The 70,797-nt window shown below is 46.5% G+C and overlaps 3 protein-coding genes across 6 annotated transcripts; all 3 read left to right on the top strand.

Moving 5' to 3' along the window:
• Window positions 1-8,866: 8,866 nt before the first annotated feature.
• prim1 (DNA primase subunit 1) lies at window positions 8,867-19,248 on the top strand. Of its 3 annotated transcripts, none has more exons than XM_042344378.1 (13): window positions 8,867-9,085; window positions 10,233-10,390; window positions 11,029-11,135; window positions 11,643-11,716; window positions 12,132-12,268; window positions 13,461-13,519; window positions 13,821-13,930; window positions 14,809-14,888; window positions 15,800-15,929; window positions 16,655-16,724; window positions 17,517-17,617; window positions 18,187-18,285; window positions 18,971-19,248. In XM_042344378.1, the coding sequence occupies exons 1-13, from the start codon at window positions 8,896-8,898 to the stop codon at window positions 18,988-18,990; spliced, it is 1,335 nt and encodes a 444-aa protein (XP_042200312.1). In that variant the 5' UTR covers window positions 8,867-8,895; the 3' UTR covers window positions 18,991-19,248. The 3 variants fall into 3 exon arrangements, with proteins under 3 accessions (XP_042200312.1, XP_007908201.1, XP_042200313.1); XM_007910010.2 differs by lacking the exon at window positions 17,517-17,617 and adding an exon at window positions 17,967-18,061; XM_042344379.1 differs by lacking the exon at window positions 18,971-19,248 and adding an exon at window positions 17,967-18,061 and having other exon boundaries at window positions 18,187-18,253.
• Window positions 19,249-23,805: 4,557 nt separating this feature from the next.
• Window positions 23,806-43,057, top strand: naca (nascent polypeptide associated complex subunit alpha). Of its 2 annotated transcripts, none has more exons than XM_007910008.2 (8): window positions 23,806-23,888; window positions 26,476-26,547; window positions 39,467-39,552; window positions 40,003-40,080; window positions 40,588-40,734; window positions 41,181-41,309; window positions 42,105-42,227; window positions 42,941-43,057. In XM_007910008.2, exons 2-8 carry the CDS (start codon window positions 26,478-26,480, stop codon window positions 42,953-42,955), a joined length of 648 nt encoding a protein of 215 aa, XP_007908199.1. In that variant the 5' UTR covers window positions 23,806-23,888; window positions 26,476-26,477; the 3' UTR covers window positions 42,956-43,057. The 2 variants fall into 2 exon arrangements, with proteins under 2 accessions (XP_007908199.1, XP_007908196.2); XM_007910005.2 differs by lacking the exons at window positions 23,806-23,888; window positions 26,476-26,547 and adding exons at window positions 34,628-35,268; window positions 37,773-38,024.
• Window positions 43,058-44,988: 1,931 nt separating this feature from the next.
• Window positions 44,989-58,332, top strand: LOC103189567 (prostaglandin E synthase 3). Its single transcript, XM_042344335.1, has 8 exons — window positions 44,989-45,129; window positions 51,120-51,233; window positions 53,646-53,715; window positions 55,912-56,010; window positions 56,110-56,199; window positions 56,823-56,885; window positions 57,457-57,481; window positions 57,572-58,332. Coding segments are annotated over exons 1-8 (483 nt in total). The 5' UTR covers window positions 44,989-45,127; the 3' UTR covers window positions 57,592-58,332.
• The last annotated feature ends 12,465 nt before the right edge of the window (window positions 58,333-70,797 follow it).

Genomic DNA, 70,797 nt, shown 5'->3' on the forward strand with positions numbered 1-70,797 from the left:
CTTCTTCTGATTCCTGTTAGTAGCCAGTTGAGCAGAGGCTGTGGGTTGGGGAGTGAGGAGGTGGGAGAGGGAGGGAGGTGCCAGGGAGTAAAGGGATTTGAAAACGAGTGCGGAGATCTTGAAATCGATCCGTTCTGTGATTGGGAGCCAGTGGAGCCTGGCGAGGGCTGGTGTCATAGGGGGAGGGAGTTTACTGCGGGTAAGTGTGCGGGCGGCGGCATATTGTATCAGCTGGAATTTGTGAATGGTGGAGCTGGGGAGACAGGCAAGGACTGCTGTGTGTTGGCAACACTGACTCGGTCACTGTCCCGGTCACTCCAGGCAGCGAGGCCGGATCAGACGTTTTCACTCCCTATAAGTTTCCTTTTCTTCCCCAGATTGATGATAAGTGAAGAAATTCGAGATTTGCTGCTGGAATACGAGCGGCGATATGAAGCTATGGTGAGTGTTTCCCAGCTTCACATTGACTTTCTGTGTCAGGTGCCCTCACCCGTTTCATGAGTTTGTTGTGTTATCACCAACTCGCCAACTCATCAAATCACCAATTCATCAAATCACCAACTCACCAACTCATGAAATCACCAACTCATCAAATCACCAACTCACCAACTCATCAAATCACCAACTCATCAAATCACCAACTCATCAACTCACCAACTCATCAAATCACCAACTCATCAAGTCGCCAACTGATCAAATCACCAACTCATGAAATCACCAACTCATGAAATCACCAACTCACCAACTCATCAAATCACCAACTCATCAAATCACCAAATCACCAACTCATCAAATCACCAACTCACCAAATCACTAACTCAATAAATCATCAACTCACCAAATCACCAACTCACCAAATCATCAACTTACCAAATCACTTAACTCACCAAATCATCAACTCATCAAATCACCAACTCATCAAATCACCAACTCACCAACTCATCAACTCACCAAATCACCAACTAACCAAATCACCAACTAACCAAATCACGAGCTTCTCCAAACACTGGTGTGTTTCAGCACCTCTCCCTCCCCTCCGCCCATCCCTTCCATCCCTCCCTCCACCCCCCCACCCACCACCATGTCTCTGTTTACCACCAGTAAGTAGGAAAGCACTTGTTAGTCGATTGGTGGATCACTTTTTCGGTGGTAATAATCCCTTCAAAAACAATTGGGTCACTCAATCCACAACTGTTGGTGGGGACGCTGCTGTGCGCAATTGGCTGCTGCATTTCGCCCACAAAACACACAGTGAATTCACTTTACCATGTATCCTGTGAAGCACTTTGAGACATCTCAAAGACATGATAAGGTGCTGTATCAAATGCAAGGATTATTATTATTATAGGGAAAATTTTAATAAAATTGGAGGATAGCCCATAAATTGCAGTGACTCCCTCACCTCCTTCAACGCCCATCTCAAGACCCTCCTCTTCGACCGCACCTTTGGTTACCCTCCTACTCCCACCTTCCCCACCCTCCAACCCTTCTGATCCCAATCCCCAGCTCGGGTCCAAATCCCTGACCATCCAATGCCTTGGAACATCCTCCTGAGGTGAAAGGCGCTGTGTAAATGTCATGTATTGTTGTTCAGTAGACACTAATTTATACATCGTGACATTAATGTGAGATTTTTAGCATTTGGGGATAAATACAAGGGATAAATTTGTCTAAAAAAAAATTTCCGATATTCTAGGAAAAGGAGAGGAAACATTTGAAAACCAAGGCCAGATTCCTGAAGGTAAATCAATATTTATGGACAGTATTCTCATTTGATTCTCAAATCGAGCCTTTCTGGTTCCTTCAGGAAAACAAACACGAGAGAAATGGCTCAATGAGTCCTGACCTTTCAGTGGATTAAAAACACGTGTCCTTTTCTTCTAACCTTTCAGCTCACCAAACTGGAGGTGACTGAGCAACTTGAGAGCAGGTATTAAAAAAAGTTTTTTGAGGGAGTTTATAACAACTGCAGCAACTTGCATTTATATAGCGCCCTTCGCTCAGAGTAGCGTCCCCGAGCGCTTGATTTAATTATAATAATCCTTGCATTTGATATAGCGCCCTATCATGTCTCCACGACGTCTCAAAGCGCTTCACAGATTATACTATAAAGTGAATTGACTGTATATTTTGTGGGTGAAACGCGGCAGCCAATTGTGCACAGCAGCGTTACACAAACAGCCGTGGACCAAATTATTTATTTTGAAGGAATTATTACCTATGGAAAGTGATCCTCTAACTGACTAACAACCGGGTTCCTACTTACTGTTAGGTAAACCGAGGGACTTTATGCAGAGTTAGGAAATTTGGCTACGGTTTCACTGTGCCCGGGAATCAAACCCAGCTCCTCTCCCTTGCGAGGCGAGTGCTCTAACCACTATGCTACATTAACTGTTTGAAGAGTATCAGAGCTCCAAAATGTTACCCCACATGAAGACTACTGTATAAACTGCCATTAATTACTGAGTGGAGTCCTGCAGCTCAGTGGTAAGAGCCCTCACCTTGCAAGTGAGAGATCTGGGTTCAATTCCCGGCAGGGCAAAACCTTGGGCAAGTTTCCTTACTCCACAAGCCTGATGATAATCCCTCAAGAAAAAAAAATTGGGTCACTTCAATCCCCGACTGTTTGTGGGACGCTGCTGTGTACAATTGGCTGCTGCGTTTTGTCCACAAATACACTTTACAGTATATCCTGTGAAGCTCTTTGAGACATCTCGAAGACGTGATAAGGCGCTGTATCAAATGCAAGGATTATTATAGTTTTAGTTGCTGGGATTGAGGGGCACTGAGCCTCATGCTCTCTCTCTCTCTCTCTCTCTCTCTCCTCCCCCAACCCCAGGCTCAGACAGAAGGACACCCAAATCTCAACCCTGGAACAAGAGATCATGCAACTCAACGAGATGTTTGAGATGCAAAAAAGCAAAAATGATGTGAGTTTGATGTGACTGAGTTGGTTACCGAGTGTCTCACACGTTACTTTATCACTAACATCCCAAAGTGCATCTCACACACAAGTGTAGAGACCTACGCTAATTAATGTGCCTCTGCCCCACCATCTCTGTCGGCTTTGCCTGACACCTGGATCAGTGTGTAACTGTTCCTCACTGTATAACTGGCTCAGTTGTTCCTGGATCCAAACCTGGTTCTTGTTTTCACTTCAGGAGACGGAACGGGAAAAGAGACATCTGAAAATCAAGGCAAGATTCCTCAAGGTGCTGGACTGGGGCTTACTGTTCTCCACCCCCACCCCAACCCAGTTCCCACACCCCTCCCAGCTGCCCCCAACCCACCCGGAGTTCCCCACCCTCACCCCAGCTCCCCCCACCCCGGGTCTCAGATCCTCCTCCTTCCTGACTCCTCCCCCAGGATCCTCCCTTTGCTCCTGCCCATCCCAGCTCCTCCTCTTGTCCCAGCTTCTTCTCCTCCCCTTCTCCCCGTCTAATCCCTGTCCTGGCTCGTCCCTCACATCCAGGCTCCTCCCCATGTCCCCACCCCTCCAACTAGTCCCAGCCCCCTTACCCCCATGTCCCCATCCCCTTCCTCATCCCACTGTGCCCGTCCGCCCCTCCGTCGATGCCTCCCCGTGGCTTGTGACTTCAAGAAAACACGGAAATATTTCTCCTCATTTACCTCGATTCCCAATAACTCTATTTAAGCTTCTCTCTCCCCTCACTCCTTCCCCCAATAGATCACTTAATAAATTGACCGTGATTTCAGCCATCTTTCCCCGCCTCCAAAGAGGCAGCAGCTCCTGGGAGTAGGTTGCGGTCGGCCTCTGATGTTGTCTTTGTTTCCTGTTTGCAGCTCACCAAGATCGAGGCCATAGAACAACTGGAAAACAGGTAATGTTCTCGTCACCAATGGGCTGTGTCTGTCTCTGTGTGTGTGTGTGTCTGTGTGTGCGTGTGTGTCTGTGTGTACGTGTGTGTCTGTGTGTGTGTCTGTGTGGCGTGTGTGTCTGTGTGTGCGTCTGTGTGTGTCTGTGTGCACGTGCACAAGCGCACGGAAACGGCCCTGGTCACAGTCACTAATGACATTCTGACCATCTGTGATCAGGGCTTCCTCTGCCTCTCTGTCCTCCTCGACCTCTCTGCCGCCTTCGACACTGTCGACCACTCCATCCTCATACACCGCCTCTCCTCCACACTCAATCTTCGCGGACCTGCCCCTTGTCTGGTTCGATTCCTATCTCTTTCACTGTCTCCACTTTGTTGCCTCTACCGGTTTCTCCTCCAGTCCCCACACTGTCATGTCTGGCGTCCCCCAGGGCTCTGTCCTTCTCTCCTCTTTAATATCTACATGGTCCCCCTCGGTGACATCATCCGCAGACATGGGGTCAACTTCCACATATATGGGGATGACACCCAACTCTATCTTTCTGCCCCCACCCTCAACTCCAGGGCCACTGCAGTCCTGACAGACTGTCTGTCTGCCCCCACCCTCAACTCCAGGACCACTGCAGTCCTGACAGACTGCCTGTCAGGCATCAACAACAACAACAACAAAATGACGAATATAGAGCGCCGTTCATGTCGGGAGGACGTCCCAAACCGCTGAACAGTCAGATGTCGGGGCCCGAGAATGGGGGAGGGGAGGTGTAGGGTTGAGGGAAGGCAGAGAGGTGGGAGGGAGACCATAGGCACGATCGAAGAGAAAGGTCTTGAGACCGACCGTGAAGGAGGCGAGGGAGGAAACGAGGCAAAGTCCTGGATGAGGGCAAATTTCCTACAGTTGAATGTGAAACAAGACTGAGGCCCTCCTGATTGGCTCACACCAGCGCCTCAGCACCTCAGGCTCTGGCAGCATCACCCTCCATGGTTGCCCACCACAACTCACCAACTCACCGCCAGTCAGGAACCTCAGTGTCTTGTTCGACCTTTACCTGTCTTTTCTCCCTCACATTTAAGCCATGACTCGCTCTGCCTTCCCTCACCTCCGTAACATCACCCAACTCCGCCACTACCTCACCCCTCAGGCTCTGAAACTTTTGTTCACGCCTTCATCACCTCCAGACTCAATAATGCAAACCCTCTGCTTGTCGGCCTTCCCAACTCCTCCCTCCACAGCTGCAGATAATCCAGAACTAACTCTGCAGCCCGTGTCCTCTCCCGCACCAAACTCCGTGACCCCATCTCCCCCACTCTCACCCGACTCCATTGGTTCCCTATCCTTCAGAGGATCCAGTTCAAGATCCTGGTCCTCACCTACAAAGCCCTCCATGGCCTCGCCCCACCCTACCTCTGTGACCTCCTAAACCCCTACCAATCTGCGCGCTCCCTCCGCTCAGCCGCTCCGGCTGCTCCACATCCCCCGACCCACCCGCCCCACACTTGGCGGGAGAGCCTTCAGCCACTTGCCTTTGTTCCTCTGGGTCTGGCCTCCTCCTCGTCCCCCGAGGCCTCCACTCCACCCTCGGAGGCTGTGCCTTCAGCCACTGTGCCCCGAGGCTCTGGAACTGCCTTCCTCACTCCCTTCGTCTCACTCCCTCCCTTCCCATTTTCAGGTCTCTGCTGAAGACCTTTCTTTTCGACCGCACCTTTGGTCACCTTCCCCCCTCCCCTCCGCCTCCCCCAGCTCCTCCCCTCCCCCAGCTCCTCCCCCTCCCCCAGCTCCTCCCCCTCCACTGGCTCCTCTCCCTCCCCAGCTCCTCCCCCTCCCATAGCCCCTCCCCTTCCCCAGCTCCTCCCCCTCCCATGCCCCCTCCCAGCTCCTCCCCCTCACGTGGCTCCGCCCCTTCCCCAGCTCCTCCCCCTCCCATGGCTCCTCCCCCTGGCTCGGTCCCGGGATCCGAAACTGTAAAGCGCTCTGAGACGCCGTCCGGTGTGGAGTGGGCTATATAAATCCAAGTTGTTGTTGTCTGTGCGTGTGTGTCTGTGCGCGTGTGTGTGTGCACAGCTTCCCTCACTACAAACACAACACGATCACTGTGATAATTATCCACTGAACAGTTTCTCAGGTGGTTTCCATTCTGCAATGATACCAGAGACGTCGGGTAAACTCTGCTCAGTTTGGGAGCCAATCAGCAGAGTTGAGTAATTTGAGACGTTCTCCCCACAGAGAGAACGTCCCCAAAGGCCGTGTGTAAATGGAAATGGAATTGTACTCCGGTTTTCTGGGTCTCACACTCATCACATGTGCTTAAGAGTCTCCAAACCAAGCTGATACTGGGCCTGGGTTTTGTGACCAGACAGGAAATAAACCCTGTGCTCTAAACTGGTGTCTGTCACTCCGCTCGCTCTGGGATGGCTGCTTGTTGCCCAGGGTTACCACCGGCGTGGCTGAGGTTGGAGGGTGTGAGGTTCCCGCCGGCAGGGCCCCAGCACGTTCCCAACCCCACGGAAGACGGGGAGATGACCATAGGCTCAGTCGGAGAGCTCAGTCTTCAGCTGGGATTTAAAGGTGGATACAGAGAGGGGGAGGGAGAGACTGAGGTTTGGGGCTGTGGTTATTGCCTTTGTTTTAATCAGCCGGGGCCAGCAATTGATTGTGGGAATCTGGAATGCTCTCCCTCCCTCAAACGGCTGTGGATTATGGCTGGATCCATTCACATTATCCAGACTGCAGATAAGGGGATACGGGGCAAAGGTGGGTAATTGGAGTTGAGGTACAGATCAGCCATGATCTTATAGAATGGTGGAACAAGCTGGAGGGCTGAATGGCCTCCTCCTGTTCCTATGATTACGACTGTAAAATGCACAAACCACCATTCTGTTTCCTTTAGCCTGAAGGAGAAAGATGCAGAAATCGCAGCACTAGAACGTGAAATTGCACAGTTCAGCACTTTAGCTGGAAAACAAAGAAGCAAACCTGTGAGTTAGAAAAACAATCACAAGCAGAAGCAAATCATGACATTTACACAGCGCCTTTCACGTCGGGAGGACGTCCCAAGGCATTGGACAGGTTAAGGATTGGCACCGCACAGTGGGGTGGGATGAGGAGGGTTTTTCTATCTTTTCAGAAAAGGATTTCTGTTGCACTTCAAACTCGTGTTTGGTTATTAAGAGCTTGGGCGCTGGTAATTGAGTTATTGATCCCAGGTTAGCAGTCAGTTGACTATGTTCAGGGTTGGAGTTTGCTTGGAGGTTTTTTGACATCAATGATGTGTGAATAACAACATCAATCTATGGAGCCCCTCACGTGGGGCAGTGTTTTGGAATGCTTAAATATCTGAAGAGAGGGAGGGCTTGCAGGCCCGTCCGCTGATTAACTGATTTGGAGCAAAACTGAGGTTGTCAGCTCAGTTATTGTGAGCATCTGGTCTCAATGGTGAGTGGGTCGTGAGACTGATTAAGGGGGGAAAGAAGGGAAGTTACATTGGTTTGTTGTAATCGTGTGTTTATATTGGCACCACAATCGTCCTACAGACCATTATTTTCTGTTCTCTTTGTTGCATTTTGATGAATGTTCTACGTTTAGAATTTGGGCTCCTCAAGACGTCCTCCTGACATGAAAGGCGCTATAAAAATGTAATTTGTTGTTTAATACAGCAACATTTTCTGTTTATTTTGTAGACGGAATCCAGTGACAACTAGTTCTTTGCTTATATGGATTTATCCTTTTATAAAGATCTTAATAAAGTACCTAAAAGTGTCAGCCGCTGCCTGTTTTCTTTCTCTTTCGATCAGAGTCTGTAAACAACATTAAGAATTTAGAAAGGAATCATAATCCTTGCATTCAATACAATGCCTTATTAAACCAAATGTCTCAAAGGCGATCACCATAATTACTGTGAAGTGTAGTGACTGTGTTTTGTGGACCACCGGGGCAGCCAAATTGCGTACGGCAACTCTCCGCAAACAGCCATGACCCGAATGATTCATTTTTCTCTGGGAGATTGTCGGCTGGGACACCAGGAGAGGGAAACTCCCTTCTCTTTTTGACAAGTGCCGTGAGATCTTTTAATGTCTGCCTGAAGAGGGCACAAGGCATGTTACTGTCAATGGCTTCTCCGTGATTCAGTTTTAGTAAAGCAGCTGTTCTCGTGGGAATGAAACTTTCTTTTGGTCAGACGTGTGACTGACGTGCGGAATCCCATTGTCGTGCTTAAGGGAATGAGTCACACACAGGCAGAGATGGCAGGTCTCGGACTCGATCGCTAAGCTGTGGTGAGTGAGCGCATCTCAGCCAGGGCAAAGCTGACTCCTGTCAGCTTCAAGCATTGCTTCCCTCACCAGTTTACTGTAAATAAAACAGATTTTAGGGATTTTTTTTCTAAACAACAAGTTTATTAGAACATGGACAGAAGTCGCTGGGAACACGCAGCAGGTCAGGTAATGTGAAGTCATTTTAACTCTGTAGGAGCCGCCTGACCCGCGGAGCGTTCCCAGACACTTCTGTTTATATCTCAGATTTCCAGGTAAATTTGAGTCCAGCTCAGGCGAGACTGAGACAGCGCGCAGCACGCTTAGCTCAGAGTGCCCACGCTCCCAGCATTGCCCAGTGTGTGTGTGTGTATAATAATCTTTGCATTTGATATAGTGCTTTTCACTTATTCTCGACGTCTCAAAACCTTCACACACTGTAAAGTGAATTGACTGTATATTTGTGGGCGAACGCGGCAGCCAATTGCGCACAGCAATGTCCCACAAACAGTCGTAGATTGAAAATGACCAATTTATTATTGTTTTGGTTTTGGAGGGATTATTATTAGGCTCTGTGTGGAGTAAGGAAACTTGCCCGAGGTTTCGCCCTCTGCCTGGAATTGAACTCAGGTCTCTCACTTGCAAAGCGAGTGCTCTCACCACTGAGCTGCAGGACTCATAGTGCCCTCCCAGCATGCACTCTGGCGTCCTCACTCCCACCATGCCCGGTGGTGGTTGGTGGGGGTTGCTGTGCCCTCACTCCCGGCATGCATAGGGGTGGTGGGTGGGGGTTTGGTGTGCCCTGACTCCCGGCATGCCCGGTGGCGGGGCGGTTTGCTGTGCCCTCACTCCCGGCATGCCCGGTGGCGCGCGCTGTGGCGGTTGGGCAGTTGGAATGGCGGGAGCGGGAGACGAAGCGGCTGTGCTGCCGGATTTGCTGCCCGTGTATTACCGGCGGCTTTTCCCGTACCCGCAATACTTCCGGTGGCTCAACTACGGTGGAGGTAAGAGATGAGGCTTCGGCCCCCGGTGGCCGGGAAGCCCCGCATGGAGTCAGGAAACTCAGGCCCTGGGGACGGCCGGCGCTGAGGGGATTCAACAGGAATGAGGGGCTTCAGTGATCAGGAGAGGCCTAGAGAGGCTGGGATTAGGATTAGGATTATTCTCAAAATTATGAGGGGATTCAATAGGATGAGCAAGGAGAAACTATTCCCACTGGCCGGCGAGTCAGTGACCCGAGGACACCGACTTAAAATAGTTGTATAAAGAAACAGCAACAATTTGGACTTATCCAGCGCCCTCCACACAGGGCGGCGTCTCAGAGCTTAACAGCGGCGGAGCCTGACTCCGAGCGGGGGTGGGGGGAGGGGGTCGAACAAGAAGGTTTTCAGGCGGGAGTTGAAAAAGGGGAGAGAGAGGAAGAGGGGGCAATAAAGGTTGTTATTGAATTGGCTTCAGGTCCCAATACTGACCTCGGGAGACACCGCTGCACACTCGCCTCAAGTCAGAAAACAACTTTCAATAACAGCTTTTAAGAGAGAAGTAGATAATTATTTGGGGAGGACAAGTTTGCAGCACTATGGGGAGAGGCGGGGGAGTGGGGTTGATCAGGGCTATGGGGAGAGAGCGGTGGGGGAGTGGGGTTGATCAGGGCTATGGGGAGAGAGCGGGGGAGTGGGGTTGATCAGGGCTATGGGGAGAGAGCGGGGGAGTGGGGTTGATCAGGGCTATGGGGAGAGAGCGGGGGAGTGGGGTTGATCAGGGCTATGGGGAGAGAGCGGGGGAGTGGGGTTGATCAGGGCTATGGGGAGAGAGCGGTGGGGGAGTGGGGTTGATCAGGGCTATGGGGAGGGAGAAGGGGAGTGGGGTTGATCGGGGTTATGAGGAGAGAGCGAGGGAGTGGGTTGATCAGGGCGATGGGGAGAGAGCGGGGTGTGGGGTTGAATTGGAAGCTCTTTTCAAAGAGCTGGCACGGATGACCTTCTTCTGTGCTGTATGATTCTATGATTGAAAACTTGCTTAAGGTTTCGCCCTGCCCAGAAATCACACCCAGGTCATCTCACCTGCGAGGCGAGTGCATTAACCCCTGAACTGTAGGACTCCACATGTAACACACACACACACCATGGCTGACTTGTCTTTCACTCACAGTGAGGAAGGCTTATTTCCAGAACCGAGAGTTCTCCTTCACGCTGCGGGATGACATCTACCTGCGATACCAGTCCTTCACCAACCAGCAGGAGCTGGAAAAGGAGATGCAGAAGCTGGTGCCCTATAAAATCGACATCGGAGCTGTCTATTCACACAAGGTACCTTCCCTTCCTTCCGCCTCAGCAACTCTCACCAGAGGAAGGATGGCACAAGGGATAATAATAATCCTTGCATTTCATATAGTGCCTTATCACGTCTTTGGGACAACTCAAAGCGTTTCACAGGTTGTACTGTAAAGTGGATTGACTGTATATTTTCTTTCGCCCACAAAAGATATGGGCGAAAAAGTATATTCTGTGAAGTGCTTTGAGATGTCTCGAAGATGTGATAAAGCACTCTGTCAAATGCAAGGATTATTATTGTTATTACGTTGTGGATGAAATGCAAAATATACAGTCCATATTGTTATCATAATATATATTCTAATAATGTATTGAAACAAAAGGGATTAGTCCATTTAGATATAATGAGCCTGGAATTTGATATTGAGACATCTCTGAAGCGTTCCACGGGACTTGCTGTCAGGTGTAATGTTTGTTTTTTGGAAGGGGAATGGGTCAGGGCCCTGAAAAAACAGTCACTGTACCTGACAGCAAGCAGGCTTCCAATCCACTTTGAAGCAATTGTTTTGTTTGTTCTGGTCGAGAACCGCTTGTGGTGTTACTGGTGAGCTTTCCGGTTGCCTGGGAAAGGTTTGGTGCTAAAGGCCTGTGATTTCCAAATGTTTTTCTCCTAGCCGAACCAGCATAATTCGGTGAAGGCAGGAAACTTCCAGGCCTTGGAGAAGGAGCTAGTGTTTGACATCGATATGACCGACTATGACGACGTTCGAAATTGCTGCAGGTTTGTTACTGTCCATTTGGTACAAACTCGGTGTATTTCACGCACAGTTGTGACAACAACAAATGACATTTGTTCAGCAACTTACACTTTGGGAGGACGTCCCCAATGGGCTATGAGGAGTGTGCTTGTCCAGGTCAAGGTAACCTGATCTGCCTTTCACAAGCCCACGCTGACTCTCTGATCTGTGCAGAGTTGTCCGGATGCTCAGTTATTCTGTCCTTGATGATGGATTCTAGTCATTTGAGCAGCACTAATGCTAACTGACTAGGAGCTCGAAGCCCTCCGAGATGCTGCAAGTTGTTGATGTTAAACTCCCAGACCTAGAGTTGCTTGCTTTGTCCCTTCAGTAATCGAGTGAGTGACAGTTGAGATTGATGCTCTGAATAGCCTCCTCCTATTCCCTATTGCTCTTGTTTTGAAGTGTTTGGAGTCCCTTGATGTGAATTCCCCACCATTCTCCCCCCCGCACTCTTGGCCATGTTGCTAATATTTTGCCCTTCTCTTCAGGGCTGCAGACATTTGTCACAAGTGCTGGACACTGATGACCATTGCTATCAGGGTGTTGGACAGAGCTCTTGAGGGTAAGAGTACTTTGCTTTATATAAATAAAGGATGTGGCAAGTTAAGGCCCAGGATATGTGCCTCATCTTTCAGTTGGCTGTCTTGTCTAATCCAGCTTGGAAACAAGAAGTGATTAGTGCTATCTAATAGAAATTCAGTCGTGGGTGTGTTTAACACTGCAGATATTATTATAATAATAATTCTTGCATTTTGAAATAGCACTTTTCACATATTTGAGACGTCTCAAAGCGCTTCACAGAATATACTGTAAAATGAATTGACTGTATATTTGTGGGCGAAGCGCAGCAGCCAATTGCGCACAGCAGAGTCCCACAAAAAGTCGTGGATTGAGTGACCAACTTACTATTGTTTTTTTAGGGAATTATTATTAATGTTCATTAATATGTCGACGTATTATTAATTTCCTGTGGACAGAGGACTTTGGCTTTGAGCACCGCCTATGGGTGTATTCTGGGAGAAGAGGTGTCCATTGTTGGGTCTGTGATGACATTGCACGCAAGCTTTCGCAGACAGCACGGTCTGCTGTCGCCGAGTATTTGAGTGTGGTGAAGGTCAGTGCTGGTGGATTGATACTTTTACAGGAATAAAGTCACCCTTTCAGATGTTCCATACTTGTGGAGTCCTGTAGCTCAGTGGTTAGAGCCCCTGACAGGGTGAAACGTTGGGCAAGTTTCCTTACTCCACACGCCTCACAGAGCCAATACGGAACCTCAGCGTCCTGTTTCGCCCTCAACTGTACTTCATCTTGCACATCCATGCCATGACCCGCTCCGCCTTTCCCCATCTTCGCATCATTGCCCGGCTCTGCCACTGTCTTGTACCGCAGGCCACCGAGACCCTCATCCACGTACTCATAACATCCAGGTTCAACTACGCAAGCTCCCTGCTTGTCGGCCTCCCTGGCTCTTCCTTCTACAGGCTGCAGATCATCCAAAACTCTGCAGCTCGTGTTCTCTCCCACATCAGGCTCCGTGACCCTATTGCCTCCTCCTCGCCTGACTCCACTGGCTTCCCATCACTCAAGAGGATACAGTTCAAGATCCTGGTCCTCGCCTTCATAGCCCTCCACAGCCTTGCTCCCCCCTACCTCTGCAATCTCCTAACCCATTACCAACCTATCCGCTCCATCCATGCAGTGGGCTCCAACCTGCTTCATGTCCTTGCCCACCCCATCCCGCTAGCCTTCAGCCAGTCTATCCCCACCATCTGAAACTCCATCCTACAGTTCCTTCACCTCGCCCTTCCCTTGCCTCCTTCAAGAACCGTCTCAAGACCCTCTTCGACCGTGCCTTCAGTCATCCTACCCCTACCCTCCCCACCCTCCAACCCTTCTGATCCCATCCAGCAGCTCGGGTGCGGATCCCTGACTGTTCAGAACCTTGGGGTGTCCTCCTGACGTGAAAGGCGCTATACAAATGTAATTTGTTGTTGTTTATCTAGCAGTAAATAGAAACCCGATTGTTAATCGATTGGTGGATCGCTTTTCCGGGGATAATAATCCCTTCAAAAAAAATGTAATGATTTGGTCGCTCAATCCATGACTGTTTGTGGGGACGCTGCTGTGCACAATTGGCTGCTGCGTTTTGCCCATAAAATACACAGTCATCTCACTTTACAGTATATCCTGTGAAGTGCTTTGAGACGTCTCGAAGACGTGATGAGGCACTATATCAAATACAAGGATTATTAATATTATTGCACTGTGAAATTTAACCAGACTGTATCTCATTGGCTGATTTGCAGGGTGGAGAAGACACAATCAAGAAAGTGCACTTGACGCACCCCATTCATCCCTCAATTGAGTGAGTGAATAATTCTGTCTGTGGTTACCTGGAGGAGAATAGATCTGCATAGGAGATAAGACCATTTCCTCCCTTGGTTACAAGAACATACTTGGCCCGAAAAAGACCATTAGTTTATCTGACCAATCGCAAAGCTTGCCCTACATTCTAACCTCCAAGTGCTTTGCGATGTCCTCCCAACATGAAAGGCGCTATATAAATGTGCATGTTTATTGTGTGCGAGGCAAGCTCTTTGGAAGGTATTGTTAACAGTTGATTGGTGGCGAGTTGCTATTTCAGTTTAACTTTTTTCCATGTACAGAAAAGCCATCGTTCTGGTAAAGCGTTACTTTCGAGAATACGCTCTGGAAAATCAAGACATCCTTGGCAGTAAAGAAGCCTGGGAGAAAGTCCTGGCAATGGTCCCTGAAGATATCCTTTATTGGCAAAATGTTTCCCAGGCATTAACTAACCTGGAAATCTGTGGCCCGAGATCCTGTCTCGAAACTCATCTAACAACACTGTCCCTGAAATGTCTGATCTTCAACACATCGTAGTCAGGATGGGACCCTACTCTGCATGAGGGGCACTATATTAATCCAAATTGTTGTTGATCTTTCCCTGGCCTAACTGCACCCTGTTTTCTCACCCACCTTCTCTACTGACTGCTTGTTTTCCAGTTTTTGTGCTCAACATTGAAGACTGAACTTTCAGCCACAGGACCTCACTTTGTGGAACTGTTCCGTTGTGGATTCCTGTAGCTCAGTGGTTAGAGCACTCGCCTCGCAAATTTGAGATCTGGGTTCTATTCCCGGCAGGGCAAAATATTGGGGAAGTTTCCTTACTCCACACGTCACTGTTTACCTTGCAGTAAGGAGGAACTGGTTGTTAGTTGATTGGCAGATCGCTTTTCCGGGGGTAATAATTCCTTCAAAAATAATAATAATAATAAATTGGTCACTTCAATCCATGACTGTTTGTGGGACACTGATGTGTGCAGTTAGCTGCCACGTTGCGCCCACAAAATGTATAGTCAATTTACAGTATATTCTGTGAAGCGCTTAGAGAAATATCGAAGACGTGATAAGGTACTGTATCAAATGCAAGGATTAGTAGTATTATTTGCCTCCCTTTCTCCTGCAGTGTGGGGGACAGGGGAATTGAGGTCAACAAAATAGATTATCATATTATAGATCTTTTTTTCCCCCCTCTTCAGTTTGAGTATCTCCACAAGTCTGGGAGTCATCTCTTTGTTAGTCTGTATGTAATTCACAGTCATGGAAAGAACATGTTCTTTAACAACAGGACACAGATTCGAGAGAATCTGCAAACAGAATTCATCAATGCACGGAATTCAGACAAACGCTGGGACATGCTGAAGCAGAGCGTTGTAAGTAGTTGCTCAATCAATACAGTTGATCAGACAAAAATCCTTGGAGAAAAATAAATCTTTAGGTGCACAACAACCACCACAACTAGTACTTTCTTTATAAAGTGCCATTCACACAGGAGAGCATCACAGAGCACTGAAATAGCTCAGTGGTTAGAGCACTCGCTTTGCAAGCGAAAGACCTGAGTTCAATTCCAGGCAGAGGGCGAAACCTTGGGCAAGTTTCCTTACTCCACACAGAGCCTAATAATCCTCCAAAACAAAAACAATAATAAATTGGTCATTTTCAATCTATGACTGTTCGTGGGACATTGCTGTGCCCAATTAGCTGCCGCGTTCGTCCACAAATATACAGTCAATTCACTTTACAGTGTGTTTCGTGAAGCGCTTTGGGACATCCTCCCGACGTGAAAAGCGCTATATAAAATGCAAGGATTATTATTATTATTATAAATACAATGTAGGTTTTTCTCCTTTTCTAACCCAGTGTCACAGTGGCCAACTATAGCACCCAAATTGTACCCTGACTGAGATCAACCAACTCAGCACAAACAGGACTCATCTGAAGAGATTTGGAACTCCATCCCACATTCCCTTCGCCTCGCTTCCTTGCCTCCTTCAAGGCATTTCTCGAGACTCCTCTTCGACCATGCTTTCAGCCACCCGCCCTACTCCCTTACCCCAAACCGCTTGGGTCCAAATCCCTGACTGTCCAGCGTCTTGGGACATCCTCCCGATATGAAGGGCGATATATGAATGTAATTTTGTATTGTATTTAGTCTTAAAGATGTAACTTGTCACTTGTCAATATTTCCATATTATGGCAATTGGAGAGTGGGCAAAGGGCAACTTTTGTTACTTGTCGTTTGTTAAGTCAGCACAATCATTTCTTGAGGGAAAACTGTTTTCAGAAAACCACCAAAGCCATCTTCACAGCAGAAGAGATTATGCTCCAATACTGCTACCCTCGGCTGGATGTGAACGTCAGTAAAGGTCTAAACCACTTGCTGAAGAGCCCCTTCTGTGTGCATCCCAAGACAGGTACGTACGTGCCTGTGTGTGTGCATGAGTGTATCGTGGAATCCTGTAACGAATTGCTTAAGAGTGCTCGTCTCGCAAGCGAGAGGACCTGGGTTCGATTCCCTTAGGCAAGTTTCCTTCTCCACACGCCTCTGATTACCAGCGGTAAGTAGGAACCGAGTTGTTGGTTGATTGGCAGATCACTTTCCGGGGATAATAATCCCAGCAAAAGATAAGTCACTCAATCCACGACGTTTGTGGGACGCTGCTGTGGCTGCTGCGTTTTGCTCACAAATGTACAGTCAATTTACTTTGCAGTATATTCTATGAAGTGCATTGAGACATTTCGAAGACCTGATACAGCGCTATATCAAATGCAGAGATTATTATTATCATCTCACAAACAGTGTCTGTATTGTGCACGATTCCCATCGATCACACAGACAACAGAGCTGCTCACAGAGCCCCTGACTGTGATCACTTTGTAGATAACCAATAAAAGGTACTGTGTGTGCTTGGCCCTGCTATTGGATATTCCCCCCTCCCCCCATGACGCTACCAGCTGATCCTTGCAAATGAAAATGTGCTGCAACATTATGGTACACGGTCAGTGTTCATGTCAGTCACTGCACAGCAGATCATGAACCTCAGTCACTCTCCTGTGTCAGGACTTTTCTGATGCTGATCACTGACTGCACTTAGCCCCCGCCTCCTCCCCCACACTCATGCTTTTCTCGCCATTTCAGGACGCATCTCTGTACCGATAGATCTGAAAACGCTGGATTCATTTGATCCTTTCAGTGTGCCTACGTTAAGGTAGGATTGACCTGCAGTACCTCCGCCTCACCCCCCTTCCTTGCCTCCTTCAAAGCCTGTCTCAAGACACTCCTCTTCGACTAACCGTACCTTCGATCCCCCTCCTGCCTCCACCCTCCCCCATTCCGATCCCCAGCTCGGGTCCGAAACATTGACTATCCAGCGCCTTGGGACGTCCTCCTGATGTGAAAGGCGTTACATACACATGTCATTTTGTTATATAACAGTAAACTGTCCACAGGTGCATTGCTCAATGTTGGGAGACCAGAGATGTCTTGGAGGCATTTAAAATGCATAACACATGGCCTGACCTAGGCAGGATGGTCCAAGCAGCGGCCCGAGGACTGATTTCACCTCCCCCCTCCATTTCATCCGGCCTATCCCGCTCCCTCAAGAACCCCTAAATGTGTTTCCGGAAGAGAAAAACAAATATTGCTTATGTGGCCTGCAGACATTTCACAAATAGGGCCATCAGCAGCCAAAAGGTTGGACCATCCTGGCTTAAAGGATCATCTGTGGGTTGTGTAGCAGATCAGACACGGAAGAGTGAGTGCTTCAGTGTCGGGGCTGGTGTCTGCTCTGACCCCATTTACAACTCAATGCCACAAAGCCCATTGAGAACCGCGCTGCCACCTATTGGCCACCGCGCTAACTGTCAGCCCAGTTTGTGTGTGAATCGCAGCCCCTGGGAGTTTGCTGTCCGGCCAAGTGGTGCTGAATGTTACGAGTAAATGTGCAGGTAGTGAGATTCTGAGTATGTATGTTTGTTTATTATTGTTATATTGGTCTCAGCCTCAGAATTTCACATCAAAGTTCTCAAGTGTTGGCAACCCGGGGGCAAAATTCTCTGCCGCAAGCCTATGTGAAGCAGAGGCCATCATTTCTCTTAAAAGGTAATCAGATAAGATGCTCAATGAGGAAGATTAATAAATATAAAATGAAATCTGACTTCTAAGGTAGAGTGGGCACCCAGGCTGTGGGGAATGAGCAGGAGGGAACGGTTCCAGTCAGTGGTTTTGTGCTATAAACGCCACTGATTCTGTGTCAAGATCCAGATCTTTTTCCCCCCTCCATCCAGACGCTTTATTGCCTGTTTTTCTCACCCTCTCCTGCTGGGTACACTAGTTGCCGTGTTTGTCTACACAAGTAACTGCTCTTAAAGTAGCTCCTGTGTGACTGAATGCTTCACATGTTTTCATTTGGTGAGGTGCCACAGTGAATAGTAGCTCTGTTCCCTTTCAGCTCCATCTGCCGGGAACTTGATTCAAATAAGAAACCTGAGGAGGAGGATGTGACCAGCAAAGAGAGCGAGCCTGAATCGAAGCGTCGCTCCAGAGGTGTTTCTCTCAATTTTACCCGATAGTGAATGGCGGCAGGGGAGAGGAGGGAGTTAGTTGCATCTAGTCTGGACGAGGTACACTAGATGTAGTATTTCATTCTATATTAATTTCTCCTTGTTTAGATTATAAGAAAACCAGCCTGGCAGAGCCAGTGAGGATCTTTGATGAGTTCTTGAAGAAGATGGAACATTCGCGAAAAGGTGTTCTCCTGGAGCAGAGCGGTAGGTGTGACAGGGCACGTCACTGAGCGCACAGCCCAGTCGCATTACAGTGTCAGCAATATACTGAACATCAACCACCAATAACCATGTACAATACCGTCATAACACTCAACGTGATTCCTCTACCTCAATGGTTAGAGCGCTTGTCTCACAAGTGAGAGGACCTGGGTTTGATTCCTGGCAGGTGAAATGTTGGTGCAGTTTCTTTACTCCACATGCCTCCCTTAAATCCCTTTTTTAAAAAAAATAGTAATTTGGTCAGTGAATCCATGACTGTTTGTGGGACACTGCTGTGCAATTGGCTGCTATGTTTTACCTGTAAAATATACAGTCACTACACTTTACAATATATTCTGTGAAGCGCTTTCAGACATCTTGAAGATGTAATAAGGTGGTATATTAAATTCAAGCATTATTAATATTCAGTCTTAAGGCAGCACAATGCCGAGTGCTGTCCACCAGTAACAACCCGGGTAAACCCTGTTGGGCTGTGTACCTCTGGGGCTTGTTACAGAATGGTGGTAGATTGCCACCTGTCCTATCAGATGAAGTGGGCAGTTAGAGAGAGAGAGAGAGAGCACAGTGTAATAAAGAGAATAATGGAGTCCTAGAAGTAGAAAAATACCGTTGAGATGAAAAAAATCATTTTTGGGTTTGTAAAATTGCTGATGTTTTGTGTTTTCAGATTCCCATAGAGATTTTTAATGGTTGGTGGTGACCGTACTCTGTGCCGGGGACATGGTTTAGCCAGTGGACAGGGATCAACGCTGGATACCCAGAGCCTTGGCTGCTCTCAGCCGTGCACTTTGCTTGTGTCCTCGTGAAAACACTGGCTCACACTGACACACGTCAGTTCAGAGGTGAAATACTCAATGGGACACAGTGACCGAGTGTAGGTTATTGTGCAAAAGTCTCTACAGTATTTTTTAACAGTTTATACAATAAAGTGTCTTGTTATTTCTAGATTTGTTTTTTTTGCTTACTGTGGGTGGCGTTTATTTTAGATTGAGCTGCTCTGTTCATTTGAGACAGTCACACACATAACACATGCACACACAGACAAACACACGTGTACACATACAGAGAGACGCGCACACATACAGACACACGTGCACACACATACAGATACAGATATACACACGTGCACACAGAATCCTAATGGCTGACTGGTCAGGGTTCTCTGGTCCACCTGATGGCCAGGTGGGTGAATGAACCATTTGGTGCAGGTAAAAGCCATAGAGTCCTGTAGCTCAGTGGTTATAGAGCGCTCATCTCGCACGTGAGAGGACCTGGATTTGATTCCTGGGCAGAGCAAAACATTGGGCAAGTTTCCTTACTCCACACGCCTGTTTACCTAGCAGTAAGAAGGAACCCAATTGTGGCAGATCACTTTTCTAGGGGTAATCCTTTAAAAAAAATTACATAATTTGTAAATAATACATAATTCTGTCACTCAATCCACAACTGTTTGTGGGATGCTGCTGTGTGCAATTGGCTGCACAAAATACAGTGAATTCCTCCACAAAATACAGTGAATTCACTTTACAATAAATTCTGTGAAGCGCTTTGAGATGTCTCGACATGGTAAGGTGCTGTATCAAATGTAAGGATTATTATTATTATAATCCCGCTGCTCAGTTGGAGAGAAACTGCGATATTAACCAATGGGAACGTGAAGCCTGTCAGTTGCAGTGTGAATTATTTGACACCAGAGGGTGAGGTTGAGCTTTGATCAATATCTTTTTCACAAAATAAACTGTTCAGATCGAGGATGGGGGAACGGCTTGTGTGTGTGGCCACTAATAACTGGGACAGTTTGTTGTGGGAGCCTAGAGACTGGAGCATGGGCAGGATCTGTAACCTGTGGAGGAGCAATATCACCACACAGGACCCTGTTTTCCCTGACCTACGTGTATGCTCTCTGCTGGCATGACTGAACAAGGAATAGTTTTCCAATCTTTGATCCAGGAATGCTCATGTTAACTGTGGCACTCTCCCCTCACCTCTAATAGTTCTGCCTGTAATCCTCCTTTCAAAGCAGCTCCAAGTCTCCAATTATTTCGAGCGTCTTGAGACGATGTGAGAGGCATTCTATAGATGTAATTTTGTTGTTGCTATATATCTGAATTTTTCACTGAGATGGTGCGTGTAGGGTGTAGCAGTGCTCGAGTGCAGGTCCAAAATGTGAGTCATTTGTTTTGAGAACACACAGAGTGTGGTGGGCAGGGCAATCATAGCCTGTCCTCACTTAATATCCATACATATGCAGCTTTCAACAACAGCAAAATGACATCTATAGAGCGCCTTTCACGTCGGGAGGACATCCCAAAGCATTGAACAGTCAGGACCCGAGCATGGGGGAGGGGGGTGTAGAAGTGAGGGAAGGCTATGAAGGTGGGAGGGAGACCAAAGGCACGGTTGAAGGGAAGGGTCTTGAGACTGGCTTTGAAGGAGTGTGAAGTCCTGTAGCTCAGTGGTTAGAGCACTCGCTTTGCAAGTGAGAGACCTGAGTTCAATTCCAGGCAGAGGGCGAAACCGTGGGCAAGTTTCCTTACTCCATACGCCTAATAATAACAAAACAATGATAAATTAGTCATTTTCAATCCATGACTGTTTGTGGGACATTGCTGTGCGCAATTGGCTGCCGCGTTCGCCCACAAATATACGGTCAATTCACTTTACAGTGTGTTCTGTGAAGCGCTTTGGGACGTCCTCCCGACGTGAAAAGCGCTATATCAAATGCAAGGATTATTATTATAAAGGAGGCAAGAGAGGAAGCGAGGCGAAGGGACAGTGAGATGGAGTTCCAGAGTGTGGGGGCAGAGAGGCTGAAAGCCCGGCCACCAATGGTAGGGTGGGTTGGGCGGGAGACATGGAGCAGGCTGGAGCCCGATGAACAGAGGGAGTGGGCAGGTTGGTAGGGAGTCAGCAGGTCAGAGAGGTAGGAGGGGGCGAGGCCATGCATGGCCTTAAAGGTGAGGATGAAGATCTTGAACTCGATCCTCTGGGGGATGGGGAGCCAGTGGAGTCGGGTGAGGGTGGGAATGATGTGGTCACGGAGCTGGTGTGTGAGAGTACACGAGCTGCAGAGTTTTGGATGATCTGCAGCTTGTGAAGGGAAGAGTTGGGAAGGCCGATGAGGAGGGAGTCTCCGTAATCAAGTCTTGAGGTGACAAATGCGTGAGTGAGGGTTTGGGGGCCTGAGGGGTGAGGCAGTGGCGGAGTCTGGCAGTGTTGCGGAGGTGGTGGTAGGCAGTGCCAGTCATGGCGCGGATGTGGGGGAGAAGGGACAGTTCAGGGTCAAACAAGACCCCCAGGTTCCTGACTGGCTCAGTGAGGTTGAGTGTGCAGCCGTGGAGGTTGATGCTACCAGTGCCGGAGGTGCTGGCGTGAACCAATCACGAGGGCCTCGGTCTTGCTGACGTTGAGTTGGGGAAAGTTGGCCCCCGTCCAGGACTTGAGGTGGGACAGGCAGTCGGTCAGGACGCCAGTGGTCCTGGAATTCAGGGTGGAGGCAGAGAGGTAGAGTAGGGTGTCATCCGCATAAATGTGGAAAATTACCACAGCAGAAAACTGACAATTCGGAGTTGTGTAGCATACTGGTTAGAGCACTCGCCTCACAAGTGAGAGACCTGGGTTTGATTCCCAGGTGGAGCGAAACTTTGGGCAAGTTTCCTTAGTTCACTCGCCTCTGTTTGCCTAGCAGTAAGTGGGAAACCAGTTGTTAGTCAATTGGCAGTTCGCTTTCTGAGGGTAATAATCCCTTTAAATAATAAACTGACCACTCAATCCACGACTGTTTGTAGGATGCTGCTGCACACAATTGGCTGCTGTATTTCACCCACAAAATATACAATCATTTTTGCAGTATATTCTTTGAGATGTCTCAAAGATGTGATAAGGTGCTATATCAATTGCAAAAAGTTTAATATTGTTATAAAAACAGAAGTCGCTGGGAACACTCAGCAGGTCAGGCAGCATCTATGTAGAAAGGAAAGTGAGTCAGTGTTTTGGGTCCACGACCCTTCATCAGAACTGAGACATGTTGGTAGGGAGAGGCTTCTAAGGGCTAACAGAGATGGAAGAGATTTTGTTTCAGATTTCCAGCATCTGCAGTATTTTGTTTTTTGATTGTTATTGTTATGGTATGTTCCCCTTCATTGGTTTGAGCACAATTTTGGTGACCTTATGAATGCTCCATTGATTATAGTTAAATCAGAAAGGAGCTATGTTGGACTGTGTCTGCTCAGCTCAGTTGATAGCACTGCTGCTTCTTTTGGCCCAGAAGGTTGGATGTTCAAATCCCACCTTGGGCCAGTGGCCAGTCACTCCAATGGGAGGAGAGCTGGAAGGAGGGGCTGACATTCAGACGTTAAACTGAGGTCCCAATAATAATAACAATCCTTGCATTTGATATAGCGCTTTTCACAGCTTCTCGACGTCTCAAAGCGCTTCACAGAATATACTGTAAAGTGAATTGACTGTATATTTGTGGGTGAAACGCGGCAGCCAATTGCGCACAGCAGTGTCCCACAAAAGTCGTGGATTGAAAATGACCAATTTCTTGTTGTTTTTTTGGAGGGATTATTATTAGGCTCTGTGTGGAGTAAGGAAACTTGCCCGAGGTTTCGCCCTCTGCCTGGAATTGAACCTGGTGTCTCGCTTGCAAAGCTAACCACTGAGCTACAGGACTCCATCTGTCTGTTCAGGTGAATGCTTAAAACAAAATGGCACTACATAAAAGCAACTCACTGAGATGTCTCGATGACCTGATAAATGGCCATATCAAATGCAAGAATGATTATTCTGATGATACAATACAAAATTCCATTTATATAGCACCATTCACATAGATTCTCAGAGAGTTTAAACAAACTCTCTGAATATTATTATTATTGATTCCTGGAAAATAGCAATGATTATATAATACATTTATGAATGTATACTGTATGATTATTATTAATGCATATATGTATTGCCCACAAAATATACAGTCAATTCACTTTGTGATGTCTCAAAGATGGGATAAGGCACTCTATCAAATGCAAGGATTATTATTATTATTATAGTGACGTCCTGTAGCTCAGTGGTTACAGCACTCGCCTTGCAAGTGAGATGGCCAGAGTTGGGTGCCCAGGAGGGCGCAAGTTTCCTGACTCCACACACCTGCCTCTGTTTACGCAGCAGTAAAGGAGGTTGTTAGTTGATTGGCGGATCGCTTTCCGGTGGTAATAATCCCTTCAAATAGTAAATTAGTCACTTAATCCACGACTGTCTGTGGGACACTGCTGCTCACAATTGGCTGTTGCGTTTCACCCACAAAATACACAACCAATTGACTTTACAGTGTATTCTGTGAAGCGCTTTGAGAGTCCAACACCACGTGATGAGGCGCTGTGTCAAACATAAGGATTATTGTCATCAAACCACGTGTGCGTGCGGGGGTGGAGCCATCTGTCAATCACAGGCTGCGGACCAATGAACGGCTCGGGGGCGGGAGCGGGAGAGGTCACCGGGTGACCCGGAAGCTGAGCCCCTCTCGCCGGCGCCAGGAGCCATTCTCTCTCGCTCTCCCGCCATCTTGCGTTTCAGCCGCTGAGGCAGTAAGTGTCCGCGTGCAATCCGCCGTCATCCGCCCGCTAGACACCGGCAGCCGCTCCAGTCCACCTGCCCGGCGGTCCGCGACCCCCCCACCACGCGCTGATTAACCGGAGAAACGGCGGGAGGGGGGCGATGGGGACGGTTTTAAAACCAGCGTGTGGGGCCAGAGGAGGGGGGGGGGGACAGGCTCGTGTCTGTGGGCACAGAGGGTAATGGTGGTGGTGGAGAGAGAGAGAGAGAGAGAGAGGCGCTGAGGGAGAGAGTGTGTGAGAGAGAGAGAGTCTGGCGCTGCTTCAGCTGGTGGGAATGTTAGTAATAAACTAGTAAAGCAACTGCCATTGGGCTGTGTGTGTGTGTGAGTGAGTGAGTGAGAGGCCACACACAGCCTGACTGACTGACTGACTGAAGGCAACTTTACACTGAGCCGCTCAAGTCCAGATCAACTTCTAAGTCACCAAACTTTTTTTTGGTGTTGGAGGGAGGGAGGGAGGGAGGAGAAGAACAGAGCCTGTGTGTGTGGGGGGGGGTTTCCCTTCAAACCAGTTTTGTCTCCTGGTCAAAATAAATGAGCTAATAATGTGAGTGAATTGGAAAAAAACACGACACTTGTTTGCGAGCTGTAAAGTGACTTTTGGAAAATCCTTCACTCCCATTTGTTTTTTTAAATAATTTTAAAAAAAAGTGTTTGTTTTGATTATTAAGTGCCGGTGAAGTTTGACTTTGCAGTTGGCCTTGGTTCTCCCAGGTTTGTGTCTTTAACAGAGTTCATTCATGGGCAGATCATTCTCTGTGTGTAACATACTCTTGAAAATATCAAAGTTGTCAGTACTGTACTTTAAAGCCTATTTGGCTTAGGTCTTTCAAGCAAACCATGTAGCTCTTAAGTTTTGTTGGAAGAAGGAAGAGCTGTTCTACCCATAGGAACAATATATTTATGGAGATTCCATAACTAATGCATTGCTGAAAGATTGTTCAGGTTTAGCTTTGAATTAGTTCTCTTAATTTAAAGTCTAGANTTTTTTTATCCCGCATATTTAAACACCAAACTTTAACAATGATATTGGTGCTACTTTTTGTGAGCGGAGCATTTCTGAATGCTTTTAAATGCTGTTTCACAGAGGGTGTGATTAATAAGCTGTAGTTACAGCTGTCTGTGTTTGTCCGAATCTACACCTTTAAGCACCTGGCTTACATTCTGTTGACAATTCCATTTGTGTGCCCTGAGTGAATTTAATCAGAATAAACAAATAAAATTTCCCTGCTTTAAAGGATCAGATGGTAAAAGTACAAAGTGGATGCAAAATAATCTAAACTCAAGCAAAACTAGAACGAATTTGGCCTGTCACTGCCCTTGGGCCAACTCGTATTGAAATCACAGCCATTCCTCAGCTGTTTGTGGCACAAAGTGCTAAAGGATAAGAGCTGGCATATATCTGTATGAAATTCCTGAAATGCTCCCTGCCACGTCTTGTCTTCACTACATTGAGTTGTATGTCTTCTATATGTGATAATATTAATCCTTACATTTGGTATAACACTATTCATGTTAGGAAGATGTTTCAAAGCCCTTTGTAGGATTTACTGTAAAGTGTAGTGATTGTGTGTTTTGGTGGGTATATGGGTCAGGTTTTGCTCGATTCCATCACATTTCTGTTTGACTTGTGCCCATCCACACCTTGTCTGGGGCGAGGCAAATTTGGGAGCAGCTTTATATGATTCATCCACTTTTTTTGAATGGCATCAGTTTGGGTGTGATGAGCAACTTGTAAAGTGACTTGTAAGTGGCTTTGCGACTATTGGGATCAAGTTTGACAGCAATAACAACAAAATTACATTTGTATAGACAGCAGGTGGCAAGGCACATATATCTGGAAAAATATAATTTCTCTACACCTTAAATTGTGATTTCCAGGTTTCTGAGTGACAATTACACTTCTGCACCCTGTACATGGCTGTTTGTGGGACACTGCTGTACACGGTTGGCTGCCAAGTTTCGCCCACAAAATATACAGCACTACATTTTACAGTATATTCTGTGAAGCTCTTTTGAGACATCTCGAATATGTGATAAAGCACTATATCAAATGCAGGCATTATTATTATTACAGAGGCTGAGTGTGTTGACCGGGGCAGTGCTGGTTATCACAACCTTTCTTGATGCCCACAAATCACTGGCTGTGGTGGTGCCCTGACATGTGTGACTTTACTGGGAGTTCTGTAGCTCAGTGGTTGGAGCACTCACCTTGCAAGCGAGACACCTGGGTTCAATTCCAGGCAGCGCGAAATCTTGGGCAAGTTTCCTTACTCCACACAGAGCCTAATAATAATCCCTCCAAAACAAAGCAATAATAAATTGGTTATTTTCAATCCATGACTGTTTGTGGGACGCTGATGTGCGCAATTGGCTGCCGCGTTTCGCCCACAAATATACGGTCAATTCACTTTACAGTATATTCTGTGAAGGCTTTGAGATGTCTAGAAGATATGAAAAATGCTATATCAAATGCAAGGATTATTATTATTTACACAGGTGCAGTTTGTGATTGAGGCTTGAGCCACTTATACTAGCTGCTGTCTCTGTCTCTCTAGAAATGCCTGGTGAAGCCACAGAAACTGTTCCTGCTACAGAGCAAGAAATGCAGCAACCTCAGGCTGAAACAGGTTTGTATTTGGGTTTGTTGACCTTTAGACTGGGGGCAGGGAGGGTTCCTGGTTACCTATGCGAGTGGGGATGCTCGTGGCTTCACACTAAACCATTTTTTTTTCCCCAAAAAAACTTTTGTACTGGGATTTGGACTGGTTGTTCTCAGATCCCAGCAAACTGTGATCGGGGCTTAACGTCTGTTGAGAGGCTCATTGTTTGCAATATGGCTTCCTAGCCATTTGGACACACAACACAGTGAGTTCTGTGTTACCTAATTTAAGAATTTGTTTCTCACATTCCTTTTGCTTGTTTCCAGCCTGGGTTCATGTTTCTGTCTTGTTTAATCACCTCTTTGAATTCCTGACAAAGGTTTGTGTCATTACTTAACTGTACTTTGAAGACAAGAACAAGCAAGACTGGTGTTTACAGTGCTGTTCCGGTTGTGTGTGGGTGTATGTATATATGGGGGTGGGACGTGGTGGGTGTGTGTGGGGGGGGAGAAACAAACTAAATAGCAAGTCTAGTCAGTAGGATTCTCACACTCGCCACACTGGCTCCCGGTCGGTCACTGATGTATTTGCAGTTGGAAGTTTACTAGATTCCTGCAAAATCCAAGATGGTGGAGTCTCCAGAGAGGCCCTGGGCCAGCTCTTGCGATTGGAGGCAAATGACAAAGTGACTAATATGCTGCAGTAGTTAAATTGTAGCCTACAATAGTGGGTGCGGATCTGTCAGTGCTTTGGCTACCTGACTGCTTAACTTTCAATGGACAATTCGAAGCTCTCTCCCCCACCACACCTCCCCAGCTCTGCCAGGTGGGTGTAATCTCAATTGGATAAAACTCTTGTGAGAAGATGGTGCACTTTGGTACACGTCGAATGATCCAACAGGTGGATCTTCCTTCGTGTGGGACGTGTATTGTGAACTTTTGATTCCCAAACCGCATCTGCACCAAAAGTGACCTTTACAGAACAAGACTGTCTGAATGTTACAAAAATTGTGGTTTTAATGATCTTTTCTTCCTAAGAAACTTCCTGATTTCATCTTAAGTCAGTATTTACTTTCTGTGTGTGTAAGCTTATGCCTTGTGATGATGGTATTTGACACCTTGATTGATATCTTTGCCTCTGGACTTTTCTGTCGTGTTTAGTTCCTCGCTTCTCTCTCTGTCCCACGAGTGGCCTTCTGATTCAAAGGGCAATCTGCAACGCATTTGTTTCAATGCGACAGTCCTGCAGTGGCTTAAGTTAATGCTCTTTGACTGCGTGAATTGTGCCGCTGAGAAGGATGTCTCAATTAACATAGCGTGGACAAAGCTTAGGGCAATTGGAAGGCCGCTGTTTTTACGCTGCATTTTGGCTTATATAACTGACATAGCTGCAATCACGGCTCTTGTGAGGGTTACAGAGTTACTGCTGCTGCAGTATGTCCCAGCCTCGAGCACTGATAATGCATGACCTGTACTTCACGAGAGGAGAGGATCTTCGTGGTGAGCGCAGTGTGTAGTTTTTACAGTGACTTGTAAGAATGTGGTGGACATGGTCGCTGGACACAAGGACTGAAGGTTACGTGAGAGGAAGAGCTTGGCAGGCCTGCCGCAGAATGAGCCGTTTACCCCGTCTGGATTTTACTTCCTAATCTAGTGAAAGTTCACAGCGCAAAAAGGCCTTGAGTTTTTCTTCTGTGTAGAAACTCCACCCCTCAGAATTTTGTTTAAAATAGAAACATAGGAACCAGGAGGAGGCCATTCAGCCCCTTGAGCCTGTTCCGCCATTCAACAAAAACATGGCTGATCTGTACCTGAAGTCCAGTTACCTGCTCTTACCCCACATTCCTTAATACCCTGACCTAACAAATATCTATCTACCTCCGTCTTGAAAATGTGAAAGGATCCAATCTTTCAGATGAGACATTGAGAAAACAAGACTCTCAGATGAATGTTTAATCCCCAAACATGCACCGACTGACATGTATACCGTGCGATTAATTTTTTGTTAAAAGATTTTTTTTGAAGGTTCAAATATAATCTGTATGGTTAGTGTGGCGAGCAGCAGTTTAAATCCAGGCCAGTCAGTTCCTCTCACAGCCAATTGTGGCCATTTCCTGGTTAACTGGGTGCTTGTAAATGAAATTGTGCTGTCAGAAAGCACTCCATTCTTTCCTAAGGCCGGCAGTAACCAGAGTTTATTCAGTGCAGTATTATAGTGAGACCAGCTGTTCTGGTTTCACTGTATCCATTTGTGTAACTAGCAGTTTCAGACCATGAGGTTGGATTTGGGGAGGGGAGGGGGTTTGAGACTTTACATGAACTCCTATCAGGGTGACTGGACTGACGGCTGTGGTCGGTGTACGGTTACGGTTACAGACCTACCTGCGGTGGGAAGAAAGCTGGTGAATTGTTTGTTCATCTGGTGAGCGGCAGCACATTATTAATGCATGTGGTGATCTTGTGTCAGGTTAATTACTGAGGGCACCTCCCCTCCAGGGCAGGGTGGCTCACACAGGTGGGCAGGGCAGGTTGGGTGTTTTATTGGCCGTTTGTAGAACTGTACAAATCCTTTACAGCTGAAGACCTGAGCGGGGTCAGCCCTCCGGCCTCTGGGGGAGAGAGTTCTGCTCCAGGTGAAGTGACTGCGGCCGCTGACACAACAGAATGTGCTGCTCCAGAGGTGGTGCTCGACGCTTCCCAGACTGACACCAGCCCTCACAATACAATGTCTCAGACTGTTCAGGAGCCTTCAGGTGTGTTGTAGATAGAGTAACTTGTCACCATCATGTCTGGTCTCCCATCGGACGGACTGTGTCCATTCAGGCCGTAACAGTAGCGTATACTTTTCAGCCACTTTTTCAGTTTGAAATGCTGTGTGGCCACCGTCTCAGTGAGCTCTGCTTATGACCTGCCATACCAGATGGTATGAAAAACAGCACCAACGATATGGAAATTCAAGTAGTGTTTTTGTGCAAAGCCATTGATTCAATTTTACCATGAATTCCCAATCTTGTTCCCTGGTTTGCTGTTCTGCTTCTGACCCAGTGGGTGTGCAGTATGGAGTTTTTCCCTAGTTAGTGGGAAGGGACTGTGGGATGAAGTTCCAAAGTGGCCTTCTTGTGGGAATCCAAATTGATGGCCACTGGCAGCTGCCTCACTGGCCATTTGCATGTGCAAATGAGGGTGAGTGAGGAGCGGTGGCGGAGACCAACACACACATTGCGTTTTGTGGGAGTGTGAGAGTGGATAAAGACGTGAAAATCTGTCCTCATTAAAGTACAATCCACATGACTATTTTCTCCTCTGGGCTAGCTAAAACCTAGCTCGCCTTCAAGGCCCTCCACGACCCTATCCCTTCCTGCCTCTGTGACCTGATAACCCCATATCAACCTTTCCACTCCCTCCGCTCAGTGGGCTCCGGCCTGCTCCACGTCCCCTGCCCAGCATGCCCTACCATCGGTCAGACCTTCAGCTTCTCTGCTCCCATCCTTTGGAACTTCATCCCACAGTCATTTCGCTTTGCCCCCTCCCTTGCCTCCTTCCAAGGCACGTCTCAAGACGCTCCTCTTCGACTAAGTCTTCGGTCAACCTCCCTCCTTGCCCTCCACCCCTCCTGATCCCAACCACCAGCTTGGGTCCAAATCCCTGACTGTCCAGGGCCTTGGGACGTCCTCCCAATGTGAAAGCCACTGTGTAAATGTAATTTTGTATTGTGTTATATATCTCCTGCTGGACGTGAAGCCAATTTAGTTGGATTGGTATCCGAGCAATCTGGGCACTGGCTCAATTCACGTTAACCCATTAATTGCCTTCCATAGCACAGCATATTGCTGCCAGACTTGTAGTCTGAAGTATCTTTTTCTTTGGAGTTGGGCACTGCCCTCACCCCTTTAAATATTCTAGGGAGGGGTGGTAGGGTGGGGTTGATCAAGATAGCGATCGAGTCTCACATGTGATAGGGTAATGGGGAAGCTCTGGGGTGGGGGTACATTGGGTGGAGCTTGTCACGATGTACAATCTTGCCACTTGTTTTGTTAACTAAGTACCCGTGGCTCATTGTTCAGCAGCTTGGATTGGGGACTGGTTGAGAGTGACGGAAGTGTGTGAGTGTGTAAACCAGTTAATCAGCAGTCTATATTGTACGGAGGTATTGACAGTTTAGCTGACTCCCTGATTGCTTTGTACTTGAAAGAAAAACAATGGCAGAACGGGATGTTGCTTTCAGGATTGCAAGTGCATTTATTTATTAAACAAAAAGGGCTGTATTGTCTCAAATATATAAGGTAACCTCAGTTGCCAGGGAACCCCTCTATCCTTCCATTTCTCCCCGCCCTCCATGTTTTGTAGTTATATTTCGGGTTAAGGGGTAATTATAGAGCTGACAAAAGAGCACATTTTGTATTTTTAGAGTAGCATTATGGCACATTTAAATTACCCTAATAAAAAGGTAATGACATTTTAAAATCCAGACAATTAATTTAAAGAATGTTCTCCATGATTGCAGTGTGCCAGCCCATTGCACTTTCTCGCTTGCGTCTTTCTAACTGTATATCTCTGCAAAGCTTTCTGTATCTTTCCTTCCTTCGTACACGTTACTCAGCCTGTGAGTGATCAGCCTCACACTCTGGCAAATTGTACTTCTGGTTATCTCACACATATGTACCTTTGTAAATTTGTAGTGTTTGCACAGGTGCGAAACTGGCTCTATTTAACTGGTATCCTGTACTCTGCTATGATATCGGTAACTGTTTAGACTGACAATATAACGAGTAACAGTTTTTAACTAACTAATTTAGGGGAGAAAATCTTGCTTTATATTTGGAATAATACGGTGATCGGGTACAAAGCAACAAGTATGTAACTGTGGATGCTTAAAGTTGCTTCTTAACCACAGTGTGCTTAGACATCAGTACTTTGTGTACACAATGACAATTATGCAGACTGAATTACTCTATTTGCTGCAGCACAGTTTGTTACCAATGAGATGCTAATGGGATCAATAATAAGTGTTTGAGGCTCTGTTATTGAAAAGGAACTGGCAGTGGATTGAAATTGGTGACGAGTTAGCTTTCCTGGGAGGATTGAGTGACCACGAAAGACTATGGCCGCCCAGAGAATATTTCATTTTACTTCTTTCCTCCTGAGGTCACTAATTCTTCATCACAGTCTCATTGATATCTCAGCCGAATGGCCTTTCATTTCGGGAACCAAATCGGTGAATTCTGTCCAGCAGTCGTCGAGACCAATCTTGTGCGCACTCTTGTGCTATTTTGATTTTGGTTCATTTTGTCCTGATGCAGGGCAGATTGTCTTATTAACCTGTTCTCTTCTCAGGAAATTCCTTCCTTCCAGGACTCCCTGTTCAGACTGTATTGTAATAAATGTTTTCTGCCTGTCCAATACGTCCATTTTATGTTATTATTAATACGTTATTATTATACACTCTTGTTACTCAGCAACATTTCATTGGATGCTTCCAGGGTTTTGCCTGCTGTTATGATTACTGTTGCTTCATTTCCAATGATTTAATTACTTTGACATTTAACAGGTTTGCCCTTTGAGCTGTTTGAATATCCTGGTGGGGTAATTGTCTGATTGGTGCTGAGCCATTGTTAAAACAAGACAAGAAAAAATGGGGTGGGCAAATCACATAGGACAAGTCCAGAAATATTGCCTGGAGAAACTGCTGCAACAAATATTAAAAATAATAATTTGGTCCCTCAATCCGCGACTGTTTGAGACACTGCTGTGCACAATTATTTGGCTGCTTTGTTTCGCCCACAAATTATGCAGTCAATTCACTTTATAGTCTGTTGTGTGAATCGCTTTGAGACGTCCCAAAGACATGATAACATGATAAGGCACTATATCAAATGCAAGGATTATTATTATATCAAATGCAAGGATTATTATTACCTTGGACAGAAATTACTGTGAAGAGCTTTGAGTTTCAACATGATAAAGTGCAAGTTATTATCCTGTGTGGATTTAGGAGCAAATCAAAATGACCGACTAGCTTGCTTTAATAAAATGTTGCATGGAGTTTGTGAACTGACACAATTGTCTGCACCCACAGATTCCCACATCTCGTTTAATTAAACAGCTGCAGTTTCTCAAGGCTTGAAAAATACGGGTTTCAAATTAAAGCCTTGTTACTCTATTACCATCTCCCACTGGGCTACAAATGGTGATACATAAGCTTCGAATATTTGTCCCAATATTTAGAGTCTATATCAATTCTTCTGTGTTCTTTGCTAGTTGATCTCCTACAGCCCTCAAAAGGTCACTGCTGTTAACCAGAGTTGGATCTCTGGACTCCCATTAGATTGGCTGGATCCTCTGGTTACAGCAGTGGCCTTGACTGGTGTCAATCAGTGGAGCAGGGTGTTGCTGACTGTTATCCACAGAGACTGCGGTGCTATCAGTGTTAACTGAGGGCTTTGATGCAGCTCACACACACTTATCTGTAGTGAGAGAGTAATCACGTGTGAAAATATGCTTTATAACTTCAAGCTGTGGTCTTAGGAGGTCATGATCGTTCCCCTAACCTAATTTATCCAATATTGTCGTCTACGCAATGTGTGAGATGTCTCCGGGTTTAACCTAAATTGTTTACCCATATAGGCAATGCTCTCGGCCTCGTCTGTAACTCCTGTTGTCGCTCACCTTTCTAGCTGGGGCTGGTGCTCCTGCCTCAGACGTCCCTGCTGTTCCTGACGCAGCCCAAGTGCCTGTGTCCCCTGTATCTCCTGAGAAGCCTGTTCACACTGCAGGTAGACTGACCACGGGTGAAATCTTATACTAACAGCAACATGGGACTGGCAGTTCTGCTAACAACTGTTTGAATTTGTGCACTCTTCTTCTGTGCTCTCACCTATTAGAGACTCGGCACTTGGCAATGGCGGTACAGCGGGTTTAACGTGATGTCTTAACTAGAGATATCTGGAGTATGTGGTGTAGATTACTAGGATGAAACTCTTCTATTTCTGACTGCTTATAAAGTTCAAAGTGAAATAGGTTTGGGCGACCACTTTCTGAATGCGAGACGCTGCACAAATGCCCACAATTTGATGGTAGATCTAGTGAGCTCCTTCTCACGGCCTGCTGTGTAGAGGTGGTGAAGGTGATATGAGGTAGGTTAATTGTGACCTTTGTGATGGCTCACTGGACTAAAATTGTTTCCCTTCCTATTCTTTACCCAAGGCAATTTTGAAAGGTTTTGGGCCCAACCCTATTGCAGCTCCATCATTTTTATGTTGAATTGTTATATGCAGTCGTGGTTCTTTCTGTAAGGCACTGTTTCCCTTAGTGTCTCCATCCACTTCCTGAACACAAGGTTACAGAGGGTTTATGGTTGCATTGGTCCTCCTGATGGATGAGCCTCGATGGAGAAAATTGGCAGATGTGAGGTGGAGGGATAAAGCCTAATTCTGTCCAGTAAAGCTTTTGGTACCTGGAATCCTAGTCTCCAAAACAAAAGTTGCATTCCTTCTTTCTCCCTCCACCCACACCAACAAAACAACAGCACCCCTCCCATAAAAATCTGGGAAGTGCTGAGTTCATTTGGACGTCAGGTGACCGAGGTAGAGTGGTCTATCACTGAGCAATGACCATGTGATGCATTTACCCACGTAACCATCTCGGCGCTGGTTTTAATTCACAGTAAAATCTGTGTTGTGTGTCGTGTAATGAGTGCGTATGAAGGTGAGTGAGTGACTTGTGTGAGAGTTTACAATATTTCCGATTGACTGCATCTCAGCAGCCCAAACTTCCTCCTTTTGCATGTGACTGACACCTAGCTTGTTGCATATAATCTCACCCCCTGATCCCATTAAGTGAATATCTTGAGGTCTCTTCCAAATGACTAATTCCTGTGCACTTCACAAGATTGATGTGTTGTTATGATCAGATGAGATGGTTTCTGTGTAATATACTCTTGAGTGTGTGGAGTACTTTCTTCATTCCAACTATTGTCTCTCTGTGTTCTGTAATTTTCTAACTTTTCGCTCCCTTTAGTATCAGCTTCTATTGATGCTTTCTTGGTTATCTTCTACAGCTGCTATTGAAACCTGTTCTGAGCATGAATCAGTTTCTTCAGCCAGTGAGTATATACAGGCTGAATCTGAACCCAACAGTGACAATAAGATGGAGCTTTCGGCTGCTACTGAGCTGCATGGCCCTGAAATTCAGCTTGTTTCTCCCCAAACGTGTGTCTGTAATCCTCCATCCCTTCTCTCCCAACCTGAGCCTTCTCTGTCTTCTCCTACTCCCACTGCTCTTGCTACCAATGACACTGTCGATCACCCACCCTTATCTGCTAACCCAATTCCCGCTGCCACCATTCACCAGACCCCACCATCCACTGACGTCACCCCGGACACTACCGACTGCCTGCCTTCATCTGAGCCTATTGCTGCTGCTGACCCCATAGCCAAAACCGACTGTACTGACCAGCCTTTGCCCACTGACCCCGGTATCACTAACGCTGGACCGTCTCCCTCTGACGCTGCACCTCTGCTTGCCGATGCAGTTGCTGCCGATGCCATTAACTCTCTGCCTATTTCTGCCGCAGACGAGCAGCCTTTGGTTGGTGAAGTAGACGCTGCCGTTCATCAGCCACCTTTGCCGACCGAGGCAGTCGCTGCAAACACTGGCCTGACTCCATCAGACGCCATTGCTGCTGCTTCCCCCGCTGTGCCTTTTTCCACTGACCCAGGTGTTTCCTCTGCTGGGGATGAAGATACTTTAGGTGATTCAGTGGCCATTATTGACCAGGCCCCTATACCCACTGCTGCCGTGTGCAGTCAGCCCCTGGGTGGTCTTGTCTCTAGTGGTGAGCCACCTTCATCTTCAGGCCCTGTTAGTATTGATGAGGTGACATCCACTGCCCCACTAATTGCCAGCGCCCTAGATTCGCTCCCCACTGCTTCAACCCTAGCCCCCCAGCCTTTGGCTGCTGTAGATGCTACAGTCACAGAGAAGCTGCCAGCAGCTGACGATATTTGTGATGACACGGTCGATGGGCCGCCTGCAGTTGATACAGCTGCTCCTACAGCTGTTGATGGGCCGACTTCATCTGACACCCAGGATGTTGCCACTGATCAGGTCCCACTGCCCACTGATACAATCCTGGCCAGTGATCAGATCCCACTGCCCACTGATACAATCCTGGCCAGTGATCAGATCCCACTGCCCACTGATACAATCCTGGCCAGTGATCAGGTCCCACTGCCCACTGATACAATCCTGGCCAGTGATCAGGCCCCACTGCCCATTGATACAATCCTAGCCAGTGATCAGGCCCCACTGCCCATTGATACAATCCTGGCCAGTGATCAGGCCCAGTTGCCCACTGACACAGTATTGGCCAATGATCAGACCCCACTGCCCATTGATACAATCCTGGCCAGTGATCAGGCCCAGTTGCCCACTGACACAGTATTGGCCAATGATCAGGCCACACTGCCCACTGATACAGTATTGGCCAGTGATCAGGCCCCAATACCCACTGATACAGTATTGGCCAATGATCAGACCCCACTGCCCATTGATACATTCCTAGCCAGTGATCAGGCCCAGTTGCCCACTGACACATTATTGGCCAATGATCAGGCCCCAATGCCCACTGATACAGTATTGGCCAGTGATCAGGCCCCACTGCCCATTGATACAATATTGGCCATGATCAGGTCACACTGTCCACTGATACAGTATTGGCCAGGGATCAGGTCCCACTGCCCACTGATACAGTATTGGCCAGTGATCAGGCCCAACTGCCCATTGATACAATATTGGCCAGTGATCAGGTCACACTGCCCATTGATACAGTATTGGCCAGTGGTCAGGCCCCACTGCCCATTGATACAATATTGACCAGTGATCAGGTCACACTGCCCACTGATACAGTATTGGCCAGTGATCAGGTCACACTGCCCACTGATACAGTATTGGCCAGTGATCAGGTCGCACTGCCCACTGATACAGTATTGGCCAGTGATCAGGTCGCACTGCCCATTGATACAGTATTGACCAGTGATCAGGTCACACTGCCCACTGATACAGTATTGGCCAGTGATCAGGTCGCACTGCCCACTGATACAGTATTGGCCAGTGATCAGGTCACACTGCCCACTGATACAGTATTGGCCAGTGATCAGGTCACACTGCCCACTGATACAGTATTGGCCAGTGATCAGGTCACACTGCCCACTGATACAGTATTGGCCAGTGATCAGGTCACACTGCCCACTGATACAGTATTGGCCAGTGATCAGGTCACACTGCCCACTGATACAGTATTGGCCAGTGATCAGGCCCCACTGCTCACTGATGTGATTCTGGCTACTGATGAGGTCCCATTGCCCACTGATACATTACTGGCCATTGATCAGACCCCATTGCTCACTGACAGGGTTCGTGGTGCACCTGAGGAGGCCCCTGTGCCCCCTGAGGAGCACCCCTTGCCCACTAGCACCTCAGACAGACAGTCTTTGGCTGGTTTAATGCCTGGAGATGGGCTGCCTACCAGTGACCTGGATGCACCAGCTGATGCAATTTCACTCCCTGACACAGTTGATGCAGTCGCTGTAGATGTGCCACCTTCATCTCCTGGTAAAGTTTCTGCCGAGTCTGAAAGTCTATCTGATGATAAATTAGCCGCCACCTCTGTCCCCCCTCATGGTAGTGTTGGCAGCACCACCGATGGGCCACCTTTGTCCATTGGCCCTCCCGTTGATCCCCCCAGTGATAAAACATCTGAGCCATCTCCGCTTGCCTCCCCTGTTAGTACCATCACTGAGCTGCCACCGTTGGCTGCTTCTCAAGCGATTGAGCTGCCTCTGATGGCTGACACTCCCGACCTGCCTGACGGGCTGCTTGATGGCTCCTCAGTTGATGTCTCCAGTGCATTGCCTTCACTGCTCAGTAGCACAGAGGAATGTTGTGTGCCCCCTGCCATAGATGTCGCTGGGAGCCCGCCTCCAGCACCTGAGGAGGCATTACCTGTAGCTCCACTTGCCGAGCGACTTCAGTCCTCTGGCCAGTCTGTTTCAGAACTAACTGACCCCCTCCCTCATCTCCCTCTGCCGACCCAACTTTCTCCCACTGCTCCCGAGACACCTGAAACTGGCGCTGCCCCTTCTCAGCTTCCCGCTTCTCTGCCTGCTGCCTCCGAGCTGCCTCCTTCTTTGCCTGTTGCTGATCATCTTTCCCCTTCTGAAACCCCTTCACCCGCTGACCTTTCTTTACCTTCAGCACCCACTGCCTCTATCACTGAGCTCCCCCCATCTCTCTCTGTTCCAACCATCCCTCTTCAACCCACCATTCCTTCCCCTCAACCATCTTCAACTTCAACTGCCCTGCTTGATGAGGAGGAGATGCCACCTTTGATTCCTGGTGTGGAAGAGAACCTTCCCTATGAAGTTCCTGTCCCACGCGTTGTGGAGAAGGCAGTTCCCAAGACAGCTGCAACTGAAAAGCAGCCTGTGATGAAGCAGAATGATAAGGGTATTTAGCCTGGTTGAGGTGCATGTTGTAATTTCCTGCCTAGTCGGGCTGTGCACCCGCACTGCACTGGCGGAGTGATTGCTTGTCCTATTGTAGTTTGTATTCAGGAGAGGCTAACTTTTAAGTGAAGCACTCACGAACTCCCAACATACAGAGGAGTGCAATTTCATTGGAAAAAATGTCTTTCTGCATCGTGCCCTCGAGAATGAATTGGGGCAGCTTAAAGTTAGCCTGTCCTACAGCACAGGAGTATTGTGTGGTCTGAAATCTGTACTTTATGTCAAGTGTGAAGCCTGGAATAATTTCCTTCCCTTTGGTAAATGAGGAAACATTTTGTAATTCAATCCCTACCAACCTGATGATGGTTGGAATTTGTGAACTAACCAGTTAGCCCACAAAATATAGTCACCCAACATGACAGTGTGGCCTGAAATGTCTGAAACGTCCTGTGCTGGTGTGAAAAGCACTCGATCAAACGCGAGGGTTATCAGTGGCCTTGCTCGACGAAAGGAAAGCAAATCGCTGTCCACTATTGCTTTGGTCGGGTCATTCAACATAATGTACAAATTTCAACCACATCCACAGGGTGATGTCTGTATAGCTGGTGTGTACTAACGGCAGGGTGGAGTCCATCCTGGTTTTCACCTATATATATTTCACGAGTTGTGGGGACTTTAACATGTGACTGAAGTGTTTTTGAGTAGGTTAGATGTTGACTAACCTGCATTAACCTCCAGCCTCACTGGTGCTAGAGCAGGCCTGCGTGCCTCAGCCTGTGAATACTTATTCTTGATTTGCGGTTTGCTGCCTCAAAAGAAAATGGTGTGCAGTTCATTCTTTGCATTTTGGCGAGGAAAAAAAAACACGTATGTTGCTGTGTTCCTTTTGCGTGTCTATTGTTTTACACACAGGTTGAGCATTGCAGGTGCAACTGCAGAGAGAATCAAAGCGTCCAGTGTAAACTGGCGTGTGTGGTGCCCTGATCGTTCACGCTAACCTTTTGCGGGCTTGTGTTGCATGGTGTGAAAGCTTAACCTGTAGACAGCACTGCCATCATCAGATATTTATTTGTATATTTATTTTGTCCTGCGAGCAGTCCAAGGTAATACTTTTCCAGGTGCCGTTGTGTTACATGTCGTTGGATTTTCAGGTTTGGTGCTTATGGCTTTAACGTACTCGATCTGAACGTATATGTCAGTGTTGTTTTTTTTTGTAAGCCTACTGTAAAAAGGTTTAAGCTTCAGTGCACACCTTTACACGTTCTCCACCTCCGCATGGCTGTCAGACATTAGACACGGTTGTGATAATTGCCAATAATGTGACATGCCCTCCCTCCCTCACTTTGTTTTCAAGACGATCACATTTTCTTTCAAACAAACCGTTAAAATCCCCCTGGAAATTGTGTCGAAAGGGAGATGCTGAACGCGCTGTTGATTTTTTAGGGTCCGGCACCGAATCAGACAGCGACGAATCTGTCCCAGAACTGGAGGAACAAGACACGACTCAGTCAGCAACACAACAGGCACAGGTGTGTGGGCGCCATGGCTCTACAGCCAGCTTCTAACAGCTAAACACCTTCTCTCCTTTATCTAAAATTAGATTCTTTTTTATTATTTGTGATGAATGTAGTCTTTCATTGGCTGTGTCTGCTGACCATTATGTTTTTTATATATAGAATGTTTCCTCTAGTCTTCCCAGTCATACAGTGAAGAATATTATATCGATATAATATCAATAACCCCTCCCAGCTCCAGTCCCTATGATTTTACGATAAAGCAATGAGAAACCGAACCTGTTGAAATTTGAGTGGGATCAGAATAGAGTTTAATAACTTTTCAACTTTTTGGGGAATTTGTTCAGTATTTTGGCAAAGTGCAATTTCTCATCTCTTGCCACAACAGCTTGTGTGTATGTGGCACCCTTTTATGCACATCAGAACAATTACAGTGGGAATGACTTTACTCTCTTTCCCTCGAAGCTCGCTGCAGCAGCTGAAATAGATGAAGAACCAGTCAGCAAAGCAAAACAGAGCAGGAGTGAAAAGAAGGCGCGAAAAGTGAGTAACTGTTAGTTCAATCACTGTCGTGTCAAATCCTTCATTCAACCTGGGTTTCCACCATCGCAGAAAAGCTGGGTTCCATGCCTCTGCTCTGCCTCAACTGTGAGATTATTCTAAATGAAAAGAAAACCCAAGTTGTTTTTACTTTATACTTTATTATATTCTAGCCAGGAAGCTTTCATATCTGGATTAATTTGCTTGTAATAGGAATGTAAATTTATTCTAGTGACTTCTTTCTCGGAGTGAATGTTGGGCTGGCATGGCAGGGAGAGATGTGTTGAGAGAGGGAGAGAACGACATGGGTTGGGAGGGAAGGGAGAGAGAGAGATGGGTTGCAGAGGAGGGAGAGATGGGGAGGGGGAGAGAGAAAAGTGGTTTGAGGGAAGCGAGAAAGAGATAGAAAGATGGGTTTGAGGGGAGGGAGAGATGGGTTAGTGCTTTGGAAATGTTCTGAATGTCTATCTACCAAGAGTTCCATAATGGCAGCATTTCCTTTCCTTCCAGGCAATGTCCAAGTTGGGGCTTCGTCAGGTAACTGGGGTAACCAGAGTCACAATACGAAAATCGAAGAACATCCTGTTCGTCATTACAAAGCCAGATGTCTACAAGAGCCCAGCCTCTGATACCTACATAGTCTTTGGTGAAGCGAAGGTAAATGGTGTAACAATCTGTCTGTACGGTTTGAGAGGCTTCATGTAACTTGCTACAAATCTGCTATTTACAATAGAGAGAAGGAAATTCCCAAGGAAACCGGGGAAATGAGGATAAACGAATATAGTTATGTTTTTCAATGAAGTTGAGTTCCAGAATGGCGGAACAGGCTCGAGGGGCTGAATGGCCTACTCCTGTTCCTGTGTTCTGGGATTCTGGCTTGAGAGTCTGCTCTTGATTGGGAGCTTGAGATTCTTGGAGCCCTCGAGTATATGCTTGTCATTGATGTATATCTCACTGACGTGACTAGAGTCTGAATCATGTGGAGGAAGGGAAAGAGGCCGGATACTGGCGGAGGAGTTGGGGAAAGACTGACTTGACTGGAACAGGGTTTCCATTTCTACTCTTGTCTGACAGCAGAATCATTTATGTTTCTGTGTGCCTAGATCGAAGATCTCTCTCAGCAGGCTCAATTAGCCGCAGCAGAAAAATTCAAAGTACAGGGCGAATCCGTTGCCAATATTCAAGAAAACACACAGACTCCGACTGTACAGGAGGAGAGTGAAGAGGAAGAGGTACGTACCTTTCACACTCATGTTTACTGTCTAATATCCTTCTTTCCCCCAAATTGTCTAAAGGCAGATTTCGTTCTGCTGGAGTGGAGTTTCTCAGTGCTTGTGTGTTGGGCATGAGTATGTAGCTCAGTGGTTAGAGCACTCGCTTTGCAAGCGAGAGACCTGAGTTCAATTCCAGGCAGAGGGCCAAACCTCGGGCAAGTTTCCTTACTCCACACAGAGCCTAATAATAATCCCTCTAAAACAAAACAATAATAAATTGGTCATTTTTCAATCTACGACTGTTTGTGGGACATTGCTGTGCCCAATTGGCTGCTGCGTTTGCCCACAAATATACAGTCAATTCACTTTACAGTATATTCTGTGAAGCGCTTTGGGACGTCCTCCCGACGTGAAAAGCGTTATATCAAATGCACGGATTATTATTTATTACTTGGGTTCCACTTTCATACCAGACTCGATTTAAACGTCCATTTCTGTAATAGAACAAACACCAATGTCATTTACTGTATCCCTGGAGCTGTTACTGTTTCCATTTGGAATGACTTGAGTTGGTGATGAGCATCCTTTGCCGTTGAGTACTGAGTTCTGCATCAGGCCATGGTTGGGGGTGGGGGGAAGCCATGTCAGCGAGTACTGTTCCAGAACGCCATCTCATGAGACTTGTAGAACCATTGAGTCCTTTGATCAGATGGCCTATGTGTCCAGTCCACTAATGGTGTAGTCGAGGGTTGGCTAAAGAAAAAAGGGAGGAGGCAGAAATAAAAACATTACTCTTTTTTTCGCTTCAACCAGGTTGACGAGACTGGAGTGGAGGTCAAAGACATTGAGCTGGTTATGTCCCAGGCCAATGTGTCTAGGCCCAAGGCTGTCCGAGCACTGAAAAATAACAACAATGATATTGTAAATGCTATTATGGTAAGTTTGTTTTGTATTTACTCAACATGATTCTCAACGCAAAATACACCGTCACTCCACTTTACACTATATTTTGTGAAGCGCTTTGGGACGTCTCAACGATAAGGCGCTATATCAAATGCAAGGATTCTTTAGATTGCGAACAAATTGCAAGAGTGGGTGAGTTAAGTTAGCTTGTAATTGTATGATTTGTTAACAAGAGCACTCGCCTCGCAAGTGAGAGACCTGAGTTTGATTCCCGGGCAGGGCGAAACTTTGGGCAAGTTTCCTTACTCCACACGCATCTGTTTACCTAGCAGTATGTAGGAAACCGATTGTTGGTCAATTGGCAGCTCGCTTTTCCAGGGGTAATAATCCCTTCCAAAATATGAATAATAATAATTTGGTCACTCAATCCACGATTGTTTGTGGGACACTGTTCACAATTAGCTGCCTCGTTTTGCCGACAAAATAGTCAGTTCACTTTACAGTATATCCCGCAAAGTGCTTTGAGACATCTGGAAGATGTGATAAGGCGCTGTATCAAATGCAAGGGTTATATTTTGTAACATAGTTCTTGAGGCGGCTGTAAAAGCTAAAGGTGCCACTGACCCTACAGTAGAGACGGGATTCAGGATGTACTGGGTGTTTGTGGTATTTGTGTCCAGATATGATATTGTCTGCTGGTGTGTTGAGTGTAGACACTCTCTGAAATTTGTTTTTAATCTCTACAGGAGTTGACGATGTAAACATCTGGAACGCAGCAGTGGTGAATGGTCCGTTTTGGTGCAGCTTCCGTACATTTGTACCATTTATACTGAAACGTCAAATAAAATGTGGCTTGAAATTCACTGGTCTCTCTTCCAAAGGGTTGGTTGACTATGCATGGAGATCACACGCAAGTGAGGTTAGAATGACGTCCCCTTTCTTTCTTTACTCCTTTCCCCAAATCTTAGCTGTAGCTGTTGTGCCTTCTCTTAAGAAATGAGGTAAGAGGTGTTCTCTTTCCCTTCAACACTTTTGCCATTAAAAATGCAGTTAAGTCCGAATTGATTATCTTCTCTGTTCCACGTTTGAGCTCCTTAATGTCCTTTGACCATATTGAATAAGGTGTTCGAATTCCATCTCATCCTTCAACAACACGCAAAACTATCGGAACCTCAACAACAGCAACTAAAATCCAACAATCAAATCTCATTTTGATGCAAAATACAGTGTTTTAAATTGAATGTGTTCTCTCTCTCACCCCCAAACCCCCACACACTCACACCCTACTGTGGGAATTACTTTGAATTTAGGGTAGTATTTGCATACAAAACACACAGGAGACATCTGCCTTGAGTGAAAGGCGCTTCATCAAATGCAGGAATTATATTTATTAAAGTGTGTCTCCTGAGCTTGTACACAGTAATGCCAGCAAAACGATATTCCTGAACGCTGCTGCTGTTAAAATATTTTTTGTGTTTCTGCTATACGATGGTGATGTGCATCCTAATTAGTCCAAATTGACAGTACAGCTTATTACCAGAGTACTCGCCCTTTGATGCATCCCTCACAGAATTGTCTTGTGCTGTTGCCGATGTGTAACCTGTTCTCTGAAAGATACTGACTTGAGTTAGGGTAGAGTTCCACGGCTGAGTGTCATCCCTGCTATCTCAAAGAACTATTAATATGTGGAAGGTGGCCAATGAGCATCAATAGGGGTATCACAGCCGAGCCTTATCCCTGTCCAACTCCCTCAGTCCACATTGCAGTATGTGAATTTTCAACAATGGTTGCGATATAGTATTTGGGAAGTAAGAACCCTGGCTGTTCTCCCATCCACTTGTGTTGTGGGGAAATGCTATAAATCAATTCACATGTTTAGGGAAGCTGAAACTATATGGTTGCTCCAACTTCTATACAGTAATCTTACCACAGACCTTCCTGCTATAACTCTGAGCTACACCAACGGCCGTTACCATTGGCTCAGCCATGGAGGTGATGAGGTGCAGAGCAGGCTGAAAGATTAACCTGTTCTCATGATAAACACGTAACCACATGGTTGCTATTTTAGTAATTGGTTTGCGATGGATCCAGTGCTCCAGCCCAAACCTATAATGTTACAGTGCGAGAGTTCAATATCCTTCTGGTGAAGGCACCATCCAGTTCCAATCGGGAGTCCCGAAGTGTAGTAAGCAAAAAATTCTGAATTTGATTCCTGGGTGAAACCTTACGTAACTCTCCTTCCTCCACATGCTTCTGTTTACTTATCAGTAAGTAGTAATCTGTTTGTTAGTCGATTAGCGGATTGCTTTGCGGGGATAATACTACCTCAAAACAAAAAAAAGTGGTCACTCAATCCACAACTGTTTGTGGGACACTGCTGTGCATAATTGACCGCTGTGTTTTGCCTGTGAAATACACAGTCACTACACTTTACACAACATCGTGTGAAGCGCTTTGAGACAAAGACATGATAAAGCGCTGTATCAAATGCAAGGATTATTATTATTTATTATATTCACCAAGTGGTTGCAGCATTTGCCTGCAGAGTACACAGTCACTACACATGACACGTGCCTGGGTGGGTTAGGCCAGGCACGTGGCTTTGCTACAGGGGCGCCATTAGCGGCTGATCGCGCGGGAAGGCAGCCTGCGGGGGGGCGGGGCTGGAGCCGGCCGGAACCAGTCGATCGTGGCTGATTGACGGGCGGAGGGAGCCAATGGCAGCCGCGGGACTCGGCGTGCGTGCGTGCGACGTGGTTACCATAGCTCGCGCTGCGTCGTGCGTCAGTCAGTGAGTCAGTCAAACCACCGACTGAGGAAAGGCCGCAACGAGAGCGTCGACACCCCGGCTCCGCAGTCACCGCATCCCGAGACCCGCCGCCGCCGTCCCCCGCACTCCCCCCGACACGGACCGACCGCCAGCAGCAGCCGCCATGTAAGAGGGTGATTCGCGGAGTCGGTAGCGCGTTTGCTGGGCTGGTGCTCCTGAGGCGCGAGGCCGCGGGCGCTTCTCGTGGCCGTTCGTGAGGGGAGAGAGAGAGAGAGCGGCGGCGGCTCTCTCCCTCCCTCCCTCTCTGACATGGGGAATCGTCTCCGTTTCCTCTCCGATGTGAGAGCCCACGCGGTGTCCAGGCTCCTCTCCCCCTCCCCCAGGCCCGCGGCCTCTCCCTCCCATTTCCCTCCATTTTATTTAAACACGTTTGTTCCGTGTCCTCGCCCCCCCCGGGCCGCCACATGCTGCCCCCCCCCCCCTCTCTCTCTCTCTCTCCTGGAGGGGGGGAAGGAAGGAGGAAATGGACGGGCCTCACGCACGCACTCTCTCGCTCTCCCCCCTGTCTGATATCCCGCTAAAGAAGAAAATTGCTGTAGTTTTCTCTCTCTCTACGATTTCATTTTATATGCGATTTAATTATAACATCGTACACTCGATTGTTTGTGTATTTATAAATGTACACACACACCACTCACCCCTCACCATCCCACTAAAAAGAAAACTGCTGACAATCTCTCCACAATCTAATTTAACCATTCGTTATTTAAATGAATAGTCAGTGTTTAAAGCATTCCCTCCCTCTCCCTCCCTCCCTCTAACACCCTCTCTCCCTCCCTCTCTCTAACACCCTCTCTCCCTCCCTCCCTCTAACACCTTCTCTCCCTCCCTCCCTCTAACACCCTCTTCCCTCCCCTCTCTAACACCCTCTCTCCCTCCCTCTAACACCCTCTCTCCCTCCCTCTCTCTAACACCCTCTCTCCTCCCTCCTCTAACACCCTCTCTCCCTAACACCCTCTCTCTCTCTAACACCCTCTCTCCCTCCCTCTCTCTAACACCCTCTCTCCCTCCCTCCCTCTAACACCCTCTCTCCCTCTAACACCCTCTCTCTCTCTAACACCCTCTCTCCCTCCCTCTCTCTAACACCCTCTCTCCCTCCCTCCCTCTAACACCCTCTCTCCCTCTAACACCCTCTCTTCTCTAACACCCTCTCTCCCTCCCTCTCTCTAACACCCTCTCTCCCTCCCTCCCTCTCTCTCTCCCTCTCTCTAACACCCTCTCTCTCTAACACCCTCTCTCTCTCCCTCTCTCTAACACCCTCTCTCCCTCTAACACCCTCTCTCCCTCCCTCTCTCTAACACCCTCTCTCCCTCCCTCTCTCTAACACCCTCTCTCCCTCCCTCTCTCTAACACCCTCTCTCTCCCTCTCTCTAATATCCTCTCTCTCCCTCTCTCTAATATCCTCTCTCCCTCCCTCTCTAACACCCTCTCTCCCTCCCTCGCTCTAACACCCTCTCTCCCTCCCTCTAACACCCTCTCTCCCTCTCTCTAACACCCTCTCTCCCTCTCTCTCTAACACCCTCTCTCTCCTCCCTCCCTAACACCCTCTCTCCCTCCCTCTCTCTAACACCCTCTCTCCCTCCCTCTAACATCCTCTCTCCCTCCCTCTCTCATATCCTCTCTCCCTCCCTCTCTCATATCCTCTCTCCCTCCCTCTAACACCCTCTCTCCCTCCCTCTCTCTAACACCCTCTCTCCCTCCCTCTCTCTAACACCCTCTCTCCCTCCCTCTCTCTAACACCCTCTCTCCCTCCCTCCCTCTAACACCCTCTCTCCCTCCCTCTCTCCCTCCCTCTCTCTAACACCCTCTCTCCCTCCCTCTCTCTAACACCCTCTCTCCCTCCCTCCTCTCACCCTCTCTCCTCCCTCTCTCCCTCCCTCTATCTCACACACTCTCTCCCTCTCTCTCTAACACCCTCTCTCCCTCCCTCTCTCTAACACCCTCTCTCCCTCCCTCTAACACCCTCTCTCTCTCCTCTCTCTAACACCCTCTCTCTCCCTCTCTCTCTCTAACACCCTCTCTCCCTCCCTCTCTCTAACACCCTCTCTCCCTCTCTCTCTCTAACACCCTCTCTCTTTGGCCGCTTCCCCAAACCCCCAAAATTTTATATGTTTTTTTTAAAAATGAAAATCAATGTCGCCCTCTCTCTCTTCCCCCCAAACCCCCAGCCCCCGGGGCGGGCGGGAGAGAGAGAGAGAGAGAGCTCTGCACTATAGGGTTAAGCGACGCACACTGACTGGTTGTTTCTAGAAAATTCTCGGATCTCCCCTCCCCTCCCCCTCCCCCCGCGCCGCTGCCTTGAATTTTAATGGTTGTTTCTCCTGCAGCCCCTCTGCTTCCCCTGGTCATACCCCCCCCCCTCCCTCAGGTACATTTCTCTGCCCGGCTCCACACTGTCGCACACGCCTTTCCCCCCCTCTCTGCTCCTCCCCGCGGGGCGGGCGGGCGGGCGGGCGCGGTGCTGGGGCGGGGTGGGTGGGTGAGGGAGAGGAGCCGCCATGCTGCTGCTGCTGCTGCTGCTGTGCCATTCATTACCTGACCAGCGACACAGCTCAAACCACTCGCTCGCGCTCTTTCTCTCTCTCTCTCTCTCTCACTCACTCACACCTTCTCCCTTATTGCTTGTTTGATAAATGTCTCTATCGGTGTGTGTGTGTTTTTTATATAAAAGAAATCTAATTGAGATATTTGGGTTTCCTGGCAATATTGTTAGCGATTGATTGTTTTGGGGGGTGGGGGGAGAGGGCGTAAATTCGCAGTTTGTGTGCCCTTGGTTTGATTTAGGATGAACTGAGGGCACGGCACCCCTTTTTATATTTGGGTATAATATATAAGGTATAATATATAAGTATACTAAACACCTTTCGTGATTGCGATACTTGTACCTGCCATACTTATTTTAGATTCACTAATCATCCTAACCACCTGCAGTATGGACCATTTTATTTAGTATGCAAAGGATAATGTCACTTCTTCCCCATCCCCAACTTCAGATGTACTCTTTTACAGTCTGGTTGTCTCCTCTTTCCTGCGTGCCCCCCCCCCCCCCCATCAAAAATAATAGGGCCTTGAATACAGGTAGTGAGAAGGGTTTCAGGTCCAATTGCATTGGTTCCTCATTGCAGTCTTTGGACTGTACACAACCTGCCTCCCGGATATAGCTTCTTTCTTTTGGTCAGTCAAGTATTTTAACACATGTAGAAACCCATCAATCACTATGCTTGGGTGCCCAAACCAGAGAGGGTTCTGTATACGTTTGTCATCAGCATCTAGAAGTTTCCCTGTGTCTAGAATGTAATATGACTCTCCATAGAAGGACACACCCTGTTTGCTTAATTCTGGTGAATATTTTGGACACCATGGAGATGGATGCCCTTTGGATGTGGATTGGACACTTAGGTGGAGTATTGGAGGGCAGTTGATGCTCATGGTACTGTGAACCAGCATGTAACAGTGCAATTAGGAGAGGAGTGAAGCCAGTTGGGGAATAAAGTAGTCCTTGGAAGCAAAACTTTATCTGGAATGAATTCACAAAATGCTGCTGTTATTGCTTTATTTAAGCAGGTGATTAATATCTTAGTTAATTTTGTAGATAGGAGTTTAGTAACAAACTTTGATAAATGTTAATACGATGGACAGCTAAAGTACTGTAAAAGGCCTATATGTGGGTGAGTGGATTACATTTCAACAACCATTTTGTAAAGTGTTGTGTTGGACCATCCATCGCGGCTACCGCTCCAGAATGTTTGTATCTCCATCTCATCGCTGGTACTCCTGGAGAGACTGAAGGCAAGAATCGTAGCTCTCAGTTAATATAGAAAAGTCAAGGTTCCAACATGTAAGGAAAATATAGTTTTCAATTGGGGAGCAAAGGAGATGCTTTGAACAGAAAATCCTTCCTGCCGTTTTTGTCCACTATTCCAGTAACCCTCATGATAAAATATTTGGCACAATTATACAGTCAAAATTGCATCTCCAAATTAGTTTTAAATAATAGCGATCCCCATTATGCTGCAGTTAAAACCGAGTGAAGACAGTCTTTGTGCAATTAACATTGAGCCAGAGAATAAAGAGCAGCCACACCTATGGCTTCAGTATTTAGTCGTGGGTTATTCGTTTCAAATTTGATCTTCTATAAGGATAAGAACATAGGGATTATAGTATTGCAGTGCTCAAAGTTACTAATGTCCGCTGTAAGGATGTGTGGGATGGAGTGAGTTGCTTTCTGTTCTCAGCCTTCTTTCTCCACAGTGAGAGAAAACATCTGTCAGAGGTGACTTGGGCTGTCCTTGCACTTAACCTTGTGGCTGCCAGAGAGCATCATGGTTAATCCTCTCTGGTGTACGAAATACCGTCTTCTACTCCTGTACTAGAATTTAAACCAGGCTTTGGGGAATTTGTGGGTTCAGACCCTGTACCCATTGCTCGAGAGCAGGATGTTGGAGCATCAGTGAGACTGCTAAACGGGTTATAATGGCTTGTAATTGGCCCTTTAGACTCCATGAAAGTAATTTAGGAAGATGAGACCTGGCATTGTGATTGCATCACAGGGAGAGAATATTCCCTGCGGAAGATTGTTCCTTTTCAAGGAAAAGAACATTCAAGAAAAATTGCTTTAGAGAAAAGCTGCACATCACAAATCCTCTCTGCTGACCTCAGTCCAGTCTGGTACTCATTCCAGTTTTCTTTCAAATTCCTGGATTTGCTAAATGGACATAAGATGTCTGGTCATGTAGATAGCAAATTATTCTTTAGTTACTGAAGGTAAGTTTTTTTAAAAAATTACTTGGTATCAAGACTTGGTGGGGTGGGGGTTAGACAGAGAAGGAGGGGTGTGTGTGCATGTGCACACACAGAAGGGAGGTATTAGGAGCTGATGCAGACCTTGTCAACTTAATACTTGTTTAAGTGGATCCTGATCGACTTGTAGAGCTAATGTGGAAGATTTGAAGCATCTTGTAAGAAACTTCATTAAGATGTATATTGTATGTTAGCGTGTGTTCACCAGGACACTAAGCAATATACTCATCATCTTATCGGATCAGGTGCTTCTTTGCTGTACGAATTGAAACTAAGTTAAATGTATCCTCCTGGGAAATCAGCATCCACCTTTAACTAGCTTAACCAGGGTGAGGTTAAACCCTGAGGGAAACATGCCTGTCTTCCCCCTCCAGGAGTTGTGGAGCTAGGTTGAAAGAGATTTTCCCAATCCTCCAGCCCCTACATGCTTTTTGTATAAAAATAAAGAACAAGAACAGGAGCTAGAATCATAGAATATTACTGCACAGAAGGAACTCCATTCGGTCCATCGTGCCTGTGTCGGCTGTTTGGAAGACCTTACCCAATCAGTCCCACTCTCCTGCTCTGTACCCATATCCTTGCAAAGTTTTCTTTTCAAGAACCTATCTAATTCCCTTTGGAAATTTGTTATTGAATCTGTTTCCACCAACCTTTCATGTAGTGCATTCCAGACTGTAACAACTGTGTAAAATAAAAATATCATCTCCCCTCTGATTCTTTTGCCAATTATCTTATATCTATATGGCCTGGTTACTGACTCACCAGCTAGTGGAAACAGTTTCTCCCTATCTACTCTATCAAAACCTCTCATAATTTTGAACACCTCTATTAAATCTCCTCTTAACCTTCTCTACGCTTAAGGAGAAAAATCCCAGCCTCTCTCATCTCTTCACATAACTAAAGTCCCTCATCCCTGGTACCATTCTGGTAAATGTACTCTGCACCCTCTCCAAGCCCTTACATGATTGAACATTTGGTCACATTACCATAATACTGTTAGCTTTATTGCTGTTTCTTTCTACGTTTTGACATGAGTTGCAGTCCAGGCAATGTCTTGGGAGAATAGGCTCTTGGCAGTGAGTTATAAGACAACAGTTGTATCTCTTAATTTTGATAACGTGGCTTAAATGGTTTATGAACGTCAGCAGAACTCGGAGATTAAATTGTACAAGTCACTGTGTTGTGCAAATATAAATTTTTTTGCAACTTTGAAAACCTGTATGTTATTCTCCTCTCCCCGTCCCCACCTCAAACACACCTTGTGATTGTTTTTCTCTCTCCTCACATGTATTTAGGCAGCCCGCCTCTGCAAAGTGGTACGACCGAAGAGACTATGTCTTTGTTGAATTTTGTGTAGAAGACAGTAAGGATGTCCAAGTAAATTTTGAAAAAGAGAAGTTTACATTCAGGTATGTAGCTGACATCTGCCAAGAGCTACACACATTTTTTTTTAACCAACATATGTTTTCATTTGTCTAATTCTTTGCTCACTCAGGGTTCTTCATGATTGGGTGGTTGGTGGGATTTGACATCTTATGGAAAGGAATGAGAGCATTCACAACACACTGATGCATTACATTGGGTTACCTTGTCACATCTTGTGCTGCAAGATACTCATGGACCTTCTCCACGCCCCCACCACCACCTAAAAAAATCTCCCAGTAAACGAAGCAAATGTCTTTCTGTGTTGCTTTCGTTATTTTGTTTACACATTGAGGATGTTTAGTTATTTGTTTCCTTTTTTTAAACTGTACAATCTTCCTTAACCTTGAGTTCAGCAGATAATAGGCTCGGAGAGTTCTGCCCTTGGTATGAAATGCAATTTATTTACTCTTGATAAAAACGCCTGTTCTCTGTCGCTCCTGCTCTTCAGTGTTACCTGGCTAAGCTCCTGTTGTGCACGTCGCCTTTTACTCACGATCCTTACACTGGTTTTCAAATCCCTTCATGCCCTGGCACCTCCCTACCTCTCCGACCAACTTACCGCACAACCTGCTGCCTCCGCTCGACTGCATATCCTTTATGCCCTCCGTTCTATATTGGTGGCTGTGCTTTCAGCCACTATTCCCCGAAACTCTGGAACACTCTTCCTCTATCCCTCCGCCTTGCCCCTTCCTTCCCTGTGTGAGAGGTGCTGTGTAAATGCAAGTTGTTGTTGTTACTTTAAACTTAGCAAACTGAGAGCTGCTTCCTTCCACTTATGCTTGTCTTGCCTTGTTGCCCAGCTGCCAACTGACCTAGACAAGGGAGGTTCTGTCTCCTTTTGTCCTGGCCAACAATCCCCAAATAAAATAGGTCAGTCACTCTATGGCTCTTTGTGAGACATTGCTTTGTGCAACTGGCTGCTGCATTTTATCGACAAAATACAGAGTCAAACCACTTGACTATATATCCTATAAAGTGCGTTGAGGCATCTTGATGCTTCAACGTAGAGTCCTGTGGCTCAGTGGTTAGAGCACTCGCTTTGCAAGTGAGAGACCTGAGTTCAATTCCAGGCAGAGGGCGAAACCTTGGGCAAGTTTCCTTACTCCACACAGAGCCTAATAATAATCCCTCCAAACAAACAAAACAATGATAAATTATTATATTATTGATGAGGTGCTATCAAATGCAAGGATTATTATGTTTATTATTATGTAATATGTTTTAAACTTCAATATCCTCTAGCACAGTATTTGAATGACTACTTGTGAGTAAGTCTCAAGACTATACTGCTGAGGCAGGCTTGGTGGGGGGAAATTGGCCAGAGTCCTTGTTATTCAATGGCTACTGGTGGATGTTGTGTAGACATCAGCCAAGGACTGGAATGGGCGCACATACAAAATCCTTTTGTGGTTAACTTGCCTGTTGACACTTCAGGAATACTTTCTGCTTTCAGAAAATGAGGGTTGGAAATCAGGAGTAGGGGAGCAACTTCCCCCAAAAATCCTCTAAGAGATTGAGTCTAAAGAATTAAATTTCATGAAGGATTATAGAACAGATGGTTCAACATATAGTACTGCTTTTCATCGGATATGGCTTAACTGAACAACCAGCCATAGTGTTTTTTGACCATCTGCTTTTCAGGGCTGGGAAGGCAATGCACCAACATTCTACAGGCCAGGAGTTTTCAGTGTTATATTTTGCATGTATAGTACATACAGCAAGGCTTTATGGTGCTTTGCTGGCATCATCAACAACACATGACATTTACACGGCGCCTTTCATGGCGAGAGGATGTCGCAAGGTGCTGGACAGTCAGGGATTTGGACCCGAGCTGGGGGTTGAGATCAGCAGGGGTGGAGGGCAGGGAGGTTGGGTGTAGGAGGGTGACCAAAGGCACAGTCAAAGAGGTGGGTCTTGAAGGAGGTGAGGGAGGGAGCAAGGAGAATGGAATACGGGGGTGGAGTTCCAAAGGATGGGGGCAGAGAGCCTGAAGGCCCGATATGAGGTGGAGGAAGATTTGTCCAATCAGTTTGATCAGTGCTGTTACAGATGCAGCCAAGGCGACAGTTATTTGCTTGGACAAACTTGTGTCCCATGCTCATAGCTGTTAGCTGAGCAGTTTCTCCAGCCTCTGTTGAGAAACCCTCTTGGTTGTTGCTCCAGAATTCTGGTGTGTGGCTCTAGCAGAGAATCTTTTACAAAAAATGTTTTGTGTTGTGGACTGCAAACGTGTTAGTAAATTTGAACATTATCTTGCATAATTCAAACATTATCTCCCAAACATTTATGGTAATAGTACCCATTGTTTTTTCTCAACATAGTTTATCTCTTCGACTTGACCCTTCCATGTTTCACGGAATAAAATTATAAAGATGTGAGTTTTTTTTCCCCTGCAGCTGTCTTGGAGGAGCTGACAACGTGAAGCATTTTAATGAAGTTAATCTTTATAATGCAATTGATCCAATGGTGAGTATGTGATCTCGATTTACACTCAAATTGTGCAAATCACTATCTTGTGTTCCGAATTCTCGATCCTCACCCTCACCTACAAGGCCATTCACGGCCTCGCTCCCTCCTACCTCTCCGACCTACTATCCCCCTACCTACCTGCCCGTACCCTCCGTTCTTCTGGCTCCGGTCTGCTCCACATCCCCCGCCCCAACCGCCCTACTATCGGTGGCCGGGCCTTCAGCCCCGAGGCTCTGGAACTCTATCCCCCAGTGCCTTCGCCTTGCCTCCTCCCTTTCCTCCTTCAAGGCCGGTCTCAAGACCTTTCTCTTTGATCGTGCCTTCAGCTCTCCTCTCGACTCTCTACCCCCTCCTCGCTCCCTCCCTTCCCTCACCCTGACCGTTTCCCCCTTGCTCGGGTCCTGACCCAACTGTACAGCGCCTTGGGACGTCCTCCCGACGTGAAAGGCGCTCAATAAATGGAATCTTGTTGTTGTTGTTCCCTTCTGCTCTTCCCCCTTCCCCCCCGCGCACAAACACACACGCGCGCACACCTTCACTCGTAGAGGGGAAGTCTGTACAATTGTACCTCTTGTCCTCTGCTTGGCAGCAGGGCATTTGCTGAGTATCCCCAGCATGGGTCCGAAACACTGATTGTCCAGTGACTTGGGATTTGAATTTCTTTCTAAATCCATCCCAAAACCCTACTTTAAATGGACCACAAATCTGTTTCCAATCTTGGGCTGAAATTCCCTTTCTTCCTGAAAATCCCATTTTTGTAAACAACAAAAAAAGGAAACAGCCGGGGTCAAAGTCACTAACGACTTTCTGAACATCTGCGACCAGGGCTCTTACTGCCTCCTTGTCCTCCTCGACCTCTCTGCTGCCATTGACACTGTCGACCATTCTATACTCCTACACCGCCTCTCCTCTCACCTCAACCTTTGTGGACCTGCCCTTCTCCTCCAGCCCCTGCACCATAACGTGTGGCGTCCCTCAGCGCTCTGTCCTTGGCCCTTTTTCATTAACTATATGCTCCCCCTTGGTGACATCATCCGCAGACTTTGGGTCAACTTGCACATGTATGCGGATGACACCCAACTCTGCCTCCACCCTTGATTCCAGGACCCACTGCTGTACTCACCGACTGCCTGTCAGACATCAAGTTCTGGATGAGAGCAAACTTTCTGCAGTTGAATGTCAACAAGACCGAGGCTCTCCTGCTTGGGCCTCCATACCTTGGGCGCTGACAGCATCTCCCTCCATTCACTCTATATCTCTAGGAGCCAATACGGAACCTCGGTGTCCTGTTTGACTCTCAACTGTCCTTCATATCCCACGTCCATGCAATGACTCCCTCCGCCTTTCCCCACCCCAGCAACTTTGCCCGGCTCCGCCACTATCTCACACTGCAGGCCGTCGAGACTCTTGTGCACACATTTATAATATCCAGTCTCGACTACTCAAACTCTCTGCTTGTCGGCCTCCCCAATTCCTCCCTCTATAGGCTAGAGATCATCCAGAACTCTGCAGCCCGTATCCTCTCCCACACCAGGCTCCGCGACCCTATCACCCCCATCCTCGCCCAATCCACTGGCTTCCCATCACAGAGGATACTGTTCAAGATCTTGGTCCTCACTTTCAAAGCCCTCCACTTTCAAAGCTCCCCCCTATCTCTGCGACCTCCCAATTCTCTACCAACCTGCCTGCTCCCTCCACTCAGTGGGCTCCAGCCTGCTTCACGTCCTCCGCCTCGCCTGCTCCACCATTGGTGGGCGGGCTTTCAGCCACCCTGCCCCCACCCTCTAGAAGTCCCCTTTCGCAGTCCCTCCGCCTCGCCCTCTCCCTTGCCTCCTTCAAGACCAGTCTCAAGACCCTTCGACCATGCCTTTGGTCACCCTCCTCTCTTCCCCCCCCACCCCCGATCCTGACCTCCCCAGCATGGGTCCGAAACACTGATTGTCCAGTGACTTGGGACAACCTCCTGACGTGAAAGGCACTGTACGATTGGCTCCCAATCACCGAATGAATCGACTTCAAGATCCTCTCGCTCGTTTTCAAATCACTTCATTCCCTCACACCTCTCTACTTCTCCGACCTGCCTACCCCCCACTCCACCACCCGCTGTTTCCGCTTGACTGGCTCCCCCACTCACGCCCCTCTCCTCCCTCAGATTATAAAGGGAGTACAAGTGTTCTCTATGTGCTGTTGTAGGATTCCAGACAGAAGCGGACAGACCGATCGGTGCTGTGCTACATACGAAAAGGAGAATCTGGGCAGTCGTGGCCACGTCTAACCAAAGAAAAGACAAAGGTGAAGACAGACCTGGTTGTGTCAATTTTGTGTTTTCCCTTAAACCTCTTTTGTTGGTTTTCTGGTGTTGAGTCACTGACCTGACCTGTTTTTGTGCAGTTAAATTGGCTGAGCGTGGACTTCAATAACTGGAAAGACTGGGAAGATGAAGGTGATGACGACATGCCCAGCTTTGACAGGTTTTCAGAGGTTAGCACTTGTCTACTGAACTGTTAGATTGTTTACCTCTTTGACCACACTTTTGGTCATTTTCCCCCTTGGCTTCCACCCCCACTCAACCGTATCAAGCACTTTGAGACGTACATTCAAAACAAATCTGCGGAAATGCTACTTCGGTGAGCGAGTAGTAAACGTATGGAACAGGCTCCCTAGGGAGACAGACGGTGGAAGTAGAAAGTGTTGATTCTTTCAAGAACAAATGAGGTAGATTTCTGTCAGGAAATAATATCTGGGGATTCAATATATAGTTTGGGGACATGATATGAGCATGCGACTGCCAGGATAGCAGAAGGCAAACTCAATGGACCTTGGTCTTCTGTCACCCACAAATGCTTATTTTCTTACTTCCGCCTGATGTGAAAGGCATTGTACAAAAGTAATATTTCATAGAACCATAGAATCGTACAGCACAAAAAGAAGCCATTCGGCCCATTGAGTCTGTGCCGGCTCTTTGAAAATTAATTGAAAATTTTATTTTATTAGTTTGAGTTATGAAGGTTTCTAAAATGATTTTTTGAAAAAAAAGTATACGTGAACATCATTGAAATAGAATCTTCCCCAGTGTTTCCCATTTTCCATGTGGTTCTTTACAGATGATGAACAATATGGGGGGAGAAGATGATGGAGATATTCCAGAAGTAGATGGAATGGATGATGTAAGTATGAAGTTTGCTGGTTTAATTAAAACTCTTTTTGTGTTGGCGGCAGTAATTCATAATAATCTTAAAGTGGAATGAGACTATTCAAGTTTCCAATCATTGATATCCAATCTAATGACCTTTCAGACATCTCACATGAATGAACATTTAACAGGATGTTGTGTGTAAGTGCTCAGAGTGTGCATTTTGACTCTGCCCTGTAAACTCACCACTTGTATGGGAATCCAGTTGGTGAGAAAGAGGTGGGAGTGGAGATGGCCATAGGTACTCCAGTGCAATATGGAGAACAATTTTCATGAACTCCCATTAGAGCCACTGCCTAGTGTGAAACCTCCTGGTCTGTTCCCTGGTCTATGCTGGGTGATCAGTGAGCTTGCAGTTTGGGGTGTGAGGATGGAGGGCAGGCAGGCGAGAGCAAGTTTGCCCTGGTCTGTTTTCTGGTATATTGTGCAGATTGGTTTCAGAAGGCAAGCAGGAACTCAGAGGCTTGATCTGTGAATTGTTCATTATATTTGTAATCATTCAGTAATTATATTTGTTAAAATAATACTTTCACTGTGCTCCGCAGGAGGATTCGGATAGTGATGACGAGAGTAAGTACAATCTTATACAATCATCTTTTAAAGGCAAGTAAGTGACTGTTTGTCTACCCAATACTTAACTTTTTGTTTCTTTTTTTCCAGAAATGCCAGATCTAGAATAAAGGAATTCGGGGGGGAAAGCTTCAGGGATTTGGAAGCAAAAAAAACATTCATTAAACTGTTGATTTCAAACAAAACAATTATAAGTTGATAGCTGTTAAGGGCAGTGATGCATCTTTTAAGCCATTTTCAACCTGTTTAAAGGCTTTTTCTAGGGGTCGATGCATACCAGGGTATTGGAAACAATTGCTTGCCAGTACAGTACTATACAAAGATATGCCATTGTGTGCAAAGACTTCAAAAAGCATTGAGTTTTAAAAGTTATTTATTCAGTGACTGGGATTGTACTGGTTAGTACTAAAACCTCAGTATTGGGAGTTTCTATACAACCTGGGGAAGTACTGAATTCCTTCAACATCACACACCCTAATCCTGCAACAGTTAGAACTTTGAGGTTTCGTTAACTTTACAAATTGGCCAGATCCCTAATAATTGATTTAAAATTGTTAACGGTATCAGTTGACCCTTAGGCTTCTACATCTGTTAGTAAGATGAGTGATTAAAGGCTGTACATTGTCGCTTGTGGATCTTAAAGTGGCTGTACATTTAGATAACCAAAAGTGTATTTGCACTGTCTTGAGTATGAATGCAAGTTCAGAGGGGAAAATGTCAATACACTCTCTTTAGGATGTATTTTGTGAAATCTGCTCAGTACAAGCTGAAAACCTCAATTTATGTCAAATGCAATGGAATTTTTTTTAAGCCTACAATATTTCTAATAAAGTTAACACTTACACAGATAACACATTTGATGTATTTTTTTTAATGGGTTAGGATTTCTGTTCTGAACGGTCATAAGATCACAGTAGAATTTTGGAGGAAAAGCCCTTTAGCCTCCGCACGGTTTATTTTACTTAGGTGCATAGGAGCAGGAGTGGGCCATTCAGCCCCTCAAGCTTGTTCCGCCATTCTGTAGGATCATGGCTGAACTGTAGGTCAACTCCAATTGGCTCCCGCGTTTCGCCCACAAAATCCCTTGACTCCACATGGAGTCCTGTAGCTCAGCGCCTTGCAAGCGAGAGACCTGAGTTCAATTCCAAGCAGGGCGAAACCTTGGGCAAGTTTCCTTACTCCACACGCCTAAAAATAATATCATATGCAAGGATTATTATTATACAGTCAAGTAATTGCACTATATTCTTTGAAGCGCTTTAGACGTCTCAAAGACATTATCAGGTACTATATCAAATGCAAGGATTATAATAATTACTTGCCTTTGCCCATATCTCTTGATACCCTGACCTAACAAGTATCTATCCACTTCAGTCTTGAAAATTTGAATGGATTCAGCATCCACAGCCTTTTGGGGGAGAGAGTTCCAGATTTTGACTACCCTTTGCATGAAAATAGTTCCAGATTTCCACTTGCTTATAAACCTTCACTCTAACCTAATTATGCATCCAGTTCTTTGATTCTAAAACATCTAACTGCTTCAACTGGGAGTTAAACATTGCCAATTCTCTTCTTTCCCCTTGAATGAATTTATCTGCAGCTATGGTTGCTGGTGACCTCTGCTATTTTGCCCATATGGAGTTGGTTATTCCTCATGTCTAATATTTGGCTTTTCTTGGTGGTCATTTTATCTGTGCTCAACTGCATCTGACCATTTCTGTTAGTCCACGTCTCTGTGACTTTTTATACCATGCACCCAATTTAGTATTCTCCACAAATGTGGACATGTTCCTCTTTATGTCTGTCAAGATTATTGAGGTAAAACCAATCCCAGTGCTATTGCTTTGGGCCTACTAGCCACACGCCAGCCCATCTGATCTCCACTCTGTCCATCAGCCAGCCTTCTGACAGCCCCCTTCAGCTGGTAGCATTCACCCGAGTCTGGGTTGAAGCCCTATTGCTCACTCAATCCACGACTGTTTGTGGGGACGCTGCTGTGCGCAATTGGCTGCTGGGTTACGCCCACAAAATACGCAGTCACTACACTTTACAGTACATCCTGTGAAGCGCTTTGAGACGTCTCATTGATAATAATAATAATAATCCTTGCATTTGATATAGCGCTTTTCACGTCGGGAGGACGTCCGAAAGCGCTTAACAGAACATACTGCAAAGTGAATTGACTGTATATTTGTGGGCGAACGCGGCAGCCAATGGCGCACAGCAATGTCCCACAAACAGTCGTAGATTGAAAATGACCAATTTATTATTGTTTTTGGTTTTTGAAGGGATTATTATTATGATGTCCTAATGTGACTGATTTTGTGGTTGTTTTGCGGACAATAGCCCCAGAATCTGCTCACATTAATATGGTTTAAGTTTGGGTATTAATGGTGACTCTGTGCTGTCAGGAAGACCCTATTTCTGGCCTTGACTCCCATTTGCCCCTCTGCTGTGAACCAATCAGCGCTCAGAGCTGATACCACTCGCCTCCCTTTTGACATGCGCAGAACGCTCTGGGACGGTCAGCACCGTCACCACCCGGAGGGGAGGGGCGGGGCCTGCTTTGCGGCGGGATTGACAGCTCGTTTGACCAACAGACGAAGAGCGGGACGAGGAGAGGGTGGTATCGACAGATGGAAGACCCAATCAGAGCGGCGGGTTATGCGGTGACCTGTCCAATGGTAGGCGGGAGGGGGCGGGGCTGGTGCTGAGCGGGAAGAGGACACCAACGGGCGCCATGTTGCAGGTTGTCAGGCGACGCGAGTCTCGGTGATTGAGGCTTCAGTCAGTCTCGCTCAAAAAATACCCCAAACCCGCTTATAGAGGAAGGCTGAGCCGGGCTCTTACTGAAGTAGGTACTTTATAACCATTAATAGCAACAGCAATTTTTAAAAAAAAATAATTAGCCCACCAAACGCACAGTCACTACACTCTACAGTGTGTTCCTGCGAAGCGCGTTGAGACGTCTCGACGACGTGATCAGGCGCCGTATCAAACGGAAGCATTGTAATTATCTGTCTAATACTCTCTTTAAATGCCCCCAATTGTGCCTGCTTCATCTGTCACCCCTGGCAACCTGTTACCCCCTCCCCCTCCCCCTCCCCCCCAGACAGACAAACACAAACAAGATCCCTTTATATAACTGGGTGTCCGGCATTGAACATAGTGTTCCTACAGTGCAAACACACTCCTGTCTACCTTGTTCATTGGGGGGGGGGGGGGGGGGGAGTCTTAACATCACAGGCCTCCCCCACCCCACAAAATGTGGAATTTATAAATAATTTACAGTTTGAGCGTTTTACCTATTTGTTTTTTTGAAGCTTTGAAAGTGACGAATTTTTAATTATACATCAGTGAAAACAAACAAAAAAAAAGCTGTCCCTTGGTGCCAATACCGTATTGGAAACAACGACAACTTTCACTTCTATCGCGACCTCCACACAGGATAGCGTCTCAGAGCACTTAACAGTGGCGGAGCCTGACTCAGAGGAAACAAGGAATTTTCGGCAAATGATCCACATTTATCCGTACCCAACAATTCCCGCTCACACACAGCTCTCAAACACACATTGTATATAACACAAACCCTCACACAGTTCAAACTCACACTATATAACACAGCGTTCTAGACTTGCACTGTATATAAATGCAGCCGCACACAGCCCTCAGACTCACACACTATATAACACACACCCCACACTGCTCTCACACTCACACTGTACATCGTATCAACAAGATTATTTGTATAGCGCCTTTCACGTTGGGAGGATGTCCCAAGACGTGGACAGTGTACAGCATTTCATATCACACACTATAACACATACCCCACACCTCTCTTAACACTCACACTGTATAACACACACCCCACACTGCTGACACACACTATACATCATATCACACACTATATCCCCCAGAGGATTGATTTCAAGATCCTCATCCTCACCTACAAGGCCATTCACGGCCTTGCTCCCTCCTACCTCTCCAACCTACTATCTCCCTACAGCTCTCAGACTTATAAGATCAGGGTCACTAAATAGCTTTTCTCCACTGGGTGAGATGTAGATGCATTTATTGGAAAATATATAATTTGGATAAGTTTCTGGAAAAAGTACTGAGAAAATACCAGATTCAATTGTTGCTTGAAGTGTCTAGGGCTTCGCATTGGTGAACTGCGTGATTGGCTTCTTTTATGCTTCTTATCAAGGTTTGCTTAGGAACAGGAGGAGGCCATTCAGTTAATCGGACCTGTTCTTCCAGATTTTCGACAATGACTGACGTTAATACCGTTATTTCCAATCTATCCTCCTTTAAACATCCTAATCGATTCTGTGTATACCTTTGAGGTAGATTGCTATTATTATTATTATTATTGCGTTTCACACTTTCACAGGCTTTTCTTCCATGCACAAAGGGCGAAATGTTGGGCAAGTTTCCTTACTCCCTACAACCCTGTTTACCTAGCAATAAATAGGAACCCAGTTGTTAGTCGATTGGTGGATTGCTTCTCTGGGGGTAGTAATTTCTTCAAAAAAAATAATACATTGGTCACTCAATCTATGACAGTGTGGGACATTGCTGTATGCAATGGTTGCCATGTTTCGCCGCCAAAATATATATTATTAAAGGACAGTAAAGCGTTTTGAGACATCTCGAAGACATGATAAGGCGCTATATCAAATACAAGGATTATTATTATAATAGAAGAGAAACTATTTCCTCCAGTGAGCGAATCCAGAACAAGGGGCATCATCTTAAAAGTAGAGCTAGGCCATTTTGGAGTGAAATCAGGAAGCAATTTTTCCATCCAAAGGGCAGTTGAAATCTGGATCTCCCCCAAAACAACAACCAATTACATTTTTATAGTGCCTTTCACGCCAGGAGGACGTCACAAAAGGCTGTGGATACTGGATCCATTCAAAGACTGTGGTGAATAGGTTTGTTAGGTCAGGGTATCAAGCGATATGGGGCAAAGGCAGGTATTTAGAGTTAAGGTATAGATCAGCCATGATCTAATAGAATGGCGGAACAACACCCAAATTACATTTATATAGCGCCTTTCACATCGGGCGGACGTCCTAAGGCGCTGGACAGTCAGAGTTCCGGACTCAAGCTGGAATAGGCTCAGGAGCTGAAGGACCTATGTTTGCTCTAAATCTAGGCTGACATTGTCGTGAGTAGTGCCATCCTCTAAGGTGAGAGGACACCTCAAGTGGACATTAAAGATTAAAGATTATCGTGGACTATCAGAAGAGAAGGGAGTGGTATCTAAGCCAACAATCTGACAATAAATCAACATTCATCTCGCAGCTCTTTGTGGGACTTTGCTGGTATAATAATTATTTCATTGGCTTTAAAAATAACAGTCACTACACTTAACAGTAATTACTATTGAAGTACTTTGGACATTTTGCCGTGATATATAGCATTATAAAAATACAAGTTCCTTCTCTTGGTGCAGAAGCTCCCCAAAGAGCTGTTGGGGAAACACTGTCTTCCGCAGTATGTAGTGTGAGATTTCAAATACAAATGGAATGACTATCTGCTTGGCACATTAACTCCGTACTGTGCTACATACAGGTGTCAGCCTGGCTCAGTTGGTTGTACTCTCGTCCCTGAGTCAGAAGGTTGAAGGAGTAAGGAATTGCTGTCTGTGCCTGTCACCTGTTGGAGGAGGAACCCTTGCATTATTTTAATTGCATTGGAACATTGCAAACTCTCGACTGTCCATTACTCTGGGATGTCTTTCCGATGTGAAAGGAGCTATTTAAATGCAATTTGTTGTTGTAATACAATGCATGACATAGTTGTTAACTACTGTCATTTAGGTATTAAAATAAGACACACAAGACTTGGAACACTGGAACGGGCAGTTTTTCACCCAAAAGGTGGTGGAAATCTGGAGCTCACTCCCCTAAAAGGCTATGGATGTTGGATCCATTCAAATTTTCAAGACTGAGGTGCATAGATGTTTGTTAGGTAAGGGTATCAAAACTCCGCCACCCAGATACTCAACCGCAGGAAAGTCCTTACCGCCATCACACCAGTTTTTGCCAGGCTCCACTGGGTCCCAATCACCGAATAGATCGATTTCAAGATCCTCTCACTCGTTTTCAAAGCACTTAATTCCCTCACACCTCTCTACCTATCCGATCACCCACTGCCTCTGCTTGGCTGACTCTAGCCTCCTGTTTGCCCCTCGTGCTCTCTGTTCGGTGGCCTTGCGTTCAACGACAACTTGTATCTATATAGCACCCTTCACGCAGGGTAGCGTCCCGGTGTATTCAGCCACTGTTCCCGAAACCCTGGAACTCTCCCTCAATCCCAGCCTCAAATCAAATGCTTACAGTCACCTCCTCCCTCCCTCTCCCCCTGGCTCGTTGTCAGACTCCGCCACTGTGAAGCGCACCGGGACGCTACCCCAGGTGAAGGGCGCTATGTAAATGCAAGTTGCATCAATGTTATGGGGTAAAGGCGGGTAATTGCATCCACTGCATCCATGTCTGCAGTCTCTCTTCCCAACCATGTCTGCAGTCTGTCTATGATTACAGTGGTGAGACATCACCTTGTTGACGAGTATCAACAAGATAATAATAATCCCTCCAAAAAAACCAAAAAACAATAATAAAAAAAAATTGGTCATTTTCAATCTACGACTGTTTGTGGGACATTGCTGTGCGCAATTGGCTGCCGCGTTCGCCCACAAATATACAGTCAATCCACTTTACAGTGTGTTCTGTGAAGCGCTTTGGGACGTCCTCCCGACGTGAAAAGCGCTATATCAAATGCAAGGATTATTATTATTATTATTATTAATTGGAGTTGAGGTACAGATCAGGCATGATCTTATAAAAGGGTGAAACAGGCTCGAGGGGCTGAATAGCCTCCACCTGTTCCTATGACACACACCATAGTTTGGGAATGTAACCAGTAAAATCCACACTAAAATTATTGACTCCACAACTAAAAATACTCTGTTTGCAAATAGTTAGATTGAAAGAAGTTTATTATTATCTTTCCAGCACGGATGTTGCCAGTCCAAGAAGGAAGAAATTATCCTTCACCAGTGTGGAGAGGGACAGACATTGCCTGTTGTATCAAGATCTCTAACAAACATTGAAGACACAAACGTGGAAGCTGAATACATTTTCTCAGGCCTTTGCTGAGCAGTCAGAAAGGTAGACATTTGAATGTTTTAGTGCAAAGCAAACAAATCAATGACCATGTGAGTAAAGGTTAAGGCAGTAAATGTCCTTGTTGTTGATCTATACTCAATATTCAGGATTTTAACTCACTTAAGGAGAAAAATTGGGTAGTAACAGTAACAAAAGTAATAGTGAGATGGAGAGCAGAAGCTTTTGTTACAATAATAATGATCCTTGCATTTGATAAAGTGCCTTATCACGTTGTTAAGACGTCTCAAAGCGCTTCACAGAATATACTGTAAAGTGCATTGACTGAATCCATTAAAGTGGATTGAAGTTATGATACACTTTATAAAACACTGGTTAGGCCTCAACTAGAGACTGTTGTTCAGTTCTGGGCCCCACACTTTAGGAAGGATGTCAAGGTATTGGAGAGGGTGCAAAGGGAATTTTCCAGGATGGTACCAGGAATGAGGGACTTCAGTTATCAGGAGAGGCAAGAGAGGCGAGGATTATTCTCCTTGGGGCAGAGAAGGTTAAGAGGAGACTTAATAGAAGTTTTCAAAATTATGAGGACATTCGATAGGGTGAACAGGGAGAAGCTATTCCCACTGGCGGTGGGTCGGTAACCCGAGGGCACCGATTGAAAATAGTTGTTAAAAGAAACAGAGGGGAGGTGAGGAGAAATTTCTTCACACAGTGAGTTGTTGGGATCTGGAATGCATTGCCTGAAAGGCCGGTGGGAACCGATTTGATAACAACTTTAAAGAGAGAAGTAGATAATTATTTGGGGAGGACACGTTTGCAGGGCTATGGGGAGAGAGCGGGGGAGTGGGGTTGATCAGGGCTATGGGGAGAGAGCGGAGGAGTGGGGTTGATCAGGGCTATGGGAGAGAGCGGAGGAGTGGGGTTGATCAGGGCTATGGGGAGAGAGCGGAGGAGTGGGGTTGATCAGGGCTATGGGGAGAGAGCGGAGGAGTGGGGTTGATCAGGGCTATGGGGAGAGAGCGGGGGAGTGGGGTTGATCAGGGCTATGGGGAGAGAGCGGGGGAGTGGGGTTGATCAGGGCTATGGGGAGAGAGCGGAGGAGTGGGGTTGATCAGGGCTATGGGGAGAGAGCGGGGGAGTGGGGTTGATCAGGGCTATGGGAGAGAGCGGGGGAGTGGGGTTGATCAGGGCTATGGGGAGAGAGCGGGGGGAGTGGGGTTGATCAGGGCTATGGGGAGAGAGCGGGGGAGTGGGGTTAAATTGGAAGCTCTTTTCAAAGAGCGGCACAGACACGATGGGCCGAATGGCCTCCTTCTGTGCTGTATAATTCTATGATTCTATGACTGTATTTTGTGTGGGATGAATAAATAGAAATGAGAAAGCACACAAAATGTGCAGACAGTACACGGAGAGCGGTGAGTGTGTGTTTGGAGAATGGGGATTCGGTGCCAATGTGGGTTTGTTGTGTTAATGTGGGTGGGGGTGGTGATTACACACTGGACTGCTGAATGAAATGCAAAGCTTGTCTGTTTGTTTCAAGATATCACTATTATATCACAACAGGTCATGTTGTACCTTGTCTGTAACATCTTTAATGTTACACAAATTCTTCAAGAATCAACTCTTTATTATTATCACTGCTTATCTTCAGCACTGTTTATTTTCAGCATTAAATGTGCTGAAAATATTATTACTATTAATAATAATAATCCTGGCAATTGATACAGTGCATTTCACGTTGGGAGATTTTCTATGCCGTACAGTGAAACAGACCTGTAGTGTTTAACAGAGTATGTCAGTAGCTGTGCATTTTAAAATTCATAGAATCTTACAGCACAGAAGGAGGCCATTCGGCTCATCGTGCCTGTGCAGGTCTTTGAAACAGCTACCAACTAGTCCCACTCACCCGCTCTTACCCCATAGCCCTGCAAATGTTTCCTTTTTTAAAAGCTATTTTCGAATCTACTTCCACCACCTTTCAGACAGTGCATTCCAGACGGTAACAACTCTGTGGGTAAAAAGATTAGTTGCTGTATTCTTCTGGTCTCAGTAACATTCCAACAAGTTCCCTAACAATGTCAAAACTGTCATAGTTCAACAAAACTCAAATATTGCTGCTAAATATACTATCTATACTGGAAGTGAATCATTACAATTTCCTCCGATGGCTAAATTGGTATGGTATGAACCTGTGCCCAGTGCCTCGTGTTTAAATCGCTTCATTCTCTGATACCTCCCCTGTAGCGTTAGAGCACTCGCTTTGCAAACGAGAGGACCTCGGTTTCATTCCTGTTATAGGAGGCTATATCAAATGCAAGGTTAAATATAATTATTATAAAGCCTATGTTGAGTTAGTGTTGCTCAGCCAGGACAGAGGAAATATTACCATTTGGCAAGCACTGGGCAGCAGGAATAGAGATATTGATAACTAGCGATTGGCAAGCAACATTGTGCAGGTTCATTGGAAAGATAATTCATGTACAATAGTTTTCCAGGTTCTGTAATTTCATCTCTTTCCTCGCTCTTGGTTGGTGGATCGGCTTATCTTTGCCTCTTCCAGTGCCTACTTTTTATTCCAAGGAGAGTAGAAATATATTATTTATTAAAAAGAACTAAAGGACATTGGTCTCCACGAAATTGCTTTATGAATACTGTAGTTGGAAACATGTGTAAAAGGGATACGTTGGTGCCCTCTTGTGGCTGAATTAACAGCGGCTTTGATCACATCTGTCTCAGGTGCTCCTCATGTTGGGATGGATTTTGTTTGTAGTTGGACAGTGCATTTTTTGCTGGATAGACTCAGCCATTACAGTAACTCAAACTCTGGGCTCCCCCAAGTCTTGGCTCTTGCCAACCTGCGCCTAGTGCCTCCTGTTCAAATCGCTTCATTCTCTGGCACCTCCCTGCGTCTCCGACCTCCTGACTCCCCAATCCACCACTCGGCGCCTCCGCTCAACTGGCACTTACTCGTCCCTTGGATCCTCCCACCCACTATCGGAGGTTGCGCTTTCAGCCACTACCCCCAAAACTCCGGAACTCTCTCCCTCAGTCCCTCTGCCTTGCCCCTTCTCTCCCCCTTTTCAAGTCCTGCCTGAAAACCTTCCTCTTCGACCGTGCTTACGGCCACCTCACTCCCCACCTCCCCCCACCGGCTAGGAGTCAGCCTCCGCCACTGTTAAGCTCTGAGACGTTATCCTGTGTGGTGAGCGCTATATAAGTGCAAGTTGTTGTAGTACTCTCTGGAATTAGGTAAGCAGGGTACATCCCTCCAGAGAGAGAGCGCTCATTCCATTCCAACAATCTATCTCTTTGATTTCCATGTGTAGGTGGGATGCATGGAAATCTCAGCTTGATTTAGCTAGTCTTAAGCATGGTGGTAGGTTTCCGCATGTGCCAAACAGAAGAGGAAATGCTTCTGTCAGTGGGGACAGGGATGGAGAATAACATGAGAATGAGCTTCAGTTCTTTTCTCCTCCCCGGGAAGGTACATAATATCATTATAGTAATCCTTGAATTTGATATGGCATAATATCACATTGTCTGAACATCACAAAGCGCTGCGCAGGATTTTTATCTGAGGATTATTGACCTGCAGAAACTGCCTTCTCTTTTCGAGTACAGTGGAGCCACGGGATTTAACACCCGGCTGAACAGGCAAACAGAACCTCATTTAAGGTCTCGTCTGGACAGACTACTGCATAAGCACTGGTGGCAGATACTTGGGAGCTTGTCTCTCCTCCCCTCCCCACCCCACCCACCACAACCCTCTTCAGTGTATGACATGACTGAATGGGGAATAACTTACAGAACAGGGTGGGAGGCACATTGTTCCAGAACAGTGGTGTCTTGGCTTAGCCTGGGAAAGCCACAGTGGAACGCTGAAATAAATAAATCATACACACACACTGCACACTGTGTTATAATAAATTATGGATACATTCATCATTAATGAATTGCCCAGGAAAATGGGCACTTTTGAGTTCATTTTTTTTTCTTCCATTGAGTTTCTCCGGCGTTCCTATGTTGAAGGTGTTTGACTTCTTCGAACTTGTATTTGGGTGCGGTTTGGTTCCACAGGCCACCTCAACTACTTGGCTTGTAGTAATTGTATTGTAATTATAAAGTAATTTTCAAGATCCTCACATTCTTATTCAAATCCCTTCACGCCCTGGCACCTCCCTATCTCTTCTTGCTTTACTCCCCAACCCACTAACCACTGCCTCTGCTCGACTGGCTCCGGCCTCCAACACGTCACTTGTGGCCATCAGTAGCCGAGTTTTCAGCCACTACGCCCCAAAACTCTGGAACACTCTCCCTCCATCCCCCTACCTTGTCCCCTCCTTCCCCATCTACTGGTCGCGCCTGAAGACCTTCCTTTACGACCGTGTCTACGGTAACCTCCTCCTGCCTTGGCGTCGTACTCCACTATTGTCAAGAGCGCTGGGATGTTGTTGTGTTTTGGGGCAGGAAGATTGGAGTACGATGGGAAATAATGTATCAATATTAAATACAACAGCAGCAGGCGTCTTCACTTCAGACAAAGGTTAATTTTCAAAGGAGATTCTTTACATTACAATCAAACGTATTTAATTCTTTTAAAAATACAGTTGTCTGGATTACAAACTCCAGGCGTGGGACACGTTCAGAAAGTATTCTCACTTTCAGTTCTGACTGACCTGTATCCACACATCCTGCCGATGCTGTTCTCAAACTGGCCACTAGAGGGTAGACAAGAGAAACTCATTGATCGCCCTCTCAAAGATTATTGATTGCCCCCTCCACACATATACACTGAGATCCCACACGTTCAGTGGGGTGGGGGGGTGTTGACTTGGGATTGGAATCTGAGAGCTAAACTTTACACAGACTGAAAGTCCTTCCACTAGTCAGGGATTGGAGGCCAAATGATTGGGACTCAGGAAGCGAGAGTGGTTGGAAAGAACATCTCCAAGAATCAGAGTATATGGGAGGAAGATGGAATACATTGGTGGAATGATTGGCCAGGAGTGACTGATGAACCAGATTCAATTGGGGCATTTAATAGAGAATTAGACAGATAATAATAATATTAATAATCCTTGTATTTGAGATAGTGCCTTATGTTGTTGAGACGTCTCAAAGCTCTTCACAGAATATATTGTGAATTGGATCGATTGTGTATGTTGTGGGTGAACTTACTTTTTGGTCACCGTGTATTAGACGGTATGTAAACAAATGGACAGATTGACTTCCCATAGTGTTGTATATTTCTACAGATAATGTTTTTATTTTCAGTTTTCTTCCATCCCTTCCTCTCTTAAAATTATTTCACTCCATTTTTCCCTTCGACTTGGTTATGGTTCCACAGTTTCCAATGTTTTACTTCGTCCAATTTGCCATTATTCAGGCCTTGATGCTGATTTTTGACCTTATGGTAATCAGCCCGGATCCTGTCATCAGCCGATGCCCACACACACACGCACCTTACAGCACAGGGGAATTGCCACAAGATGGAATACATTGCTGAAACTCTCAGTCTGGTTTGGATATCTTAAGCATGGTGATGAGTTTCTGCGTATGACACCTGCCTAGTCAAAAAACAGTGATGCCTATACATACTAGGCTATAGGGGGATCCCTGTAACTCAGTGGTCAGAGCGCTCACCTCGCAAGACCTGGGATTGATTCCCGGCAGGGTGAAATTTTGCGCAAGTTTCCAAGATTACATTTGTATAGCGACTTTCACGTCAGGAGTTCATCCCAAGGCGCTGGACAGTGTACAGCATTTCAGACCTGAGCTGGGGTCGGGGGGGAGAAGGGAGGGGAGGGGAAGGGGGGTGGCCGATCGCATGGTTGAAGAGTAGGGTCTTGAGGCGGGACTTGAAGGAGGCTAAGGAGGGGGCGAGGCGGAGTGATTGGGGGATGGAGTTCCAGAGGTTGGGGGCAGAGTGGCTGAAGGCTCTCCCGCCAATGGTGGGGCAGATGGGTCGGGGGACGTGGAGCAGCCAGAGCCGGCTGAGCGGAGGGAATGGGCGGACTGATAGGGGGTTAGGAGGTCACAGAGGTAGGGTGGGGCGAGGCCATGGAGGGCTTTGTATGTGAGGACCAGGATCTTGAACTGGATCCTCTAAAGGATAGGGAGTCAATGGAGTAGGGCGAGAGTGGGGGAGATGGGGTCACGGAGTTTGGTGCGGGAGAGGACACG

The sequence above is a fragment of the Callorhinchus milii genome, unplaced genomic scaffold (genome assembly GCF_018977255.1).
Source record: "Callorhinchus milii isolate IMCB2004 unplaced genomic scaffold, IMCB_Cmil_1.0 Scaffold27, whole genome shotgun sequence".
Lineage (NCBI taxonomy): Eukaryota > Metazoa > Chordata > Chondrichthyes > Chimaeriformes > Callorhinchidae > Callorhinchus > Callorhinchus milii.

Excerpts from the sequence above, each read along its gene's own strand:
- prim1 (XM_042344378.1), top strand. The coding sequence starts at position 8,896 with ATGCCCGGTGGCGGGGCGGTTTGCTGTGCCCTCACTCCCGGCATGCCC. Across the intron at positions 12,269-13,460 it reads AGTATTTGAGTGTGGTGAAG|GGTGGAGAAGACACAATCAA; the intron begins GTCAGTGCTGGT and ends GCTGATTTGCAG. Across the intron at positions 15,930-16,654 it reads CTGTGTGCATCCCAAGACAG|GACGCATCTCTGTACCGATA; the intron begins GTACGTACGTGC and ends TCGCCATTTCAG.
- naca (XM_007910005.2), top strand. The coding sequence starts at position 34,665 with ATGGAGCTTTCGGCTGCTACTGAGCTGCATGGCCCTGAAATTCAGCTT. Across the intron at positions 38,025-39,466 it reads GATGAAGCAGAATGATAAGG|GGTCCGGCACCGAATCAGAC; the intron begins GTATTTAGCCTG and ends TTGATTTTTTAG. Across the intron at positions 40,081-40,587 it reads GTGAAAAGAAGGCGCGAAAA|GCAATGTCCAAGTTGGGGCT; the intron begins GTGAGTAACTGT and ends CTTTCCTTCCAG.
- LOC103189567 (XM_042344335.1), top strand. Across the intron at positions 51,234-53,645 it reads AAAGAGAAGTTTACATTCAG|CTGTCTTGGAGGAGCTGACA; the intron begins GTATGTAGCTGA and ends TTTCCCCTGCAG. Across the intron at positions 56,011-56,109 it reads TAACCAAAGAAAAGACAAAG|TTAAATTGGCTGAGCGTGGA; the intron begins GTGAAGACAGAC and ends GTTTTTGTGCAG.